This window comes from Rhinolophus hipposideros (genome assembly GCF_964194185.1).
Source record: "Rhinolophus hipposideros genome assembly, chromosome: 24".
Taxonomy (NCBI): domain Eukaryota; kingdom Metazoa; phylum Chordata; class Mammalia; order Chiroptera; family Rhinolophidae; genus Rhinolophus; species Rhinolophus hipposideros.
The window spans coordinates 23,945,371-24,012,744 of record NC_138070.1 but is presented as its reverse complement, the minus strand read 5'-3'; the positions used below and the strand labels follow the sequence as shown (position 1 = coordinate 24,012,744).

At 46.9% G+C, this 67,374-nt stretch overlaps 3 protein-coding genes and 1 pseudogene across 4 annotated transcripts; 2 read left to right on the top strand and 2 right to left on the bottom strand.

Moving 5' to 3' along the window:
- Positions 1-16,929: 16,929 nt before the first annotated feature.
- LOC308492560 (olfactory receptor 8B3) lies at positions 16,930-17,871 on the top strand (the record flags this gene model as incomplete). Its single annotated transcript, XM_081037717.1, has 1 exon — positions 16,930-17,871. The coding sequence occupies one exon, from the start codon at positions 16,930-16,932 to the stop codon at positions 17,869-17,871; it is 942 nt and encodes a 313-aa protein (XP_080893843.1).
- A 353-nt stretch (positions 17,872-18,224) lies between these two features.
- On the bottom strand, positions 18,225-18,878 carry LOC308492353 (nascent polypeptide-associated complex subunit alpha-like; annotated as a pseudogene). Its single transcript has one exon. The product of its transcript is annotated as a nascent polypeptide-associated complex subunit alpha-like (transcript).
- Positions 18,879-38,957: 20,079 nt separating this feature from the next.
- Positions 38,958-44,535, top strand: LOC308492404 (protein DGCR6). The gene is made up of 5 exons (XM_081037346.1): positions 38,958-39,151; positions 39,226-39,386; positions 42,414-42,514; positions 43,377-43,517; positions 43,987-44,535. Exons 1-5 carry the CDS (start codon positions 39,042-39,044, stop codon positions 44,068-44,070), a joined length of 597 nt encoding a protein of 198 aa, XP_080893472.1. The 5' UTR covers positions 38,958-39,041; the 3' UTR covers positions 44,071-44,535.
- Positions 44,536-45,001: 466 nt separating this feature from the next.
- On the bottom strand, positions 45,002-66,057 carry PRODH (proline dehydrogenase 1). The gene is made up of 14 exons (XM_081037345.1): positions 65,721-66,057; positions 61,258-61,466; positions 56,218-56,252; positions 55,689-55,838; positions 54,502-54,566; positions 54,196-54,312; positions 53,692-53,771; positions 52,850-52,931; positions 51,455-51,547; positions 51,218-51,364; positions 50,176-50,351; positions 49,164-49,262; positions 45,790-45,878; positions 45,002-45,716 (listed from the first exon to the last, which is right to left on the bottom strand). The coding sequence occupies exons 1-14, from the start codon at positions 65,991-65,993 to the stop codon at positions 45,529-45,531; spliced, it is 1,803 nt and encodes a 600-aa protein (XP_080893471.1). The 5' UTR covers positions 65,994-66,057; the 3' UTR covers positions 45,002-45,528.
- Between the last annotated feature and the right edge of the window lie 1,317 nt (positions 66,058-67,374).

Genomic DNA, 67,374 nt, shown 5'->3' with positions numbered 1-67,374 from the left:
CAACATAGATGGATCTAGAGAACATTATGTTAAGTGAAATAAGTCAGAAAGAGAGACAAGTACCATATGATCTCACTTATATGCGGAATCTAAAGAAAAGAATATGTGTATGAACTAATCAGAAACAGTTTTGGGGACACAAAAAACCGAGAGTTGTTAGATGGGCAGGGGGGAGGGGGTTGGGGATGGGGGAAGGGTGAAGGGATTGGGGGGCGGCTGGTGACCACAGGATGGCCTCACGGTTTTTTGAGAATTACTTTGGGGAACTTATTCAATAGTGTTTGGGGATTTTGTTGGGTGTCCGATGGACATGTGTCCTGTTTGGGAGACCACCTCAGGGATGCTGTGGATGCCTGGTCATGGCATTGTACACCAGAGACTGGACATTAATGAATGCCAACTATAATTTTATGTGTATAATGTGATGGCTCGGTGTGAGGTCAGGGTGGTGGTGGATGGGGGGAGGGGGGTTCACGGTGTGAGGGATGTAAAAATAAAATAAAATAAAATAAAACTATAAAAAAAATAAAAATAAAATAAAATGCATCTATTGTTGAGAATTAATTAGAAGAGGAGGGAGTAGGGAGAGTTACTGTGACAAACACATGAATAAAAAAGCAGAAAAGATGGATATGGAGGGTCGTGGCTAGCCAAAAAGAGGGAGAGAGAAAGTAATACTATGAAAACAAGGGAGGTTCATCTCTGGTTATAAGCTCTTGCTGTGTGGCCCAACACACAGCTCACAGCAAGAATCTGTTTTCTCTGATCTCTTGCTTCCAACTCAATTTTTGTGATTACATAAAATTCTACCACATGGATATTATATCTAATTAACAATTTTCTACTACTATATATCTGGGGTACCAAAAAAATGTATACACATGAGTTGTAATCTTTTGTTATCAGTATATATTGAGTATTATGATTTTAATACAGTTTTTTTCCTTTTTAAAAATGTCTATACATTTTTTGGCACCCTCTGTATTATTTTAATTTTTTAAAATTATAAATAATACTTGATCAACACATTTATTCAATAAATCTTCCCATTTTCTCCTAATTAGAATATATTCCTAGAATATATCCAGAGAATTACTGAATTACACAAGAATCTTGAATTTTATTACAAGTTTCTTCTTGAAAGTGTATCTCAATTTGCACTCTCACTAGAGCATAAACATATCCAGACTGTCTACTCTTGGCTCGGTTCTGTAGCCGTAAGTCCAGTACTCGTGAAAACTTACTACCTTTAATTCTGATGGTGGTGGTGTTTAGACTACAGTCTCCTCCTTTTTTATATGAATATTTTTTTCTCTCTACTTCGTAAAGTACTTGCGGTATCTTGATGGGTGAAAAAGAAAAAAGTGGGAGCAAAATTGAGAACGTTTCTTTCTTCCCTTTCCTTCCTGATATACTTCCTTTATCTCTTAAATGGCTTATCTTGACCTGATCATATTTCTGGTAATCTTTTTGCGCCTGGGAAGGGAAGCTACTCTGGATCCTTTACCTTTGTGATAATGTATTGTGAGATGTCTTCCTGGAATATCTTTCTCCTACCTCTGTTGGTTTTAGTGCCCCTGCTCTATGTTCTCAAAGCACATTGCACTTAACCTATTAAGAACTGGTCACAATGGAGGGCCGGTGCTCATTTACTTTTCTGTATCGACCCACACCACAAATTAGACTGTACGAGGTCTGACAATTAAGTTCACGAATTCATCCTAGAAAAAAAATGCTACATACCTCATTGCTGAATATCACAACGGTCACCTCTGAAGTACTCCTCTTGGGAAACAATGCCAGAGCCTCGTCCACCCTTCAAAGCAGTTTTGGAACTCTTTCTGGAATAGCCACCAGAGCTCTCGCTCGTCATATTACCCTTGATGATCTGAATGTCATCAAAATGTCTTCTTTTCAATATTTCCTTTATCTTTGAGTAAAGAAAGAAGTCACTGGGGGCCAGATCAGGTGAGTAGGGAGGGTGTTCCAATACAGTTATTTGTTTACTGGCTAAAAACTCCCTCATAGACAGTGTAGTGTGAGTTGGTGCATTGCTGTGATGAAATATCCATGAACAATTGGTGAAAAGTTCAAGTCGTCTAACTTTTTCATGCAGCCTTTTCAGCACTTCCAAATAGTAACTTGGTTAACTGTTTGTCCAGTTGGTACAAATTTATAATGAATAATCCCTCTGATATCAAAAAAGGTTAGTAACATCATTGCAATAAGTTCGCTAACTTAAATGTCAGACCTTTGTAAGTTTTCTACGAGGAGAGTCCTGGGGGTCCATTTTGACATATGCCCCACACCTAGCACAGTGCCAGGCACATGTAGAATGGGGGGACATGGGTTACCAAATATGTGTTGGATGCAAAAATGGAGAACCTAGCAGTTTAAGAGCTGACTTGCTAAAGGGGCTTTCCTGTTCTTATTCTTCTAGCAACACATTCTTTTCTTCCAGCACATAAATATACAAGACCCATGTTGAGTCCATAATATCCCGTCACCCTGATGACTTGATTATAGTCTTCCTATGTTTCCTCACGACCCCAATTTTAGGCACATGCCACCTGGTGGCTGTAGTGGAAACCAGACCCTATCTTAGATTTGTAATCCCCAACTTTCCATTCCTTTACATGGTAAAATGTATAGTGTTCTATACAATGGTTAACTTAAGCAAACTCTAAATTGCTATTCAACTGAACAAAGGGCTTTGAAGGAAGTTTTATAAAATACCAGCATTGGGCATTCATTTTGTACTTCCCATTTTAACTAACAACCCAGAGACAGCACGCAGACGAAAAATTTCTACTATGAAAAAATGAATCATTCATGTTTGCAGCTCCCATTTTCCCCAAAGTAACAGAGACTGTGAGCCCGAATGATTGCGTTCAAAAGATAAATACACTTGGGAAAAAGTCACCAAGGCCGTAGCCTGGTTGGACTTTGCTGACTTTTCAGGGCATCGTATAGTACTGCTTTCTCAGAGCAAACCATGCTTTTTCTTTACTCTCACAAACGAATATATTCTATATCCTCTCAGAATTGCTTCTGAGGACATTTGACAAGACAGAGTTTGTGGAACTTTGAAGTTGCTGAGTAATTTATAGGGTAAGATTACTACTTTTCCCTTTCTAATTAAAAGTAAATTGTGGGGAGATATTTTGAGACTATGTTCCTTTCCAATCTTTCACACACTGGTTTTAGCACCCATTGATGATTCCTGCCTGAATCAATTATTACTCTGTTGTTTGAAAAATGAAGATTTTCTAATTTGATCAATCCATTGTTATTTGTTAGTTGGCATTCTGTCAGGAAGAACATTTTCTTCTTCTCTATTTATTTATTTATTTGTTTATTTGTTTATTTATTTATCTATCTATTTTTCTACTTGTCTATTTAAATCATTGTGAACTCATGCATTCTAATTTTATCTAATGGGCTATGACTCATTATTGTCATTATTTACTTTGATGCTCAGTTTGTCCCTGATTTGTCCACTGGGAGCCTCTTCACACTGGTTTCTATGTCCTCTTAATATATCACCATTAGATTTTGAACACTGTGTTACTTTCTGGCAAAACAGTATGTTTCAGCCCCATTCTGTACTCTCCCTGCCTTACCACTCGTTCTACATAGAGACAAATGGTGCTTAAAACTAAGATATGAATGCTAAGTAGAATGAACTGTACTTAATGCAATTTCAAAAACAGGTATTTAATGGGAGAATATTCATAGTGGTAAAGTGCTCATTTATATGTTTCACCTTTGGGGACACCTGTCTGTATGAGTGATAAACTTGCTCTCTGTGAGTGGGCCAATACTCTGTGGCCCAAAGCCGATGATTCCTAAGTGTCACTTGCGGTCCTCTTCTCACACTTTTTCCCTGCTCACAGGATAGTTTCCTCAGGTTCCCTTCAGAGACTGGTGAGACCACATGAAAGAAAGAAAGAGGTCTATCTAGTGTTGGAGGGAAGAAAGCTCCCAGACTCTTGTCCACACAATTTGGTTGTAGATATCCCTCTGTCTGGACTCCTTAAAGATATGACTACTTGTCCCATTTGCCTCTTTCATTCATGTTGTAACTTGCAATGACCATGGAGGAAAAGAGTTTCTCATGCTTTTCAAACCCTAGCAATAACATTTTATACAAGTTATGACTCAGTCTTCTCTACAACTGTATGAACTATATCTCTTTGATACATAGATGGGTAAACTGAGGCTTACAGTAGTTAAGGAACTTGTCTAAGATTGTACAGATAGTAAGTGGTGGAGTATAGAATTGAATTTAGACTATGTGACTCTGCAGTCTACACTCTTAACACTAACTGCCTCCCAGAGGCTGAGCCTGAATGTGTGAGACATGGTCCATGTAATGCATATAGATTCATCCTGTGCAGTGTCCAAGTTCTTGCTGCATTTAACCTGAACAAGTCCATGCATTCACTCTCATTTGGAAGCAATTTCAGAAAAAAAAAAAAAAAAAACATGTCAAGGGAAAGACACGAAAGATTTTTCCCATTATTTAATAGGAGAATTACTTCTCCACTATTAGCACTGGGCTAATAGTGTCACTTATGCAAACATATGGGAGACCTGCTGAACTACTGTAAAATGGATATGGATTGTGAAGTAATATACTTAGAAAACGTTTATTTGAGGTTATATTCCCAACCTCAGCCAGATGATCTAACACATGCAGAGAATTTAATGCCTGGCAGATATAGAAGGTGCTAATTAAATGTTGAACAAATCCTTAGTGAGACCTTAAAATACTAAATTATGCAGTGTTTTGTTTTTAATTTAATTTTTAAAAATAATTTTTCTTAACTTTGCAAAAGCAATGCTCGAGTGTTATAAGAATATGTAAAAGTAAAGATAAGCAAAAGATTTTTTTTCAAAATCCATGATCCTTCCACCTAGAGATAACTACTTTTAAGATTTTTGTGTACATTATTTCAGAACATTTTTCTGTGTGTGTAGTTGTGATGGCTTAGACTGGTTAGCAAAAACTATATGCATAAAATATATAAAGGACATATATACCCACAGAGAGAGACAGATGTGGTCATATTAAGTACAATTTTGTAACTTTATTTTTCATCCTATAACACTGTAAACAGCTTTCCATGTGATTAAATAGATATAAAAGTCATGATTTTTAATAACTACACTCATTGTGTTTAAAGTTGTAAGGTCAGTGGAATGATGTGAAATGTTTCTGTTTGCTGCACAGAAAGATGACATTGTTTCCTTCTTTTCAAAGAGTTTTTTAGGATCTGATGATTCTAAATTCCTTTCCTAAGAGTAACTTTCTCTTGGATTTATTCTTAGGTGTCAAATTCTCCATATCCCTCCCACCACCTTAATTCAGGTTTCTTTGTTTCCAATACCATCCTTTTCCTTCATCCTTTACTGAAAGTCAAAAGACAAGTCTGAAAATGTCAAATGTCTCCCATTTTGCTCATCATTTACTACAGAAAATTCTAAACTCTGGCCCAAAGTGTGATTCCAGCTTCACTTATGTTTTGCGCTTCATGTTCCCTAGCAGAAGAGAAGCCTTTACATGTCTTAGGCAGGCAAATAAAGAAGCAATTCTTTCCCTTCCTCCTTATTCTCCAAAAGCCACTCCAAAGGACTGATGAGAAATTGGGAAAACGAACGTATAATGTGGCTCAGGGTGGTCCAGCCTCCTTCCTACAGCCCATCTCCCAGTTTTCACTTAGGATAGGCATGTTCTCAACATCCCCACTTCTCTCTTCCATTTGCAACTGTTGTCCAGCTCAGTTTCGACCTAGATTCACGAATTTAGTCCGTTGTGCTCTGTAGGGAATTACAAGTAGATGTACTTTCAAGCTAGGTCTTCCAAACAATGTGATCAGCAATAAAGCTGGCATTTTTTAATATCTGACTTCTGTGTCAAATTTCTCAGTTGATTCTGGACTCAGGAAGGGAAAAGGGATATGATTTATTATTACCATTAATCCACCCCAACTATATCCTATCCCTCTCTGCCATGTGTACAATGATTCAAGTCTCAGAACCACTTGCCATTCTCCAATTTTACGGTGCTTTTTTTTCCTCTTATGAACTTTTATATTTCCTTTGTGTTTCCCTTTGCTTAGAATGTTCTCCTGATTTTCTCTGCTGGTAAACCTCTACTTATCATTCAAGATTAATAGCAATGCATTTCTAAAACCATATCCTAAAACAGATTGTGCATTTCCATAGTAACAATTTAATAATTAGAGACTGTTTCAGAATAAAGAGCTAGCATGAAATAACCTGTTATAAAATAAAAGATATACGTTTTATAATACTCTATAAATTATTTTTTTAAGTAAACTTAGATTCCAAGTTTTACAAAGTATGCAAAGAGCTATTCCATATATTAAATCACAGTGGTGTTGTTGAAATGAAAAAAAGAAAGCTATTCCATGTATTGAATCTCAAAGATAATAAAGTGATTACAGAGCCCATGAAAAATAGAACCCTATCATAACATTAACCAATTTAAGCATACACTAGATATTTAATTATTAAGCAAAATAATTATAGTGCCATTAGTTCAAACATTATTATAATATTATTATTAAAATTATTATTATTATTGATATGGCCCACATTGCACTAAAAAAGCCAGATAATTCGTTGAATGTATTTCTGTTTAGCCACCAAAGGAACTTATCATTCATTCTACTAAACAGTGTAATTAAGGTAGTTTTTTTAATTAAAGTTTATTGGGGTGACAATTGTTAGTAAAGTTACATAGATTTCAGGTGTACAATTCTGTATTACATCATCTATATCTCACATTTTGTGTTCACCACCCAGATTCAGTTCTTCTTCCATCACCATATATTTGACCCCCTTTACCCTCATCTACCAACCCCCCCCCTTACCCTCTGGTAACCACTATAAACTATTGTCTGTGTCTATGAGTTTTTGTTTCTCATTTGTTTGTCTTGTCCTTTTGTTGTTTTTGGTTTATATACCACATATCAGTGAAATCATAGGGTTCTCTGCTTTTTCTGTCTGACTTATTTCGCTTAGCATTATACTCTCAAGATCCATCCATTTCACTTGTCAAATTTCTTTCCTGGTACTGAGTAACTCATGCTATATTAAGTAAAATGTAACATTTTCACTGTCTTGATCATTTGTATTTATAGCTCCTTTTATTTTGTAACCATTTACAAATTCTGGACAAATATTCTGGGCTCCATAGATGTAAGAGCAAAAAACACAGCATATTGTCCTTAGCTAAGGACAAAGGCCTATGGGCAACATGAAGTATATTGTTGTGCAAATATAGTTCCCTAGTGCGAGTAAAGACATTTTATTCCCCTTTGAAAAAGGAAAGAAATGCAGCAGAGAAACTGTGAGAAGTGATTTAAATGCCTTCCCATATAACTAGACTTGTCTTTAGCTTTTTAGAAGGTAGAAATAATGTGTATTTTCCTGGCTATCATCTCTTACAGAGGAGTAAACTGAGTTTCAGAGTTAAATAATTTGCTGAAAGTAACCAGAATGTGGCGGATCCTATTTTTAAACCCCACTTTATCTGGCTCCAACTCCCGTGTTTTTGTCCTTGTTTGTTTGTTTGTTTTTTGCACAAATACACATTGCATTCTACAAAGGAATAGAAAGAAATAGGAATATGAAATAGAGAAAAATAAGATGAGAGAAAAACATGAAAATTTGGAGAAATTGTTGCTAATCAACATAGAAGACATTGTAGACAACTGCATTGGTGTCCTAAATCCCTATGAGTGAGACCTAACCTGCATTGGTTTAGATTCCAAAGTGTCACCGGTCTATCGTCCAAAAGACACTAATGAGTCTCAATAGCCAAACTATGTCAGGAGCTATGCTTGCTTACAGAACGGAAAAGGATTGCCGAGAGCAAAGACGGAGGTGGCAACAGGGCACCATGTGCGAAAAGGACCGAGTGCAACAGAAGGATCACTACCCAGCCTGAAAGAATTCCATCACGCCACACCACAGCCTATAAATACAGACGGCTCCTCCCACTCCGGAAGACGGTGCCTCTCACCTTTCTCCATTCCCTGATCAAAGAATACGGTCACTGCTCTGCTGTACCGAACTCATTCCCTTTCAGCTGGTGCGAACGAACGACACTTGAACAGAAGGAACTTGGTTTAGGTCCCTGATCCAGAAGGGTCCTTAACAAAAGTGAACATTTGCACATACTGTATTCTTTAAAAGTTTAACTCTAGGGCTGGATGAAGAAAGTCAGCTACAAAGGAACATTTAACCTTGGTTTGTTTTCAACAAGATTGGGGGAATGGACCAACCTCACTCTGGGAATGTGTCGGAATCTTCAGGGATATCACGTATAGTTAAAAAACATTTAGTGTCATATAATTTTGTATATTGAAAGTAAAATAAGTACAAATAATTTCATAATGCAATTTAATGATATAAAATATTCTGGCCAAAATACACAAAATATAGAATTTATCTTCTAAAGGATGGCAAATAAAGCTATTCTTTGGGGTACACATCAGAATCTTGGGGATTCGTAAAATTTAAATTCTCATCAAATTCATCAAATAGCTTTAAGACTGTTAAAAACATTGTTTTTAGGAATAAATTTAGACCATAGCCTATATTGGTAAGCATTTAAAACTAGAGATCATTAAAAATTTAATTATGTTCATAACACTTTCTATAAACATCTATTACATAATAATTAATTTATCAAATCTTTCATTCACTTGATAACTATTTGTGTACTTGTACCATATGCCAGGTGTTGGGGATAGAGCAGTAAACAAAAGAATGAAAATACTTGAGCTAACATTCTAGTGATTTATTATATTGATGTCATTTGTTTATATTTGTGTATATTATTTATATTGTGATTGACATGTTTTACCCATGCTTCCTTCACTACACAGCACAATAAGTGCCCCCATATTGTTGAATATATTCAACCTATTTAATTTGAGTTTTTTTCTGAAACACACCTTTTTAAAAAGCTTATGTTTTAATAATGAGTTGAAATTTTTATGTAAGAAGTTATATAAAATCCATGGCTATAGATTTTAGGGGCTTAAGAAAGATGTGCAATGCAGTCTTAAGCAAAATTTATTTTATTTTATTTTTTGGTTTAAATTATGTTACTGAGTCACCAGCACAACCTGGTGGCTGCTTAGGTGAACTGCTTGGTTCAGTACTTCCTCAAATTTCTGTTGCGAGTGTGTGTCCATTCTTGCACTGGCCTGGCATTTTTTTTAAATCACATTAAGAAGTTTAATCATATTAATAATTATTGCAATTAAAATTTACACAACTTCTTGTAAAACAAAAATGGGTATTTATAATACTGGTCATGTAATAACAATGTGTGAATAGAAGATTCATCTCCCCCCAAAGATAATTTCTACAGGGCACAAAGAGGATTATGCACTTTTTAATCATAGCCCAGCTCCTCCAGAGGAGCTTAACATTTTGTAAAATGAAAGCAGTTATTGTTTTATATCTCTGCAACATTTTAAAGGGTTTGTGGGTTTCCCAGGTGATTGATGCCCACTTAGTAGAGTGAGAAAAAAGTATTTTTGTCAGACCCATGGTATCTGAGGAGGTGGAGATGGCCCTTCCTCCCAGTGACCATGGCTGGAAATATCTGAGCAAAGCTGAATGATTATCTGCCAGACATGTCTTAAAAGGTATTTCCCCATGGATGGGGGTGGTTGCCCTGGCAGCCCTCTGATTCTAAGATTTTCCAACCACTAATGATTCATTAAAATAGATATTAGGTTGGTGCAAAAGTAATTTTGAGTAAAAAGATTAAAAATAATTGCAAAAACAGCTTGTGCTTTCACAAACTGATGGAGGAATTCAGATCCTGTAAAATTCCCTTAAGAATTTCTGGGAGTCTCCAGAAGGATCTGGTCCTGCTCAGGAACCAGTCATCTCACTGGCAGCACACTAGAGGCCTCCACTGAACCTCTCCTGCAACCTCCTCCTCCCCCAAAGTCGGAGGATACACTGCCCTGCAGAGAAGACTGGCTGCTTGTGCCCCTGAATTTCTGTCAGATTTGCCTGCTTCCCTCTCTCACCAGAACTCAGAGAGCAGTCCATGGGAGTATAGACACATTCTCTGAGGCTCTGTTACCAGCTCCTGACACAGAATTTCACTTCTTCAGTCCTTCATTTGCCACCTCCCTCACTCATATGCTGCTTTCTAGATTCTGGCCACTTCCATTGCTTCTTTCATTGCATTTCTTTTTCATATATCCATGTAAGAAGCATTGAAAGGATCACCTACGATGTACCAGGCCCGGCATTTGACACTGGGAATCCAGAAATGAACTATGCAGATATTGTCCCAGTTCTCATGGAGTATTCATCCAACAAACACATGTGGACACGAAACAGATCATCTCACCAGGAATTAATGAAGCCCACCATTTCACCAGAATTTATGAATCTCCTTTGCACTTATCTGGACTCCTGTTAATAAGTTGTTGACTAACTTTGGTAATAATACATCTTTACTGAGTTTCACATGAAAGCGTAGGCTTGAATCTAAACAGCCAACAAGAATAAAAGTCCAAGTGAATCACAGATTAAAAACATATTCTTCACACTATGGTAAAAAACATGCGTACATATACGAGGTCTGACAATTAAGTTCACAAAATTGTTGCAACAATGTTGCTAATCCTTTTTGATATCAGAGAGATTATTCATTATCTATTTGTACCAACCCGACGAACAGTTAACCAAGTTACTATTTGGAAGAGCTGAAAAAACTCAGTGAAAAAGTTAGACCTGAACTGTTCTCCAACAATTCAGGGCTCTTGCATCACGACAATACACCAGCTCACACGGCACTGTCTGTGAGGGAGTTTTTAGCCAGTAAACAAATAACTGTATTGGAACACCCTCCCTACTCACCTGATCTGGCCCGCAATGACTTCTTTCTTTATGTGTAAAAAAAGGAAATACGTATTGAAATATGACATTCAGGACATCAAGGGTAATATGACAACGGGTCTGATGGCCATTCCAGACAGAGTTCCAAAATTGCTTTAAACGGTGGGCTAGGCGCTAGCATGGTGCATAGCTTTTCAAGGGGAGTACTTCAAAGGTAACCATAGTGATATTCCACAATGAGGTATGTAGCACATTTTCTAGGATGAGTTCATGACCCTAATTGTCTGACCTTGTATATGTGTGTATATGTATGTATGCATGTATTATTGTTTCCAAGTTCTGTATATATGCTGTTCTTTCCAGAATATTCCCTCCCTACCATGTTTCCACACTTCCAACTTGACAATACACATTTCTCATTTTGTTCAGTTAACCCATTTCCTTCTTCTGTTTCCCATTTAAATATTACTTTCTCTAGTAAGTCCCCCAGCCTCTTAAACCAATCTCATGTGCCTGGGTACCAGTATATCTATTATATCACTGTGAGTAGAAAATTGTTTATCAGATTCTACCATCGACTTTTAAATTTTTCATGACAAGGCTAAGTGAAATAATTCAGACTGAGAAAGACAAATACCACATAATCTCACTTATATGTAGAATCTAAAGAACAGAATAAATGAACAAACAAAACAGAAATAAACTCGTAGATACAGAAAACAAACTGATGGTTGTTAGATGGGAGGAGTTTGGGGGGTGGGTGAGAAAGGTGAAGGGATTAGGAAGTACAAATTGGTAGTCACAAAATAGTCACGGGGATGTGAAATGCAGTACAGGGAATACAATTAAGTTCACGAACTCATCCTAGAAAAAGTGCTACATATCTCATTGCTGAATATCACTACAGTCACCTTTGAAATACCCTCCTTGGGAAGCTACGCACCGATGCCATTGCCTAGTCCACCCTTCAAAGCAATTATGGAACTCTTTTTCTGGAATGGCCATCAGAGCTGTTGTCCTATTACCCCTGTCATCAAAATGTCTTCCTGTCAATATTTCCTTTATCAACAAGTAAAGAAAGAAGTCATTCGGGGCCAGATCAGGTGAGTAGGGAGGATGTTCCAATACAGTTATTTGTTTACTGGCTAAAAACTCTCTCACAGACAGTGCTGTGTGAGCTGGTGCATTGTTGTGATGCAAGAGCCATGAATTGTTGGCGAAAAGTTCAGGTTGTCTAACTTTTTCACGCAGCCTTTTCAGCACTTCCAAACTTGGTTAACTGTTTGTCCAGTTAATACAAATTCATAATGAATAATCCCTCTGATATCAAAAAAAGTTAGCAACATCATTGCAACAAGTTCACAAACTTAATTGTCAGAACTCGTGTAATCAATAATGTTGTAAAAACTATGTATGGGTGTCAAATGGGTACTAGACTCATCAACAGGATCACTTCATAAACTATACAAATGCCAACTACTGTGCTGCACTCCTGTAACTAATATAAAATAATATTGAATGTCAACTATGACTAAAACATATATTTAATCATGGGCTGTATAGTACAGCATAAGGCGTATACTCAATGATATTGTAATAGCTATATGGTCGGTACCAGATGGGTAGTAAACTTCTTAGGGTTACACTTTGTGAGCTGTGTAAATGTCTAACCATTATCTTGTTTTGTACACCTGAAACTAAGAAATAAATTTAAAAAGTAACAAAACAAAAAAATAAAACAAATACACACACACACACACACAGAGAGGGTGCCAAAAAAATGTATACACTTTTTAAGAAAGAAAAAAACTATATTAGAATTGTAATAATATATGACAATAACAAAAGATGAATACAAGTCACATTTGACTTCTGCAATTACAAGAGGTGCTCAAAGTGGTTACCATCAGTGTAACTTTAATACAGTTTTTTCCTTTCTTAAAATGTATATACATTTTTTGGATATATATATATATATATATATGTATACATATAATATACATAAGGGAGGGAGTAGAACAGTAGAAATTTTATATGTGATCAAAGCTAACACCTTAAATAGGATGTTGTATCTATGAGATATTTTATCTAAGTCTAATGGCAACCACAAAGTAAAAGCCTATAGTAGATACAAAGAGATAAAGAGACGGGAATCAAAGCATACCACATACAAAATCATCATTTCACAAAGGAAGTCAGCAAAAGAGGAAGAAAGAACTAGGCACTACAAAACAGGAGAAAGGAGTTAAAATGGCATTATGAAGTCTTACCTGTCAGTAATTACTTTAAACGTAAACGCTTTAAATTCTCAAATGAAAAGGTATACAGTGGCTGAACGCATAAAAAAAGAAGAAGGCCAACGATATGTTGCCTACCCCAGACTTGCTTCAACCTTAAGGGTGCACATAGACTGAAAGGGAAGGGAAGGGAAAAGATACTCCACATAAGTGGAAACCAAAACCCAGCAGAGATAACTATAATTACATGAGATAAACTAGACTTTAACTCAACAGTTGTCACAAGAGCTGAAGAAAGTAATGACATAATGATGATGATGTAATGATGAAGAGGAGACGTTACACCTGATATCACAGAAAAAATAAAGATCATAAGAAACTATATGAACAATTATACCCCAACAAACTGGAAATCCTAGAAAAAAATGGATGAATTCCTAGAAACATCGAACCTACTAAGACTGAGTTGTGAAGAAAACGAAAATCTGAACAAACCAATAATGAGTAAGGAGATTGAATCAATTATGAAAAACCTCCCACCAAAGCAAACCCCAAATCCAGATGGTTTCACTGGTGAATTCTACCAAACATTTTAAAAAGAATTAATACCAAACCTTCTTAAACTCTTCCAAAACCTGAAGACAGGAAACACTCTCAAATACATTTTACGAGACCAGAATTACCCTCACTCTCTTTTCAGGTAGGACCACTACAAGAAAGAAAACCACAGGCCATTATCTCTGATGACTAGAAATGCAAAAACTCTCCACAAAATTCTAGCAAACTGAATTCTACAGCACACTAAAGGATCATATACTGTGATCAACTGGGATTTATCAGTGGGAGCAAAGATTGTTTAACATACACCAACCAATAAATATGATACAGCAGATTAATAGAACGCAAGAAAAAATCATGTTATATCAAGAGATACAGAAAAAGCATCTGACAAATTTCAACATCCTTTCATGATTAAAAACAGGACAGAGTATGGGTTGCAAAGGATCGTAAGGGAACTTTTGGGGTGATGGAAATGCTGTATAACTTGATTATGGTGGTGGTTATACAACTGCATTATTTTTTGACAATCATTGAACAGTCATCTTAAAAGGCTGCATTTTAAGGTGGGCAAATCATACTACAGTGAAATTGATTAGTAAAAGAAAATTGCAAGAAGAACCAGTTTTAACTATGATCTTCTACGCTCTGCCTCTGACACATTTTCTATTAACTAAATTTAGGTTTGTGTCACTACAAGAACCCAGTAATTTTTAATTCCTACAAAGGTTGAATAAATTGGTGTTATGAAAAAGGAATACTACTCGGCAATTAAAGGAACACATATTGACAGGTGTAAAAATTTGGATGGACTTATGGACAACATACTTTGTGGTAAAAGATCTCAGAAGTTATATATTGCATGATTTCATATATTGTCCTCTAAATAATTCAATTATAGAGATGCAGAAAAGGCTAGTAGTGGTTGCCAGAAGACAGAGATGAAGGTGGAAGGGGATGGCGGTGCCTACAAAGGGGTAAAACTGGGGAATTCACTTACGGTGGTGGAGCAGATCTGTATCTTCACTGTGATAGCGGTTACATGAATCCACACAGGGGATCAAATTGCATAGATCTACACACACACACACACACACACGACACAAACACACGGTGCATGTAAACTGATGAAAGCTGAATAACATCTGTATTCCTCTAGCCTAGTTATCATTATGATACCAATGTCAATATCTAGGCTTTGCTATTGTACTACAGTTGTGAAAGATGTCACCATGGTAGGAAGCTGATGAATTTCAAGAGAATCTATGCATTATTTTAGCAATTTCCTGAAAACCTATAATAATTTAAAATGTTAAAAAAATAGATGCCTTCTCTGATGCATGATCATAAGTTAATACATACATGGGAATATTACAGTTGTGTTTTCTTGAAGTGGAAGCCTACGAACAGTAATTTTTATTATAGATTTGATTTTAACCTATTAAAAGCAAAGACATGCTGAGTTAGAAGAACCCAAGGTAATTAAATTTCTATTAAATAATGCATCGTTCTTATATTAAGTAACATACTGTTAAATAATAATCTCTGAAATGAATTAAAAAGATCCTTTCTTGGTCTCTATAAAATTTTCATAAACATTGATTATTTAAAGGGTCTCACCTATTTAAAAAGGGCATAATAAATAAACTTTGAGGTTCATAAATCCTCATGAACCGAAATCCTTTAAACCAGTATGTTACCTACAATTATAATTAGTGAAATTTTCAATAACAATTATTTGCATCATTTTAGAGGACAACAGAGAATTCCGTCTCCTACGCCCTGGAACTGTATAATCTCTGATGGGAAATTATCATTTACTATCACAATTAAAGTATAAGCACAGGCACCAGTTTCTTCCCTGAAGAGCTGGTCGTGATGGGGATGTCCTAGGGGAGACCTATGCCTGGATTTTTCGTCGGGTCCGACAGAATTATAAGCCTTAAGCAAATGTCATATGTTCTATGACATGGTGGCTCGGATGTCGGTTGTGGTTTCCTTTCACACTCTCTTTGTAAATGTACAACTGGAAGTTAGATCTACACCTCAGAATGACCCTTGGAACATTCAGACGTTGAAATCTATGCTGTGACTCTTTTGCTAGTAGAAGAAGATTCTATGACTACAACGGCTCAGCTTTGTTATTGGAAAAGCCAGCTTTTCTTCAGGGACCGTGGAGGTGAAACACGTATAAAGGGTCAGCACTGAGTTCTGCTAATGAAAGGAGAATGAGTTAATCAGGTGTCTATTTTTTTTCTCACTGTCTCTGTTGCTGCAACATGAGGGAACATATTTATGTTGAATAACAAGAAACCCAAACTAGGGAACCCTGGAGCACTGCCAGCATTGTTCTCAGCAAACCTTCTCTGTGTGGATTCTCCTCAGTCTGGGAGCACACGTTATAGCAGTCCCAAGCGGTACATTCAAATTACAGCACCATCAAGGAAGAAGAGACTTTTCTCTTTCTTAAGAAAAAAAATTGAATTCAAATACACTATATGTATAGAAGAGTTACATGTTATGTGTATACATATTGATACATTTTCCCATGTTTACAGCTAACTTAATCAGTGTAATTATGTTTCTCTTTCATGCTCTCCTACAAAACCAAAGGAAGCATATTCACCTTCCCTTCTTCCATCTCCATCTAGCTAGGATGGAATAGAGGAGGAAAAGGTGTAGAAACATGGGATTGAACACTTAATTATCAAACTATAAGTTACCAGGACTCTCCTCAATACCTGTTATCAATTACAAACTTCAAGGATTCTAGTAGTAAAGTACCTGGGAACCCTATAGACCATGAGATACTTCTTTCTAGGACACAGAACATCCGTATGGTCACAGCCCTGGAGGAATTCTTCTTTCTTGATGGTCATAACAGGGGACCGGAGGGTACGGCAAACGTAGGTAGGAGTAAGAAGTGAAGTTTCAGATGAATGAGACGGGGGAGAAGTGGGGGATACATCCTCACTACAAAAGGTCATCAGCTACTCCATCTTTTTGTCTTCTAGAAAAGACAGTATAGCTGTTTGTTCCCATGCACACAAAGACAGAGTGATGTACACATTGAGGGATGTGTGTGGCAGCACATTCAGACACTTAGGAGGGTCGTAGTTGATTTCAGCCCGTCTGAGTCTCCTTCTCATGAAAGGGTTTGTAAGAGAGAGCTGGTGTCACTATTAATGGAATTTTCATTTGTTTCCACAGGTTTCCGAATTTGAGAATGCTGACGAGAAATGACTCCTTAGTTACGGAATTTATCCTTGCCGGATTGACAGACCACCCAGAGCTCCAGCAACCACTCTTTTACCTGTTTTTAATGATCTACATTGTCACCACGGTGGGCAACCTTGGCTTGATCATGCTTATTGGTCTACATTCTCACCTGCACACCCCCATGTACTATTTCCTCTTCAACCTATCCTTCATTGACCTCTGTTATGCTTCTGTTTTCACCCCCAAGATGCTGATAAACTTCGTATCGAGGAAGAATGTCATCTCCTATGTCGGGTGCATGACTCAGCTGTTTTTCTTTCTCTTTTTTGTCATCTCAGAATGCTACATGTTGACTTCAATGGCCTATGATCGCTATGTGGCCATCTGTAATCCATTACTTTATAAAGTCACCATGTCCCATCAGGCCTGCTCCATGCTAACTTTTGCTGCCTATGTGATGGGATTTGCTGGAGCCACCGCTCACACGGGGTGCATGCTTCGACTAACCTTCTGCAATGTTAACGTCATCAACCATTACTTGTGTGACATCCTCCCTCTGCTCCAGCTCTCTTGCTCCAGCACTTATGTCAATGAAGTCGTAGTTCTCATTGTCGTGGGTGTTAACATCACAGTACCCTGTTTTACTATCCTAATTTCTTACATCTTCATCCTCACTAGCATTCTTCATATCAAATCCACTCAAGGAAGATCAAAAGCTTTCAGTACCTGTAGCTCCCACGTCATTGCTATTTCTCTCTTTTTTGGCTCAGCAGCATTCATGTATCTTAACTATTCTTCTGGATCTGTGGACCTGGGAAAAATTTCTTCTGTTGTCTATACTAACGTGATACCCATGCTCAATCCCTTGATCTACAGTTTGCGGAACAAGGATATCAAAGTTACACTGAGGAAAGCCCTGTTTAAAATCCAGGAAAGAAACTTGTTTTAATTAGAAGTGACAGTCATGTAACATTTTAAAATTTAATTTGTATTGTTGTTTTTCAAAAACAGATTTTGTTTATAACCCTGTTGCTTCGACTTATTATACCATGTGTTTTAATAGAGTTATCATTTCCTTACAGCTAATCTTGTCTCATTTTTGCCTCCATATCTCATGAATCTTGTACCATTCACATAACAAATAAGAAAATATTTATAAACGGAACAATACGCTGACCTTTCTTTTTCATATTCATCCTTTGAGAAGCTATAACTTTGTTAATAATAGAAACAGTACAAATTTCAAACCAAGCTGCAATTACTCTTTGGAAACACCAAAAAAAAGTCCTCGTTTTTAGATGGTTACATCGTTAATTCCATAATAGCGTTTACAATATATGACTGTTGTTCTTCACGGCTCGGACGGCCTTTGCTCTCGACACATTTGCTTGTGACTTGACCAATTCTATGTCCTTACCTTCCACACCGGTTTCATCAACCTCTTCCTCTTCCCTCTCCTCTTGTACAGCTGGAGTCTGTGTGTTTTCTTCAAGGTCTGAGACAGCTTCACCTTGAACTTTGAATTTCTCAGCAGCTGCCAGGCGTTCTTGCTGACATAAATCCTCGATCTTGGCTTCTCCAAAAACTATGCAGATAGCTGAAGCTAGGCTTTTGTAGACATCCAGTTTTGTATGACAAAGAGGATGTTCTTAGATTTCCAGATAGTGACCCTATAACAACCCCTGCCATCTGTCCAAGATCCAGTTTGAAGATAACCTTCCATATCTTTGTTTCCCTCTGGCTCTGTTTTGCTTACTGACTAGTTCTTCATGGATTTTAGCTGCTGCTGCTGCTGCTGCCAGCGGGGCTTGTTGTGTGGTTGCCTGTGTGGAATCTTGTTCCTCGAGCTCTGGTGCTGTTTCATCACCGTCAGAATATGTTCCAGATCCTGTCTCAGCCTGGGGTATGGCAACTCTTGCTTTGTAGCAGGGACAGTTGTGTGGCTTCATCTGGCATTTTGTGCCAGGAAAGTGGAACCAAGATGGGGGCAGAAAGCAACGCTGACCCTTTTTCCCCCATTATTCTTTCATACTTTTTCTGTCTCCTGGGCTAACCCTAATCTAGACAAATATGGTAAATTTCATAAGGCAGAGAAAGTTAAATTTGCAGCTTGCTCATGTAAATACAAAAATGCCGATACCAGAATAGAATGTTGATTCTTATCAATATTATTGCCGGTATAGGCAATAGGATCCAGTGCAATGTCCTCATTACAAACTGTCTTTACAGCTTAAAGTGTAATGAAATCCCCCTGATCTTTTCACTTTGTTGTATTTTTCTTACCAACTTTCTTTTTACATTCTGTCCTTTCTTGTTCCCTTTGAGAATGGCGAAATCTGTACCACCTGTTTTGAGCGCCTGTATTAACCTAGTTCATTAATATTGAAGAGAATATATATACATACACAGAGTTTCCCTGAAAATAAGACCTAACCGGAAAATAAGCCCTAGCATGATTTTTCAGGATGACATCCCCTGAACATAAGCCCTAATGCATCTTTTGGAGCAAAAATTAATATAAGACCTGGTCTTATTTTCAGGGAAATATGACTTATATATATGATTTTTTTTTCAGGGAAACATGAAAAGTATATGTATATATCTTTCATTACCAAAGATAGCATCACTAGAGTCTGAGTAAAAGAATACTACATATGTATCTTAGGATTCTAATAAGGGGCTGGTGACTGGTTTATTAAAAAACTGGATCAATTGCCATCTAAATGATCACAAATATTTTTTTGAAATGAGCATTTAGTTCTTAATGTAGAGTTCATTTATCATTTAAAGGGAAATACTGCATGTTAAGTACAGAGGAATATATTAGACATTGTTTTATTTATCTAATTGTTTTATTTATCTAATAAGATTTATCATGAAAAAAGTATATATTAATAATAATAAAGTATACTCCTGGCAACATTTTGTGAGCTTATTTAAACCTGTGTCTTAGTCCATTCAGGCTGCTGTAACAATATACAAAAATAGACTCTCAGTGACTATTAAACAACAGATATTTACTTCTCACAGTTTGGAGGCTGGCCTTCCAAAATCAGGGTGCCAGCATGAATTGGTGAGGACTGTCTTCTGGGTTGTACACTTCTCATTATATCCTCACGTGGTGGAAGGGGCTAGTAATCTCTCAGGAATGTTTTTCATAAGGCACTAATCCCATGCATAAGGATTCTATCCTCAGGACTTAAGCACCTACTGAGGCCCCACTTCCTAATATCAGCATCTTTAAGAGTTAGGGTTTCAGCATCTAACCACAGCACCTTATCTCACTAATAAGATAATAGACATATTTAAAGTAGATGCTGTTTCCTATAATTTCCCTATTTCTTTAATGCTTTTCCTGTTTTCGTATTTAGAATGTCAGAAATTTTTGGAGTACAAGAAACACTTGTTGAATTGTGTTATATTCATTGAGTGACAACAGGAAATGTTATTGTTAATAATACTTAATAATACTTAATAATTAATTATTACTTAATAATACTTAATAAACTACAATAATAAATAAATACATTAGAAAAAACTTTGGAGTATAATTTCTTTTTGGAGTGTGGACTGCATGTGGCAGCCACAGAGAGGCGTTGCTCACTTCCCTCCAAGAGAAGTAGCTGTGGGGAGCACCACTGAAGAAAAGTCTAGAGCTGATACTCTAACAAATTAATCAAACCCAAGGAAGAGGTGGTGGGAACCTCTGTTTTAAAGCCAGTTGATTAGATATGTGGATAGGAACTTAGACTTGCAACTGGCAGTCTGAGTTGGAGAAGGTTTTTGGAACCGCCAATCTGTAGCCACTTGGTCCACAGAACAAAGATCCTGGGCTTGTGCCTGGTGTCTGAAGTGTGTGTGTGTGTGTGTGTGTGTGTGTGTGTGTGTGTGTGTGTGTGTAAGGGGGCACTGCACCTGTGTAAGACTGAACCCTTCAAGTCTTGAATCTGATGCTGTCTTCAGGTAGATAGTGTCAGCATTGTGTTGAATTCTTGGAAAGCCTGTTGTTGTCTAAGAATTGTTTGTTGTTGTGGGGACCCCCACCCAGTTAGAACTGGGACCAGGAACTCAGTATGTCCCCATTCCCCATCCAATGCTAACAACCATTTCACTCTGTGTTTTCCATGTGGCTTTTTAAAAATACCACAATAAGTGATAATGTACAGTACTTATCTTTCTCTGTCTGACTTAGATCACTTAGCGTGATGTACTGAAGTTCCATCCATGTTGTTCTAAATGTAGGTGCTGATAAGAATATGGTGCAGTATCTATTTCTTCACTATTTACCATAATAACAACATACACACACACAGACACACACACACACACACACACACACAGAGGGTGTCAAAAAAATGTATACACATTTGAAGAAAAGAAAAAAACTACTAAAATTGTAATACTTAATATATGCCAATAACAAAAGATGAACACAAGTCATATGTGTAAATTTTTTTGGCACCCCGGTATATGGAGAAAGAGAGAGAGAGAGAGAGCCCAGAAGACATACAGGCAACTAACAAGAGATAAACTGACCAGTATAAGTTTAAAAAACATTTGTCGAGAAAAGCACATAGTTGCTCTCAGGCTTTCTCCTTGTGCCGATTCATATTTCAGATCCGTTGAGTTTCTGTTTGCATACTTTGTTTGTTCAGTTGGTTGATTTTTCCTATTTTTCCATGTAGTCCTGTGCCTCAGAACTAATTAATCCTCAACACAATAAACTACTGATGTTGGTTTAAAAAAAAAAACTAAAAAAAAAAAAAAAAAAACACATTTGTCTCTGCATATTCCACAACAAAGCCCAAAGACGACAAATGGGTGTGGGAACATTGGAACAATGTTGGTTGTGATTTCAGCACGACTTACCATAACAACAACACAATGTGGAGGGAAAGAGGGAGGGGAGATCGTTCATAGCCATTTAGTAAAGAACTCAAATTCCAGTGTATTGGTACGCTGCAGCACTGTGAATGAGTGAGTGAGTGAATATGTATGTTTGAAGTGAGGTAAACGTGAATGGCGAACTATTCCAGGAAGTTTAAAAATCAATCTATCAGTCAATCAAGGATCACCAAGTTGTAGAACTTCCTTTGGCAGTTAAAAAACGTGTGTGTGTGTGTGTGTGTGTGTGTGTGTGTGTGTGTGGCGGGGGGGGGGGTAGGGGGGACCCGCAATTCTCTTTTAAAGAGCTGATGGAGACCCTGTGATGTTGGCAGAGGCACAGACACATCGATCTATGGAACAAAGCACAGACCTAAGCAAACACGCTTAGGTCTGAAGCACAGGCCATTTCCAAGGTACTGGTTGATGTTACTGTCTGACCACTTTGGGTTGTAATCTGCTCACCTGAGCAGTGTGATTCTTCAAGGCTAAGAATCAGTGCACTTCTTACTTCTACCTACGTTGGCCGTACCCTACTAGTTACCTCCGGTCCCTGTTATGACCATCAAGAAAGAAGAATTCTTCTAGGGCTGTGACCATACGGCTGTTCTGTGTCCTAGAAGGAAGTCTCTCATGGTCTATAGGCTCCCAGATACTTTGTTACTAGAATCCATGAAGTTCGTAATTGATAACAAGTATTGAGGAGAGCCTTGGTAACTTATGGTTTGATAATTAAGTGTACAATCCCATGTTTCTACACATTTTCCTCCTCTGTTCCATCCTAGCTGGATGGAGAAGGAAAAAGATAAGGTGAATATGCTTCCTTTGGTTTTGTAGGAGAGCATGAAAGAGAAACATAATCATGCTGATTAAATTAGCTGTAAACATGGAAAATGTATCAATATGTATATACATAACATGTAGCTCTTCTATACATATAGTGTATTTGAATTCAATTTTTTTCTTAAGAAAGAGAAAAGTCTCTTCTTCCTCTGATGGTGCTGTAATTTGAATGTACAGCTTGGGACTGCTATAACGTGTGCTCCCAGACTGAGGAGAATTTACACAGAGAAGGTTTGCTGAGAACAATGCTGGCAGTGCCCAGGGTTCCCTAGTTTGGGTTTCCTATTATTCAACATAAATATGTTCCCTCATTTTGCAGCAACAGAGACAGTGAGAAAAAAAATAGACACCTGATTAACTCATTCTCCTTCCATTAGCAGAACTCAGTGCTGACCCTTTATACATGTTTCACCTCCACGGTCCCTGAAGAAAAGCTGGCTTTTCCAATAACAAAGCTGAGCCGTTGTAGTCATAGAATCTTCTTCTACTAGCAAAATAGTCACAGCATAGATTTCAACGTCTGATTGTTCCAAGGGTCATTTTGAGGTGTAGATCAAACTTCCAGTTGTACATTTACAAAGAGAGTGTGAAAGGAAACCACAACCGACATCCAAGCCACCATATCATAGAACATGATGGCATTTGCTTCAGGCTTATAATTCTGTCGGACCCGACGAAAAATCCAGGCATAGGTCTCCCCTAGGACATCCCCATCACAACAAGCTCTTCAGGGAAGAAACTGGTACCTGTGTTTATACTTTAATTGTGATAGTAAATGATAATTTCCCATCAGAGATTATACAGTTCCAGGGCGTAGGAGACAGAATTCTCTGTTGTCCTCTAAAATGATGCAAATAATTGTTATTGAAAATTTCACTAATTATAATTCTAGGTAACGTACTAGTTTAAAGGATTTCGGTTCATGAGGATTTATGAACCTCAAAGTTTATTTATTATGCCCTTTTTAAATAGGTGAGACCCTTTAAATAATCAGTGTTTATGAAAATGTTATAGAGACCAAGAAAAGGATCTTTTTAATTCATTTCAGAGATTATTGTTTAACAATATGTTATTTAATATAAGAACGATGCATTATTTAATAGAAATTTAATTACCTTGGGTTCTTCTAACTCAGCATGTCTTTGCTTTTAATAGGTTAAAATCAAATCTGTAATAAAAATTACTGTTCGTAGGTTTCCACTTCAAGAAAATACAACTGTAGTATTCCCATGTATGTATTAACTTATGATCATGCTTCAGAGAAGGCATCTATTTTTTTAAACATTTTAAATTATTATAGGTTCACAGGAAATTGCTAAAATAATGCATAGATTCTCTTGAAATTCATCAGCTTCCTACCATGGTGACATCTTTCACAACTGTAGTACAATAGCAAAGCCTAGATATTGACATTGGTATAATAATGATAACTAGGCTAGAGGAATACAGATGTTATTCAGCTTTCATCAGTTTACATGCACCGTGTGTTTGTGTCGTGTGTGTGTGTGTGTCGATCTATGCAATTTGATCCCCTGTGTGGATTCATGTAACCGCTATCACAGTGAAGACACAGATCTGCTCCACCACCGTAAGTGAATTCCCCAGTTTTACCCCTTTGTAGGCACCGCCATCCCCTTCCACCTTCATCTCTGTCTTCTGGCAACCACTACTAGTCTTTTCTGCATCTCTATAATTGAATTATTTAGAGGACAATAAATGAAATCATACAATATATAACTTCTGAGATCTTTTTCCACAAAGCATGTTGTCCTTAAGTCCATCCAAATTTTTACACCTGTCAATGGTGTGTTCCTTTAATTGCTGAGTAGTATTCCTTTTTCATAACACCAATTTATTTAACCTCGGTAGGAATTAAAAATTACTGGGTTCTTGTATTGACACAAACCTAAATTTATTTTAATTAATGGAAAATGAGTCAGAGGCAGAGCCTAGATCACAGTTTAAACTGGTTCTTCTTGCAATTTTCTTTTACTAATCAATTTCACTGTAGTATGATTTGCCCACCTTAAAATGCAGCCTTTTAAGATGACTGTTCAATGATTGTCAAAAAATAATGCAGTTGTATAACCGCCACCATAATCAAGTTATACAAGCATTTCCATCACCCCAAAAGTTCCCTTACGATCCTTTGCAACCCATACTCTGTCCTGTTTTTAATCATGAAAGGATGTTGAAATTTGTCAGATGCTTTTTCTGTATCTCTTGATATGATAATGTGATTTTTTCTTGCGTTCTATTAATCTGCTGTATCATATTTATTGGTTGGTGTATGTTAAACAATCTTTGCTCCCACTGATAAATCCCAGTTGATCACAGTACATGATCCTTTAATGTGCTGTCGAATTCAGTTTGCTAGAATTTTGTGGAGAGTTTTTGCATTTCTAGTCGTCAGAGATATTGGCCTGTGGTTTTCTTTCTTGTAGTGGTCCTACCTGAAAAGAGAGTGAGGGTAATTCTGGTCTCGTAAAATGTATTTGAGAGTGTTTCCTGTCTTCAGGTTTTGGAAGAGTTTAAGAAGGTTTGGTATTAATTCTTTCTTACATGTTTGGTAGAATTCACCAGTGAAACCATCTGGATTTGGGGTTTGCTTTGGTGGGAGGTTTTTCATAATTGATTCAATCTCCTTACTCAATATTGGGTTGTTCAGATTTTCGTTTTCTTCACAACTCAGTCTTAGTAGGTTCTATGTTTCTAGGAATTTATCCATGTCTTCTAGGATTTCCAGTTTGTTGGGGTATAATTGTTCATATAGTTTCTTATGATCTTTTGTTTTTCTGTGATGTCAGGTGTAACGTCTCCTCTTCATCATTACATCATCATCATTATGTCATTGCTTTCTTCAGCTCTTGTGACAACTGTTGAGTTAAAGTCTAGTTTATCTGACGTAAGAATAGTTGTCTCTGCTGGGTTTTGGTTTCCACTTATGTGGAGTATCTTTTCCTTTCCCTTCCCTTTCAGTCTATGTGCACCCTTAAGGTTGAAGCAAGTCTGGGGTAGGCAACATATCGTTGGCCTTCTTTTTTTATCCGTTCAGCCACTGTATACCTTTTCATTTGAGAATTTAAAGCGTTTGCATTTAAAGTAATTATTGATTTAAAAAAAGTAATTATTGACAGGTAAGACTTAATAATGCCATTTTAACTCCTTTCTCCTGTTTCGTAGTGCCTTGTTCTTTCTTCCTCTTTGCTGAGCTCCTTGCTGAAATGATGATTTTGTATGTGGTATGCTTCAATTCCCATCTCTTTATCTCTTTGTATCTACTGTAAGATTTTGCTTTGTGCTTGCCATGAAACTTACATAATATATTTTACAGATACAATATTCTATTTAAGATGTTAACTTTGATCACATACAAAAAATCTACACTCCTACACCTTCCTCACTACATATATACAAAGACACACACACACAGGGGATGCCAAAAAATGTATACACATTTTAAGAAAGGGAAAATGGTATTAAAATTACACTGATGGTAACCACTTTGAGCACCTCTTGTAACTGCAGAAGTCAAACATGACTTGTATTCATCTTTTGTTATCAGTATATATTGAGTATTACAATTTTAATACAGTTTTTACCTTTCTTAAAATGTGAAATGCATTTTTTGTCTCTCTCTCTCTTTCTGTCTCTCTGTCTCTGCCTCTCTCTCTCTGTCTCTCTCTCTATATATGTATATATATATACATATATTTCTATATATATATAATTATATTTTTATTGTTTTGTTTCTTTTTAAATTTATTTCTTAGTTTCAGGTGTACAAAACAAGATACTGGTTAGACATTTACACAGCTCACAAAGTGACAACCCTAAGAAGTTTACTACCCATCTGGTACCATCCATATAGCTGTTACAATATCATTGACTATATGCCTAATGCTGTACTATACATCCCATGATTAAATGTATGTTTTAGTCATAGTTGACATTCAATATTATTTTATATTAGTTACAGGAGTGCAGCACAGTAGTTGGCATTTGTATAGTTTATGAAGTGATCCTCTTGATGAGTCTAGTACTCATTTGACAACACACATAGTTTTTACAACATTATTGATTATACAAGTTCGGACAATTAAGTTTGTGAACTTGTTGCATCAATGTTGCTAAACTTTTTTGATATCAGAGGGATTATACATTATGAATTTGTACCAAATGGACAAACAGTTAACCAAGTTAACTATTTGGAAGTGCTGAAAAGGCTGCGTGAAAAAGTTAGACGAAAACAAACTGAACTTTTTGCCAACAATTCATGGCTCTTGCATCACGATTATGCACCAGCTCACCCGGCACTGTCTGTGAGGGAGTTTTTAGCCAGCAAACAAATAACTGTATTGGAACATCCTCCCTACTCACCTGATCTGGCCCCCAGTGACTTCTTTCTTTTCCCGAAGATAAAGGAAATATTGACAGGAAGACATTTTGATGGCACTCAGGATAATAATGGTGACAGCTCTGATGGCCATTCCAGAAACAGAGTTCCAAAATTTCTTTGAAGGGTGGACTAGGTGGACACATCAGTGCGTAGCTTCCCAAGGGGAGTGCTTCAAAAGGTGACCATAGTGATATTCAGCAAAGAGGTATATAGAACTTTTTCTAGGATGAGCTCGCAAACTTAGTTGTCCGACCTCGTAATATTGAGGTTAAAGTTTAGGCTCCAGCCCATTTTGAAATTCCAAATCAGACAGCTTCCCCAGGAATCACAGAAAACGTAAACAGGGTGAAATGTTCGTGAAGCAGTGGCCTGGCCAGAAACATCTGGAACAAGAGACACCGTTTAGACATACACAAATGCTCTCTAGCCTGGTTGTTGCTGACTTTTCACTCCCACACAGTGCCCCAGAGCCCAACCATTACTGTCCTGACACCACAGGGCAAAAGCCACTGATCAGCTAGTAAGGGGGATGAGGGAGGCCGCTGTGAGGAAGGTGAGTATCCAGGGCCACAGGAAGGACATTTCAGCCCACATTCAGGGGGTGGGGGAGGGGGGCTGACAAAGCAAGGATGTAGGGGTAGGGAGGGGCCAGGCATTAGGGCTAGAGCAATAAGAAGGCACTGAAAGATTTTGAATCATGTGTGACTCAGCAGATTTGTTTTGAAAAGCTCATTGTGGAATAAAAACATGCCCTTGCCTCTTAGTCTTTGAGACTGTGCCTCAGGAATAAGACCTTATCTTCTAAAGGTCTGACTACTATTGGTTTTCTGTTGTGGTGCTTAAACCAATCAATATGTAATCTGATAGTAACATACCATGAAACCACATGTAATATATTAAAGTATTATAACAGCAGAAGCATCTTAGGAACATTTCCCCAAACTCTTCTTTAGCTTTTTGAAAGAGATCTGTTGCTTTAGTTAAAGATACATTGATTTTTCAGGGGCTTCAGTGTCACAGAGGAAACCGGTCTTCAAGGGAATTTCTAAATTTTACCTCCTTTGTGGCATTTTTCTGGATCCACCTGGTCAGCGGTGACAATCCTCTCAGAGGCAGATCTATGGTCAAACGACTGAAGCTTAGATGTCCATCGATCCCTTCTGATGTCCATATAGTCATGGTTCTGTAAAACTTTCAAGAAAACTCAGCCAGCAGCGTGACAGTAAGGTACGAGGCCAGAGTCCACTGCAGCATGTGGTGGCCTAGGTGCTGTGACAGGCAGTTCCCGCAGGGCTCCCAAGGTTCCTTACACCTGGTGTTCCTGCCCTGTGTAATCTCCTCCCCGGTCAGGTGGGGCCTAAGGGCTCCCTCCTCCCGGTAAGTGATGACATGTCACTTCTGTGATCAGGTTACAAGACATGTGGGAAGCATCTTCTTGCTAGCATGTTCTCTCTTGGCCTCTTGCTTACTCCCTCTGATGAAGCCCATTGCCATGTCGTGAGATGCTTGCTCAAGAGACCTATGAGGAAAGGAACATTTTTTATAGTAATTATGTGAAATAGAATTTGTAGGATTCCTGTGTGTGTAGCCATAAATCTATAAAAACAAAACAAACAAACAAAAAAAACCCCAAAAAACAGCAAATACATATTCTATGTCTGACATGTTAAAAAACACTTGATGGAGGTTTTCTAAAATTTTCCTACACAATTTTAGGGGAAAATGTATTATTGAGGCATTTCAGGCAATTAATAAAAAACAAAACAAAAAAAAACCACTATGATTTCTGAATTTTGTGATGCTTGAGGTATATGTCAACTTTTTAAAGTTTGTACTTTGTTATTTATTTTTTTCATTTTAAATATTAATTTTCTCACTTAATTTTGCACTTAAAATTTTGTATTATTTTCCTTAAAGAAGCCCCCTCCCATTTTATGATTTTTAAGCCTCAAATGACCAGGATCTACCCCCACCCCCTTTTTTTTATACTAGTCCTGCCTTTACTTAAAATTTTTATATTTTGTTCTTCACAGATTTCTCACATTAATTTTGATTTTTCTGAGATTTCCTAAAATATTTATCTTGGGTGCTTAGTTTTCTGATGTCGCCTCACTCTCTTCACCCAGGTCTTGGTTCTCTTGTCAGAGGTGGTTAAAAAGTAACCTGAGATACTGTTCCGTCCTCAGCAGCCAGCTCTTCCTGATTCCTTAGGTTAAGATTGAACTTAATGCCGTTTGGAACACTTTTTAATGTTTTTTTCATACGCCTGTATGTGCACAGATTACCATTGGAAAGTTATTCCAGAAACCAATAACAGAGTTTGTTTCAGGGTTAGAAAATGCAGATAGAATAGGAGCTAAAGGTATAAATATTCATAACCTTACCATCCATCAATAGTCCTGTTAGTTAATATCTTAGTTATCTCTTTCGATCTGCCCCATTTTCACTCCTGCAAACCCATAATTGCCTGCTTCCTTGGCATACTTCTTACCATTTGCTGCTGGGGGTGGTTCTGACTTGTTTCCAAACCTTCTCTCCAATGATCATCTCTCTGCTTGGAGAACAGGGAGTGTGTCTCAGTGGTTTTTGTAATCTTCCCAGAGCGAGGTATAGGAGGTTTGATCTGAATGAAAGACTGAGAAGTTATGTGACCTCCCTGACCTACAGTTTCCTCATCTGTAAAATGGGATAATGCTGATGCCTACTTAAAAAAGAAAACCCATGCAAATTGTTTTGCACAGTACCTAGAAATTAGCTATTGTTACCTATTAGCATAGTGCTTCCATTCATTAAGTCGACACACATTTACTGCATCCCTACGTTGTGCCAGAGACTCTCAGGACACTGGGGACACTGGGGACACAGCAGTCAATAAAACAAACATAAATCCCTGCCTTCAGGGAGCTCACATTCTGATGTCTGGGAGTGGGACACAAACAAAATACACATAAATACATAAAACATACGGCATACCTGACAATGATACATGCTATAGAAAATATAAAGCTTCCCACCTAGTACGTACTCATTATATATGTGTGGATTGAGTCATTTTCTTTCCCCTAGCATTCCCTCTCTTTCCCAAAGTTCCCTCTCCAATGTGATTAAATAACGTCTACAAGGCCTACATTCTTGACATCAGCAGTGTCGACATCATGCTGTGGATACTGGAAGAGGCTGGAAAGGGCTGCAGCACTGAAGAACAAAGCCCAGACGTCATGCAGCATTTATACCTATGACATCAGACGACACCAACAGGTGTTTTGATGCACATACTTCCGGATGGTTACTGTTGTATTCCCAAGCTTGCACTCAGTTGTGATCAATAGTCACTGCACGGTGACATCAGGATAGGAAACAGTCAGCTCTTGAGCACTGTGTGGGCCGAGGAGTCAGCAAGGCGCTGGCTAGAGAGCATCATGAGCCCTGTGTGCCGGGTTTCCCAGCGCTGTCTCCTGAAATCCATGTTTCTGGCTGCCGCTGCGGCACGGACCTTCCACCGTGTTTACCTTTTCTTTGCTCCTTGTAGACATTATTTGACACCAAATTTCTGAGCCTCAATTTTGACCTCGTTCATTGTAAGGCAACATTTGTTTGCAAGTCAGCAGATACCCAAAGGCCCTCGGTTAAGATGTATGAGCCCAAGTCTAAGAGTGTGGGCATGTGAAATATTTTTTAAAGGGAAAAAAATATTGGTTTAGAGCCACTTTTCCATAAGCATATGTTTTTCGTAGCATATTCAACAGTAACAAATGTAACTTAATTTATTCCAGCAATATTGCCATATCCAAATATTAATATATTACTTTACACAAAATTAAGCCCTCATATTACATGTTAATTAATTTTTTTAATTATTCCATTACTGTGATGATTAAAATTCTTCAACACAGATCATTTGCTACAAATCAGCATAGGGTCTTCATTCTTACTGTGGATGAAAAAAGGAGTTCTATGCAAAGTAACCTCACAGGGGGATCTGACCATAAGTTTTTAACAGGGCAGGTCATGGTGGGTAGCCACACCCCAAGCATATAACTTTTTCTTTTTGCTTCTACTTTCACTAGAACACTGGGCCTTGACTGTCTCACCACTCCCCAGGCACACTGAGCCTGTTGCTGCCTCTCCTCTCATCTTTCCCTCAGCTTCCACCATAGCTTGTGGACAAACTAAGCTATGGGAGTTTTCTCTGCTTTTTCCTTTTCTGGTGTGTTGTCATTGATGAGTATACATTGGAAGGGGCAGAAAGCGCAGGAAGGATTTTTCCCCCCTGTAATTTATCTGCCACATTTTACAGCTGAGGAACATGAAACTAAAAAAGCTTCAGTAATCTATCCCAGGCTGTTCAGTAAATGGTCAAGCCAGGACTCAAACCCAGTCTATCTGCCTACAAAACCCGTGTTCTTTCTAAGGCTGCTAGAATAATGATTATAGACATCCTTTATTGAGCCCTTGAAATGGATAGGCAACGTACTGAGCACTTTTACAGACGTTATCTGTTTAATCTTCAACAAGCCAGTTGGTATTAGCCTTTAAGAGGTGAAGTGACTTGCCCAAGGCCACACAACTAGCAAAAGGCAGAGCTGGGATTGTATATGAGGACTCTGGCTCTCTACTGCCTTGCATTTCCCCATGATGCTCTGTGACATGGTTCCTGAGCCTACCTGCTGTACTCCTCTAAGCAGGAGTGGAGGCTGCTGGTTTCCAAGCATATAACTTTTTAATAAAAGGTTTATCTTTGCCCCTTAAGCAAGCCCTGTCCATTATTTCTGTGCATCTAGGTTAACACATCTTTGAAATAAGCCATCAGCACTCTCAAGAGAGCACATAATCTTGTTAACTATCCTGTAATCCAGTCCTCACCTTGCTTTCTCCCACCATGCAATTTTCCTTAGTTCCCTCCTAAGGAAATGCACAAAAGAAGCTACAAAGCTGTTATTCTCCAGAGCATTTGAGATCTTGCTCCCTGGCACATGTTGTCAGTTTAGCTCAGATAAACTAATAAAAAGTCTCTACAGATTTAGACGTTTTCTGATGTCGACACTACCTTTCCCGCTGCTCTTCCACAGCATATTTGCCAGAATCCGTATATCCACCCAGAGCCCTATTCTTTTATTGCTTGCTTATTTTTGTTTTAAACTATTTACTATTGTATTAATTTTATTTTATTAATTTACTATTTTTAAATTCGTTTTTTTCAGTTACAGTTGACATTCAACAGTAATACTTTATGTTAGTTTCAGGTGTGCAGCATAGTGGTTAGACATTTATATAATTTACGCAGTGATCCCCCCAATTAGTCTAGTACCCACCTGGCACGATCCATAGTTGATGCAAGATTATTGATTATATTCTGTATGCTGCACTTTACATTTCCATGACTATTTTATAACTATCAATTTGTACTTCTTAATCCCTTCACCATTTTTACCCAGCTCCCCAACACCCCTCTCCTCTGGCAACCACCAGTTCTTTGTATCTATGAGTCTGTTTCTGTTTTGTGTGTTCGTTTATTTTGTTCTTCAGATTCCACATATAAGTGAGATCATATGGTATTTGTCTTTCTCAGTCTGACTTATTTCACTTAGCATAATACCCTCTAGGTCCATTCATGTTGTCACAAAAGATAAGATTTCATTCTTCTTTACAGCCAAGTAATATTGCATTGTACATGTGTATGTACCACCTTTCCTTTATTGGTGGGCACTAGGATGCTTCTGTATCTTGCCTGTAGAGCTTCATGCGGTATGCGATTTGGGTGAGGAAAAGTCTCAGGGAGTCACCAGGGTTGGAAAAGTGGTGTTCAGCAGGTTCATGTAGATTCCGGTCTGGTGACCTCGTCCATTTTGGTGACTGAAAAATAATATGGACTAGGTGTCTCATCACCAATAAGGTTTTATTCAAGAAAAAGAAAGGGTTGCAACCCAGTGCATGCAGATATGGCAAGCCATGTTCACACTCTCACTTGCGTGCCAAGATGGAGGAGTACTTATAGAAGGGAAAATGGAAGTTAACTGAAGGGTAGTTAGAACCATAAAGCCTTACCTTAAACATAGAGTTCTTCCTGTAGTGTTCTGGTGATTACGTACAGTGGGAGAACTTCCATAAGCCCTAGCTCTTCCCATCGACCCTCCCAACTGATTATGTTTGCTTAAAGTTCCAGTTAGTCTTTATCAATTTCTGTGGCATTCATGATGATCTCAATGCTTACAATACACCCCAGATTTCATCTCCATCCGGAACTAGATCTCCAACATCCTAATTGGTTTTCTATTCTGATTTTGGATGCGTCGTAGACATGACATATTAAAAAGAGTCCAACCCTAAAATCTTGGTCTTCTTCCTCACTTTGGCTGTGCCCCACATTTCCCATCTGAATGGATTGTGCAACTCTTTGCATAGTGACCCAGTTCTAAACTCTGGAAGCACTTCCTCATCCTGTGTCTCCCCACATCTTAGACAATCCATTGCCTGGTCCTGTTCATTATTCTTCCTCTGGTATGTACCTCCAAACACTTCTCTCCTTTTCCAAGACAACACCCTCTTCCACCCCCACCCCCTGACCCCCCTTAAAACACTTGTAGTTTTGCCCCCAGTTTGGTGCTGTGAAGAACAGAGCAGCTAAGATCTTTCACATCCAGGATTTTGTGTGAACATCCAGGATTTTGTATGAACATATGTGTTGTAGGGCCCCGAGGTGGGGTCCTCCAGCATTTTATGCCTCACTCCCTAGGACTCACAAGACTCCACAAAGCTGACTTCCTGGAGGTCAAACTGATACCACTGAATGGCCCAAGGTCCCTACCCCCACCATAAATCTCATTGTTGGCCTAAATTGCCCAAGACCCCAGGTAATCTAAGACACTCTTATCAGACAGGATATTCTAAGGGCTTAGAGGTTTCCTGCCAGAAGCCAGGCAGGTCATACCTCTCTTTGAAAGGTACAAGTTCTGAACATCTTCAACCTGCTGAGTCAACTTTGAAGGCATAAGTTTTTATTTCTCTGGGATAAATGCCCTGGGGCTGAGTTGTAATAATTGCACATTTTTGTTGTTATTGTTTGCTTTGTTTTTGTTTTTTTTTGAAACTGCCATACTGTTTTTCCAGAGCAGCTATACCATATTACATCACCACCATTGATCGAGGCATGAGTGACTGGTTTCTCCACATCCTCACCAGCGTTTGGGAATGTTCATATCTATTATCTATCCATATCTATATTTATATCTACTCATATATCTATACCTGTATCTATATCTATATATTTAGCACTTACAAATCAAACTTTTATTCTGAGGCGCTGGTTGTACCCGGGACTGTTCCAATATTTAATTTAAGGTGTTCTGATAGATATGTCATGATATTTCACTATAATTTTAATTTTTTCATCTGCTTATTTGCCATCTGTATATCCTGTTCAATTAAATGACTGTTTTGTCTTTTGCTTATTTTGTAATCCGATTGTTTGTTTCACTGTTGCATTTTGAGGATTTCTGTACATTCAGATACTACCTCTTTGTTGGATATGTGGTGTGCAAATATTTCCTTCCAATGTACACTTTGTCATTTCATCTTTGACAGAGCCTAGGTGTAATTTTAATAAATTCTAATTTATCCATTTCTTTTTATGGATCACACTTTTAGTGTCAAGTCTAAAATCCCTTTGCCCAGCCATAGTCCCCAGCTTTTCTCATAGAATATTTTTAACGTTTTACATTTTACTTATAAGCGTGTGATCCTTGTGGAGTTAATGTTAGTATGAGGTGTAGGTGTTTAGGTCAGGGTTTTTTCTGTTTTGTTTGCCTGTGGATGTCTGATTGCCCTACTTCCATTTGATGGAGAAGCTGTCTTTCCTGCCATGAATTGTTTTTGCATATTTGCCAGAAATTGGTTCGGCATCTTTGTTTGGGTCTCTATTCTATTCCATTGATCAACCTGTCTTTCCCTCTGCCAACATCACACAGAATTCTTAGCTATATAACAACTGTTGAAATAGGGGAGATTTTATTCTGGGGAGATTTATTCTTTTGCCTTTCCATATAAGTGTTTTTTAAAGAAAAGTACATATATTCATTTTTTTTCAAGAGAAGTTCTACAACTTGCTTTTTTCATTTAATAGTCCATCATCAACATCTTTTCATGTCTGTACCTATAGACCTATATCCTTTTAAAAGTAAAAATAAAAATTAACCAAAACACAAAGTCATAGTTGTTGCCTTGTACTGATGTACTGGAATTTATTTAACCTGGTCCCTCCTAATGGTTACTATTTTCCCCAATTTTCCTGTATTATATTAAGTAATGCTGAAAGCAATATTCATATTACACACGTATGTGCACAAATGTTTCCCACACCCGTTTGTTGCCACTTGACTTTACTTATGGTATATGCAAAGATCAATTTTGTTTCAAGTTTGGTCAAGTTTATCAATTATTTCCTTTATGGCTCTGGGCTTTGATGCTTTAGAAAGACCTTCTCCATTCAGAAATTATAAATGAAAATGGTTCATCCATGTTTCTAGAGTACTTTCAAAGTTTCGGTTTTACAGTCCCGCCCAGCCGAGCCCCAAATAACTGATGAAGTCCACTCGGGAGCCAGTAACAGCTCTGGGAAGCCCACCTCCCCCCTGGTCCTAGGGGCATCCTCTCCGGACCCCAGAAATGGGCCGCTCCGGCCTGGAAGTCGCGTGCGGGGGAGCCTGTCCCATTCACAACAGCTGCCTGAAAACATTTTCACGTCCCCCTTGTGCTGCCGGGGTCACGCCGTGCCGAGTGGGAGCTCCGGGGCGGACGCCTGGGGGCCTCGCCGGACGCCCGGAGGCGCGATCCGAGAAGGGCCGGGACGAGGTTCGGCGCACACGCCTGTTATCGAGCGCCGTCTGGCGGCCGCTTCTATGTAGCATCTTCCCTCCCGAGCTCGCGCGAAACCTGCAAGAAGCGCTCGAATGTGGCCGCAGTGCAGGAAGCAGAGTTCCAGGAGGCCGGCGGCATTAGCAGGATCGTTCCGGTGGTGCCGGGGCGTCGGCGTGTCATCTATTCGCCGAGATTGGAGGTGCGGGGACGGGGGATGTCCGTCGCCGCTCTCCTGGGCTGGTGTACGGGGCCGCCGCGGTGGGTGGTCCAGCCCCCCCCTCCCCCGTCACCGTTCCCCAGCGGGACCTATCGGGGTCACCGAGGGGTGACGGGAAAGGGTGTCCCGCGCCCGAATGCCGTCCAGTGCGTGGTCCAGTCGTCGGGACTTCCATGTCACCCAATGTTTTTCAGGCCCGCCCTGGAGGCGGGGACCGGGCGGTACGTGGAGAATCTGAGCGCGTATCATCGTCTCGGCCGCTGGCCTGCATGGATCCCAGTTGTCAGACGCCTCCCGGAATTATTTTCACGTCCCGGTCGTAGTCGCGGACAGGCATGAGCCGTCTGTGGGGACAGGGACAGGGCCCTGCGAAGTCCGGTCGTCGGAGGCGCCTCCGAGCTGTTCCCACGTTCCACTGCAGAGACACGGGCCGGCTCCTGCCCGCGGGGTGGCCCGGGAGGGCGTGTCTGCGCGGCACGCGGGCCTGCGAGCGTCCTGGTGGTCGGACTGTTCTCCCACCGACTGGCCCGAGCCCCGCTCTGGAGGTGGGAACCAGCTCAGGCCGGACGGGTAAATCCGTGTAGGGGTCCATGCAGAGTGCGGGGCTGTGTGGTCCCGGGTGGTCAGAACTTCCCCGAGTGTTCCCAAGGCCCCTCCCCAGGGCTGTGGCCTGGCGGACGGCCGGTGACGAGGAGGCCGGAAGAGGGCTTCGCCCAGCCTCCTCGTCTTCCTTGCTGTCCTTGTTCTGAGGGACCGCGACGAAGCCAGGCCCACGCCCCGCCTGCGAGAGCGCCCCGCCGCGCCACCTGGCGTCCCCGTTATGTAGCTTTCTCCGCTAACTCGGTGGATGTGGGCTTGGGATCCTTTCTGGCCCGGTGTCCGCGGCAGAGTCCGGAGGCTATCAGCCAAGGCGGGATGGTTCAGGTGGCGGGCCTGCCCCGCGAGAGCGACTCCCCCAGTGGTTCGCTGGCGTGGCGCCCGAGAATCGACCAGCACACAAAGGTGTCTCCGCCGCAGGCGGTCCTGCAGGGGCCCAGTCCTTGGAGGTGCTTCTCAGAAATGTTTCCAAATCCCCATTCACAATCGGGGATCCGGAGGGGTGTAGAGAGCATATAAAATAAGTTGTATATGTGGATTGAGGTTTGCAAAACAAGTTGTTTACTAGTAGGGACAGGACTATGGCCGCACAAGTGAGACCAAAAGAGTGAAGACAACACATGTTTTTGTGTGAAACTGAGCATAACAAAATTGAGTGATAAACACCTTCACCAAAACAACTTCTGGTTATCACCTAAGAGGTAAACAAGTCCAAGGAAAAGAGGATAAAAGCAGAACTCCGGAGCCCTGCCATGAGTAGTCTGACTGAGAGCTCCCACTAAAACCCTCTGCGAGGCTCTGAGAGAGACAGTCCAGAATGATTCTCCGGGACATTCCTCTGGGCAATCCGACAGAGTCTTCTGCGAGTAGTAAGCCATGATACTCCGGGACTCTCCAAAGTTCTTCCTTACAAGACCAACTTGCCTCAGACCCACCTTGGGCCCAGTCATCTCTCCTGTACCACGGACCTTCTCCACCTCAATTGACTCTGGGACTTGATTCATTAGTAAATTCTATTCTATTCTGTATAACCTTTTGTGCTTACCAGAGCTTGGCCTTTGGAGGGACATTGGTTCCCAAATAAAGCTGTGTTACTCTAGCTGAACCTGTGTTTCAGGACTTTGTTCCCCACTTGCGTCACGAGTACCATGCAGGGACGTAGGTCCCTACCGAGGGGTTAATGTCCCCTTGAGTTTCAGGAAGAGACTGAAACTCAAGACTATTAGGTGTTTTTTAAATAGAAACAGAACCAAAAGTTTTAACAAGGCATCACAATGGCAACTGTCTTTACCATCATCTCCTGGCTGGAAGTTCAGGGAATTGAGTGGGAGGGGACCCCACAGAGCTCTCAGGGGTCTGGACGTTCCATCCGTGGCCACTTGGCTTCATCCCCTCAAGTTGGTCACAAGCCTTCTTTCTGGGGTTTTTTTGTTTTGTCTTGTTTTTTCATGATTCTACCTACTTCTGCATTTTGCTGTGCGGCAGCCTCTTCCCAATTTTTGGCAGCACTGCACTCCCACTGAAATGAGGGCGGCATGATGTTAGTTCTCTGAGGTTGGGAATCCCGCACGTCCTGCTCCCATGAATCCCGCAGAATATTCATCAGTCAGAATTTTTTTTTGGGGGGGGGGAGGGTGTAGATGTTTGTAGTTTATAAAAACTGTAATTGGGGACTCCCGATAATTTATTCTCAAGGTTGGGATGAGGCACTGGACCAGGTGTTCCTCTCCATGCTGACGATGCTGGGTGGCGGTGCATGAGGTGCAGGGATGCTGGGGGGGGGGCACTGCTTCCAGTGCGCGGGAGCTCCCAGACCCCGGCTGGGGCGGGGAACCTCGCTTGACAGGCGGCCCGGACAAGAGCCCCACGAGTGCAAGACAAGCAAACTGGTCCCGAGGTGACAAAGTCACGCCGTTTGAATTGGTGGAGCTCGGAGCTCAGGGACTCGCGCGCTTTCGGGGGCAGTGACCCGGTTAGGACAGCAGCGTCCTCCAGCCGCCCCGCAGAGGGGTGCGCAGGCGCCGGGCGGCGAGTGGGGACACTGGGCAGCGGGCTCCGGCCGCGCGGACTCCGGGCGGGCAGGGCCGCCGTCCTCGCAAGCTCGCGTTTCCGAGGCTGCGGAGTTGGGACTCTGACGTTGCGTGGGCGGGACGACACGGGACCCTCCCGCGGCGGGAGCGTCCGCGGAGGGCGGGCCGAGCCGGCTGCCCCCGGAAGCGGACGGCGCGGGCGCAGAACTGACGTAAAAGGGCGGGCGCTGTGCGCGCCGAGATGACGTAGCGCGGGGGGCGCGTCGCTGCGGCCGGCGACCGCGGGCGCGGCTGTCATGGAGCGTTACGCTGGCGCCTTGGAGGAGGCGGTGGACGGCACCCGGCAGCAGGAGCGGCACTACCAGCTGCTGTCTGCACTGCAGAGCCTGGTCAAGGAGCTGCCCAGGTGCGCGGCCGCGGGGCGGGACACTGAGGCAGCCCCGGGTCCCGCCTGCGCTCACCGCGCCCCTCTGTCCGCAGCTCGTTCCAGCAGCGCCTTTCGTACACCACGCTCAGTGACCTGGCCCTGGCGCTCCTCGATGGCACCGTGTTCGAGATCGTGCAGGGGCTGCTGGAGATCCAGCACCTCACCGAGAAGAGCCTGTACAACCAGCGCCTGCGGCTGCAGAACGAGCACCGAGGTGCGCGGGGGCGGCGGGACGACGCACGCTCCTCCTCCGGGAGGTCGGCCCGCTGCGGGAGCACCCGGTCTCTGCGAGCCGAGCCTGCTTGGATGCCACTCTTAAGAAGTTCCTAACACTGACCAGATCCAAGGGCGCGGAGACTTTGCTGTCGCTGCTTTGGTGGCAGATGGGTCAAGACAGTTTGGGGGTTTTTGTCAGTTGCACGGCCTCCTTTCCGCAGAACATCCCGAAACTCCCTGCTTGGGTTCCCCGGTGTCCCCACCCGCCTCCAGGCAGGATGGCCCAGGGCCTCTGCTTGGTCAGCCCACGGGCAGACCCTAGTGGTGGCGGTCCGCGTAGCAGTTGACCGCCCCCGGGTGATGCCCCACGGTGTTCCCCGCTCTGCAGCGCCGTTTCTGATCAGTTCCCTCCAGCGGCGCCGAGTCCCAGCTGTGCTTGAATTCCCATGCACTGTGCCCTGTAGCACCCTCTGCGACCCGAAAACTTACACAGTTGAGCCACACGCTCGGCCGTGAGCCTTGGCCTCTCCCAGGCGTCCCTATTGAGTGTGTACGCGTGGCGGTGCGGGGGGTGGGGGGCTCCTGAGCCCTTTCCTGCAAGGTATGCTGGACAGCTCTCCCTGGCAGTCACATTTCCCACTTTTGTTATTTTATTGTGCCTCTTCTTATTTATAGAAAAACAATTAAAGCACTTAGAAAAGTTGAAAATAGAATGCTCTCTAGGCAGATTCAATAATTAACATTCTGCCAAAGTTCTTTATATCCCTAAATCTATGCAATACCCTAGGGCTTTACTATGCGTCTTCAGCGTTCCTGTAGACCATGGTTTTCAACCAAAACACTGTTGGCATTTGTGGCTGGACAAGTCTTGATGGTGAGACAATGTCCTGTGCATAGCAGGATGTTTAGCAGAATCCCTGGTTTCTACCCACTAGATGACAGTGGCACCCTCTCCAAATTTTGACAACCAAAAATTTCTTTGGACATTCTTGGGGGTCAACTTGTGTCCAGGATTTAGAGCCAATGCTCTAGAACAAGAACACTCTCCTGCTGGGCCTACAGTGGATAGCCTCCTGAGAAATTAATCATTCCACTGTGTCTTCTGACCATCAATCCATGGTCACATAACCTAACTTGTCTCAAGTTGTCACTTTATAAGGATTTAGTGTAGGTTCATGCATTGCAATTGGTTACTTTGGTCTCTCTGCTTCTGGAATAGTTCCCAACATTTACTGTGGCACTGACTTTTTGAAGACTAAGTCTTCATGAATGCCCTGAGGCATTCTACTTATAGCATATTCCCACTCTAGATCTGTCAGATTGCTTTTTCATGCTGTCATTTAACCTGTTTTTCTACCCTTTGTGTTTCCTGTAAAGTGGACAGTGGATAGAGCCTGATGATATGCAGGTTAAATGTTTTCAGCAAAAATTCCTCTTGTGATACAAAGTCCCTTCCCTATGGGAAAAGGAGATATATGTCTGCCCTACGATTAGTGTTTCTGTCAGGAACGGTTGCTGGATTTTGTCTTTTTCTGCATCTGTTGACGTGATCAGTAACTTTTCAGTTACTGTGGTGAATTATATTGACTTTTTTAATTACTTGGATAAACTGCCTTCCTGGAATAAATGCTACTTGGTAATGATGTATTATTCTTTTGGTCTATGTTGCATTTGATTTGCTAAAGTCTCAAGTATATTTGCCTCTGTGTTCATGATGGACATTGGTCTGTAGTTTCCTTGTGATGTCTTTGTCTGGTTTGGGTATTAGGGTAATGCTGGCTTCATAGGATGAGTTGGGAAGTGTTCTCTTCAGTTTTCCAGAAGAGTTTGTATAGGATCAGTATTACTTCTTCCCTAAATGTTTTGGTGGTTGTCTTTGTAAACATTTTTATTGAGGTATAAGATGCATACAGTCACGAATCCAAAGTATGTAGCTCGTTATTCTTTTTAATGCTCAAATCATGCCAAATTTGGCTAGCGGGAAAACTTCTGGAGGGCTCCTATGTCTTTTTGACGTGTCCTCATCATTTTTTGAGCACTTCCTTGCTTTCTGGTAGAGGAAGGTGTTCTGGCTCATTTTTTCTTGTTCTTTCCCTGCTCAACCTCTCTGCTAGTGAGCTCACCTCCAGCTTCCTCACAGCAATAACCTCCCATCAGAACACTGGTCTAGGATTTGGGCTGTGTACTGTTGAATGTTCTGTTTTGTGATTGGTTTCTTTCCATCCCATGATACCTTTCTCTGTCCAGTCCTATGAGACTGGACAACTTTGCACATGCTTATATTAATGGTATAGTTTAGCGAGGCCCATGGGAGCTTTGCTTGGTGGCCATCATGAGCCCCTCTCAGAGCAGTACAGACTCCCCAGCACAGAGCCTCTGCGAGCTCATCCCAGCCTTGAATTTCACAGGGTCTGTGCCCACCCTACTCCCTCTGGGAGTTGTGGATGAGGTGGGATGGCTCTGCCCACCCTGAAGGGCAGCAGTGAGGGGGAGCAACACTGCCACACCCGTGGGCAGAAGCCATTCCTTGCTCTGGCATGGTGACCCTCTTCTCATCCTCCGTTCCCAGGCCTTTGCTTGGGTGGTCTTGTAGACATCTCAGTGGATGTCCTGTGGATGTTGAGCAGGTCACACCCAAGAATGATGGCCTGTGGCAATCTGAGCCCAGAAGCCTCCAGACTGAAGTCTCCTATCCTCTTGGTCTTCTGCCCTGCCTCACCCTCCTCTAGGGTCCTGTACCTTCCTGAGTCCCCTGGAGCCTTGCTGCTGGAGATGGGCCCTGTCCTGGATAAGGGTGGGACTAAATGGTCTGGGTGGTTCAGTGTCCCCTGGAGCTCCGCCCAGCTTCCTATGCAGGGCTGTGGGTGGGCGAGGTCATTGGGTGGGGCCTCACGTCTACACCTTTGGCCTGGCTGCACTATGGTGAGACAGCTGGAGCAGGTGCTAAGATGGGAGGTGTTCCTTGGGCCCCTCCTTCTCGCCCCTGCCACCTCCTGATGGACACTTTGGTCTTGTCCCTTCCCAGTGCTCAGGCAAGCGCTGCGACAGAAGCACCAGGAAGCCCAGCAGGCCTGCCGACCCCACAATTTGCTCGTGCTCCAGGCAGCTCAGCAGCGTGAGCAAGAGGTATGGGTGTGAGCAGGGTGGGCACCACCTGGGTTCTGCTGACGGCTTGGTGGAGGGGCTCAGGGTGGCTTGGGAGCTGCTGGCTGCTCTGGGCCTAAGCCTGGGGTGGGCTGGATGTCTGGTGAGTTCTTCCAGTGGCTTTTCACCGTGGGGTGATTGCGTATGCCAGGACCAGGGAGAGTGTGTGATGTCCCTGCTCCCTTCCACATGCCTCCTGAGATACAGCTTCTATGGGCTGGGCCTGTGCAGGACAGGTGCTGAGAGGGGGCCATTGTGCTTGTGGCCTTGGGGGTACAAGGGCAATGTACAGTGACAGGGACACTCAGCAGGGGCCCGTCCTGCTCCCGGCTTGCACAGGGACCCCTCATGTAACCAAGAAGCCAGGGGTGTTGAGGGTGCATGCAGAAACGTGTGTGGGGTCCCGAGGCAGCCCCAAGCTTGGACAAACGTGTGTAGGGAGGAGGTGCCGAGCTGGGGTCTCAGGCAGCCCCAGTTGGGAGGTAATGTACACAAAGGCCCAGAGACTGTAGCAAACTTGATGGTAAGCAGAGGTGGAGCTGGCATCTGGCCAGCTCGTGGTGGTGCTGAGCTGTTAGCGCTGGGCAAGGCCTGGCATAGCAAAGGGAAGACACCTCATGGGAGGTCCTTGAGGGGAGAGCATTTAGGGGAGGGCAGCCAAGCCCCTCTGTAGAGCTGGTGTGGCTGAGAAGGGAGTGACCTGGGTGCCATAACGGTACCATCAGTGGTCTTGGAGCCTAAGCTGTGGGGGTGGCTGGCTCCTAGGGAGGTGGCAGGCCGGGAACCTGTGTTTGAGGCATTGATGGGTCCGGGCTAAGCCCCTGAGTTGCCCTCATTGTGGCAGGCAGTGGAGCACCGCATCCGCGAGGAGCAGCGAGCCATGGACCAAAAGATCGTCCTGGAGCTGGACCGGAAGGTGGCAGACCAGCAGAGCACGCTGGAGAAGGCAGGGGTTGCTGGCTTCTACGTGACCACCAATCCGCAGGTCAGTGTCCTGGGCCTGCCCTGTCACAGCCCAGGGGAGGCTAATCCCCAAAGGCCAAATTCCATCTGGGGTTTTGGGGCTGGTTGCCAGAGGGCCAGGCCCAGGGTGTGTGGGGGGAGGAGAGGGGGAGGTAATGAGGCTCCAGGAAGGGTTTTTGTGCAGTGCTCAGCACAGAGGCTGCTTCCACCGCCTGCAGGGGCATTGGTCACCTTCCCCAGGCCTGCTCCTCCCCCGCATACGTCTCTGTGCGCCGAGCCAGGGCAGCTGCAGGCCCTGCTGTGCGGTGGAGTCCCAGCTTCGGGAAGGCTGTGGCCAGGCTGCACTGGCAGTCAGGCCTGTGGGCTCATTGCCTGGCATTCTCCAGGCCCTGCTCTGGATCCTTGGGAAAAGGCTTCTGCCTGGGGCCTTTGCTGGGGCAAAATGAGACCAGTTGTCATTCTTGTCTCACAGTGACCCCTCTGCATTCCAGGAGCTGACGCTACAGATGAACCTCTTGGAACTCATCCGGAAGCTGCAGCAAAGGGGCTGCCAGGCAGGGAAGGCAGCCCTGTGACCAGGTTGGGTCCCCGCCAGTCACCCACTGCCCATCCTGGCTGGAAAGACAGCCCTGCCCCACTGTCACTACAGGTAGCAGAAAGCCGAGGAACTCGGATTCCTGACATCTGGCCACCACCTTCCCAGGGGCCTGCAGGAAGCGTCACCCTCTGAGAGGCAAGGGGGACCCTAGCTGTGTCTGCCACCCACTTTTGTCTGGATTTTTATGTCTAAAGCTAGGGTGGTATAAAGCGGGGAGTGGGCCCAGCCTGCTGGCTGTCTGCCCCAGAGCTGGGCGGAGGGTGGGGATAGAGGTCTGAGGACCTTGCCCTCTACCACGCACATCCCTACCTCTGCCAAGCACCAGGCTTCGTGCTCATTCTGGTCTCAGCCCCTCCCTGGGCAGGTGCAGCCCCCAAGTGGGAAAGGCTCCAAGGCCTAAGGCCTGTGTGACCCAGAGAAATAAAGATGCCTCAGTATGGCCTGCACGTGGCTTGTGTGATAGCTCTGTGGTACTTGTCATGACCAGGGCCCATCTGGGGCCCTCGCCCGGTAGCTACAGAGGAACCAGAATGCCCTACCTCCACGTCATGGAGGCTTCTCCCTGGAGTTCTTCTCATGCAGCCGCATGCCCAGCCTTACCACCTTTCTCCTGGGGCACTAGGACCACATCCAGTCTGCCCTGTGGGGCTGGCACCTTAAGAGTATGGGGGGCAGCCATGGGCCTGCTCCTATCAGAGCAGCAAGAACGGTCTGTGGGAGAGAGCCACGGTGGGGAGCACCCAGCGCCCCCCCACGGGGAGCCTGGTCTGAGCCTGGGGACCCTGCTGTCTTCAGTTGTGGGGTTGGGGGTGAGGGTCCAGCACCGTACATGGCAGGTTCTGCAGCATAGCCTAAAGGGAGGTGTGGGCCCCAGGGGCACCTGATTCCGGGGAGGCAGAGCCTAAGGTGAGATTTCCCAGGCCGTTGGAGCCATTCCCTCTGTATTGCTGACTCCACCTAAGGGCCCCACAGGAAGGGGTGTTTGGGGCATAGCGCTGAGAGCTCTTAGCTACAGAAACAGTGGTTTATTAGTCAGGCCGCCTTACTAGTCTGGCTACTGTCCACCTGTGGGGTTTGGGGGCTGTGGGTTGGACCCTGGTGGAACGCAGGCCTTTGATTCCAAGGTTGTGGGTGTGGGCAGGGCTGGAGGCAGTGCCCACTTGTTGAAGGGCAGTTCCTGACCGTCCCAGCAGCTCCGGCAGGTACCTGACTCAGTGTCCACCTGAGTGCTCCCATCCTGGGCAGGGGCAGAGGTCCCCAAGTCCCCACTTCCAGCAGGTCTCAAAGTCTTGGGTGTAAGGTGAATCCATGTAAGGCTGCGGTTGGCCATAGCTGCAGCATCGGCCTGGGGGCTGCCCGGACCCCCCAGGTCCCTGTCCCAACCTGAGGATCCTGGGAGGCCGCGTCTGGTGGTGGTGGTGGTGGCCCCGGGGTGCTAGGCCGGGTGGTAGAAAAGGCTGCCTGTGCAGAGCCTCCGCTTGAGCTCCTGCCATAGCATTTGCCGCTCCTGCTGGGCGCCCTTCATGATACTGCTGTTCTCCAGGGCTCGGCGGGACAGGTAGGGCAGTACCTCCATCACAGGGCCATAGGGCACATACTTGTACACGGGGAAGCCTGCCTGGCCTGCATGCACAGGCAGAGGTGGTGAGTCCCGACCCTGAGCCCCCACCCCATCCCCCAGGGCGACCCCGCTTACCCAGCGGAAAGCTGATCTGGTCACACATGCCCAGCAGCTGTCCAAAGTACACCTGGTGATCTGCAGGGTACAGGCCCAGCTCCTCCATCCTGTGATGGGGCAAAGCAGCGGGTGAGCTCCCTATGCTTGCTCTGAGTCCCTCTGCCACCCCAGGTCCTCATCCGCATGCTCTAGCCTCCAGGGTGAAGTATAGGTGTAAGCTCTGTCCTGCACAGACGAGGCCTCTGCCCTGCTGCTCCCACCTCGGCCCATGGCCACCAAGTTCCCTCCTTCCCTAGCCAGCCTCCCTGCCCTGATGGCCTTTCCCTCCTGCCTTCCCCGACCCATACCTGGTACCCTGACCCAGCAAAGCAGACCCACCCAGCTGCCTGCCCCACAGTATGGCCTGGGGACGCTCCTGGCCCTCCCATCGCCCCTTTCTCCATCGTTTCTGCTTCGGTGCCACGTTCCTAGTCCCCCCAACCTGGCCTTTTGTCCTCCCCTCGCTGGCTGCCACCAGCCACCGGTGGCCGTTGAGTCTTTGGAAGGCCACTGGTGCTACAAGTGTAAAACACCATGAGATTGTGAAGACTTAGAATGAAAAAAGAATGCAGAATATCTCACTATTTTTCTTAAATACCGAATACATGTTTAAATGGTAATATATTGAATATGTTGGGTTAATTGAAATGGATTATTGAAATTAACTTCATCTTTTTCTTTTAATGTGGCTGCTGGAAGATTTAGAATTAACAGATGCAGCTTGCACTTCTGCTAGCGCCGCTCAACTGTTGTGGGGAGCAACTTTGCAGCACCCTCACCTGCCCTAGTACCTCCCCTCACAGGGTCTTACATTCCCCGGGTTTGAAATACCTGCCTGTCGCTGATCCCTTTTTATCCCCTTCTTCCCACATCCGTGTATCCAGACTTGGCCCATCCGCACCAGCACTGTGGGGCCGCCCCCATCTTCCACCTCCCCCAGGGGCAGTTTCAGCTGGGTCCTCTTCACACCAACGCAGGCTACAGGCCAGGCCTGTCTTCCCTGTCACTGCTCCCGGCCCCGTCACTGTGTCAGGGTCCCACCACCTGCCCCAGGTTCCCAGAGCACCACAAGCAAGAGGGTCCCTGGGCCTCCACATGACACTCAGGGTTGGGCTTCTGTGTCGGAGCACCCAGTCTAAAGTGGCCCAATCCCCACCATGTCAACCTGGTCTCCAGGTCATGTGTCTCTGTCCCCCATTAGAACATGACCCTGTGAGAGCACGGCTGCCACCATGTTGCCAACTGACTGACGTAGTGGGGACACTCCAGTGGCCTCCTGCAAAGATGGCTGCTGACTCCTCCCCTGCCAGTGTCCACGCCCTCTGCCATATGACCAGCTTCTCCCAATGCACAAATGGAGGCCTCGCCACCTGGTATCTGGGACTTGGCCTTGTGACTGCCTTTGGCCAACAGGACAATAGCAAATGTGACGTGGGCAGAGGCTTGCCCTCTTCTGGGCTTCTGAAAGCCTGAGACTACCAAAGCCTAAGCTGGCTTGTTAGACACTGGACATAGGATGCAGTCCCTTTTGTTACCCCAGCCACAAATGAGGCCATTTTGGGCCAACCACACCCCAGCTGAGCCCAATCTACACTACTGGTCCACAGAACACTGCTGCTCAGTGAGTTTTATATTGATTTGTTACTTGGCCAAAGCTGACACAGGCTGCCTGTCTGAGGTCCCTGAGGTACGGCATCAGAGACCCACACTGCTTCCCAGGGAAGGCAAGCCCGAGCTGCTGGGGGCTCCCTGACCCCTAGAGCGGGAGCACAGAACTGCAGCCTGCAGGGGCTGGGCCTTCTCCACGATAGTGGTGTTTGTGGAGCCTGGCATGGGCCCTCAAGGCTACAAGGAAGGGGAGAGTGTTCAGCTGGCACTCAGCGCAGTTGGCTGCTGTGACCAAAATGGTGAGGACAGACGTGTTCTCAGTGGGAAGATTCAGAAATCAGGAGAAAGGGAGCCCTTCCGAGGGCAGGTTATACCTTTAGAAGTTTCATAGGTTTATCTAGTCAGTGTCTGAGTGGACTAGCCCGTGATCCCAACAAAAACGTGTGGCTAACAAAGTCAGCTGAGCTTGTAATTGAAACCTATGAAGGTGGCACCTTCCGCACGGATACAGCCTCCAATGGGTGCACCGCTGTGCAGGGGTGCAGGTTCCCGAGTGCTGGGCCAGGGGTACCAGAGGCTCTGCACGTCCATCATCTAGCAGAGGACCCTGGTGCCAGAGGGATCGAGCCTTGATCAGGTTCCATCACAGAATAATATTTTTAAGCCGAAGGGAAAGCCACGTTTTAAAATTTACAGCTCAATCGTGTTCATTTTGCAAGTCAAAGAAGCCATAACTAATCTTTGCTGAACATGAAAGGTGGCCCTCTGAATTCCAGTGACAAGGATGGAACATCCAAGGTGGGAAAATGAGGGCCTGCGAAGTCCCTATGGATGCAGGAAAGAAGGTTTGGAAGAGCCTTGCCCAGCTGGGGCTCTGCTCTATTCCCGCATGGAAACAGCCAGACACCTGCCCCTCCATCCTGGCAGGGACGCTTGGGAGGGAGCCTTGGCGCTCAAGTTCCCAACCATGATGGCTGCAACTTCTGTGCATTAGAAATTGCGGTTTTCAGTTGCAGTTTCAGACTGAAAAAGCAGCACCGTCATGAACAAAGGATAAATGGTGATGTAACTGAATGTTTAGAATGACCAGAGTCAGCTCCCCAGGCAGCACCCTCACCCTGCCTGCACCTTCACTGCTCCATCGGGAAGCCCCACTCAGCAGCAAGCCTTGTGCTTGGGGTGCCCCTGCTGTGAGACAGGGGCCCCTGCTTTACTGGAATGTTATACTGGAATGTTTAAGCATTACTTCACCTTATTCCTATATCTGACTTGTAAGGATTCTGCCAAAGTTTTGCTCCAGAGAATGGGTATTGAAAGAGAAAACATACTAAATTAACTGCATTTTGAATGCAGTTAAAAATGTTAAGAAAAATTGTTTATAAATGAGGCCATGCATGCGACCTCAAGAGGCATTCCAACTTTTCACACTGTACTTGTGCATTTCCATAAGCTATTTAAGTCACTTTCTGACATTTATTTTTTGGAGACTTTAATTAAAGTCAGGTTTAATTTTAAAATTAAATTAACTGCAAATCGCCTTTTTGCTACAGCCGTGGCGATGCCCAGCTGGACATGGTGGGGTGGGGCCTGTGGGGCAGCAAAGCCACCACTCGAGCTTGTTCCACAGCTGTTTCCCCGAAAACGCCCACCGTACCTGGCAGGTCATTCTGCACACGCTTCCAGGGAGCTCACCTTTCCTAACCGGGGAGCACCTGGACCGCTGTGGGGGAGGGGCGTGCACCTACCTACGCAGCGTGAAGCGCACTGTGTCTTCATTGTGGGAAGCCACCATCACTTTGGCTTTGGCGTTGTGCTTCAGCTCCTCCAGGACATAGTCGAGGCATCTGGGGAGAGTACCATGTGAGCGCAGGCCTAGAGAAGTCCCCCATGGGCAAGGCGCTTTATCTCTGACCCAACAACTCCATTTCCAGGAATGTGCAATAGCGGTGTGCTCACCCACAGATACAACAGATGGGACAGGGTGTGCCCTGTGTCACCCCTATAACAACAGGACGTCAAACCACCTTAACGCTCGCAGGGACGCACTTAAGTACAGGACCCCACGTTGGCCGTTAGGGTAACCAATGGTCTGCATGCTGAGCAGGGAAGATCCAAATACAGAAAAGCAAGGACAGAGAACTGAGTGCATAATACCAGCCAACCACGACACAGTCCTAGCCAGCAGTCGGACAGAATGCATGGCAGCTCCTGGAAGGAAGCAGGGCATTGCTGGGGAGGGAACAGGAGCCTGTGAGGGGAGACACTCGGGGTCTCTGAATTTGCAACACATCCGCACAACCTCAGAAAAAACATGAGGTCAGCCTTTTATGCAGTTTGGATCTTTTATCCATACTGCATAGAAGATCACCAAGATAAACAGCAAAAGATGCAGAAAAACTTGTGGTCCCTGGAAGCAAACAAGCTGAGCGCAGTGTGGGGAGGGCTGCTCCGGCACCAACAGGAGTTGCTGGGGTACTTGGGCCAGTTTAGTTTTGTTCAGTAAACATTTCTATATTAAAAAAAAAAAAACCTTAATGTTTTTGAGAAAGTAAAACAAAAGCAGAGAAAATAGTTCTGGCCTCAGGACAGAAGTCTTGCTTCTACCAGAAGCTTCTGACTCCCAGTGCTGCTCCCCCTTAGGAGAGGCGTCCATCAGGTCAACTCCCAAACCGAGGCAGTATGTTTCCCTTGCCCTGTTTTCTCACTCCTCTCCCCAGGTAGTCCTGAGGCTCTGGGACCCAGGGAGAGCTGGCGCACCTGTGGTACATGGTGTTGGTAGCCTCATACGTGGGGTTGATGGGGTCCTCATAGCCAATCTCTGCAGCACGGGCCCGTTCCTGGGCCATGTATGCGCCCCGCACCAGCTTGGCCCCAAAACACCAGCCCTCACGGCGAGCCAGCTCCACGTCCATGGTGATATTGTCATAGGCATCCTGCGTGACCAGGGTCAAAAGTCAACGACCAGGACAGCCCCCCGCTCCAGCCCATGCCTCCCAGGGCCTTCCCTGGCCCAGGGCCTCCCAGGGTGTAGTCACCATGGAGTACTGGGGAGGGGGGGAGCAGCTGGCTGAGGGAGGTGCCCTGTGCCCACTTGTGGGTTCTCAGGGGATCTAGGAGACAGGTGTGAGTGGGGAGGCCCTTTGACCTGTCCCCAAGGAATGGTGATAATGGGGAGACCTACAGCCTTTTATGTGTGGCCTGGTGAGTCCTCTGAGGGGAAAGCCAGGTACCAGCAGCCATGGGACCCCATGGTACATGCCAGTTTCCTTGGGCTGACTTGGGGAATGGGCACCTGCCTTGACACCCCACAACCTTGATGCCAACCCCACTCCATAGCCTCCAAACGCCTTGCTGGTCCCCAAGCAGCTCAGTCTAGGCTTGTGTTCAGGGATCCCACCCTGAAGCATGCTGGGCTTCCCGAGGAACATACAAAATTCTAGCCAAGTCTTTTTCTGGGAAGGATCCCAGAGCTTTCATTCGCTCCTTAGAGGAATCTGAACTAAAAGAGGTGGGAGAAAATGGTCATTCCTGAAGGCTTTGAAATCTGGGGGTTAAAGTACATTAGGTGGACCCTAAACAGGCTCCATCTTCCTCCTGTCCCTTCACCACCCTTGTCTGGGATCTGGGGCCCAGTGACAGGGCCAGCAAGCAGCAAGCGATGGGTCCTGGGGGCTTTTCCTCCCACTCAGGGAGTCACGCTTGGCCAGCCGCAGCCGCTGAGCAGAGGCCTCCCTCCTCAACACGGGGGCGCAGATGGGGGTGTGCCATCACCTGAAGGTGGGGAGGTGACGGGCCATACCCTGAGGTAGCACTGGTAGGTGTTGAAGATGAGTGGCTTCTCCATGTTGAACTTGCGCTGCATTTTTAGCGTCAGACGGTTGATGGCTGGCTGGAAGTAGGTCTGCTCAGCGTCCACCATCAGCCGCACCCCCACCTCAGTGGCTTTCTTAGAGATCAGGCGTGGGAGAGAGGGTTTGTCTGGGGCTCAGGTGAGAAAGGTGCCCCCCAACCCCCAGGCGCATCCTAGGCCCCCAACCTTAGCCAGGACATCGATCCTCTGCAGCACCCTTGTCATCTGCTGCTGCTGCTCCTCAGTGAATCCTGCCAGCAGAGGCTCCAGCTGACCTGTCTGAGGGGCAGCATGCAGTCAGGCCACAGCAGGGCCCCGCACCGTCTCTCTCTGCCTAGAGCCTACTGATACCTGCTAGCTGCACCCCAGGACCAGTGAGCCTACCTCATCAGGCCCTCTTCCACCCTGTGTATGATTGGAGACCAGCGCCCTGCCCTGAGGCTGGCTGGTGACACAGCAACAAGGCCAAATGAGGTGAGGCCAGGTGTAACCTCACCACCAGCCAGCTGGCGCGCTCCTACTCACAGCTGCCTCCGATCAGGCCTGCACCCAAAGTATCTGCTCCCACAGCCTCCCCAGTACCATCAGAGGGTCCCCCTTCTGCTCGCACGAAATGCTAAGGAAGCTACCTTTGACCCACCCAGTGACTGGGAAAGGCTCAGCCCCTAGCAGAAAAGGGCTGGAAGAACAGTGGCTGCAGGCCGACTGCACTGCTGTGCGGCACAGACTGCCACGCAGCAGGGACAGACGCAGCATCCCCAGATGGTGGCCTTCAGGGGGCAGAGCGAGGTGGAGGTGGTGGTCACCCACCCTGCAGGCCTGGGAGGCTCTGGGACCCTCTGCCTGCCCCCCTTGCCCACTAACCCTGCCCAGAGTGCTCCCAGTGGGCCTGCAGTTGGCCAAGGCTGGAGGTTTGTGGAAAGCAGTGTTTGCGGGATGTTTTCTCAAGGTGTTTCTGCTGCTGCTTCATATCCCAGCTTAAAGGGTGGTTTCAAACGTGGCCAATAATTCCCAGACACCCGCGTAAGGGCAGGAATCTCATCCCTCTCCCCCTGAACACAGGCCAGCCTAGTGACTCGCTTTCAACAAATGGAATCAGGCAGAAGTGATGCTGTGGGACTTGTAAGGCCAGGCTAGAAAAGGTGAGAGTTTGGCCTGATTTGTGAGGACACTCACGCTGGGAACCCAGCAGCCACATGGTGAAGCAGCCCTGGCCGACAGCCGGCCATGTGAGCGGGGACCCCCCACAATGACCCCAGCTCCCACACCCTCTGAGTACAACTGCAAGGGAAACCCTGAGAGAGAACAGCCTAGAACCACAAGGGGGAATAAGGAATGTTGCTCTTTCGGGCCAGTGAGGTTTGGGGTGACCCCCAATGACATGGGGAAGGCCGCCCAGATACCCAGCTCCTCGTGGGTCTCTGTCCCCCCCGTAGGACACGAGTGGGCCTATCTTCTTCCCCCTGGACCGTAGGGATCTCATGAGGCCAAGGAAGACAGTGGCCCTGGCCCAGGGCCGGCAACAGGGAACGTTTCCCTTCCTGGCCCAGCGTCCTCTGAGACGGGGCTCAGTGGCTTCACCTGCATGTTAGGGACCAGCAGGTGCTTGGAGAGCTCAGTCCTGGTGTCGATGAGGCTGCTCCAGTCCAGCAGGTCCAGGGGGCTGCGGGAGGAGGTGGGTCAGCAGAGTGGCGGCGGCAGCTCCTCCATCCAGCCGGGCGGCTTTATCTATGGGTGCTAGCATCTGCTGGGGAGCCTAGACCCCAAACCAACCCATTCCCTAAAAGAGAACTCCCCAAACCCAATCCCCACAGAACCCACCTCAGTGTTTAGTTTCAAAAGACAGATAAAATGTAAACATCCTCCGCTGTTTAAAAAATGGAAACCGAAACATGCTCATGTTTTGCATTGGGGCAGCAGCAGCTCTGAAAAGGGGGCATGTACCAAGAACACCTCGGGCTGTGTCAGGCTGGGGGAAGAACCAAATGGGGGAGACCAGGCTGGAACAAACACAGCATGTGAGAGCATGTGAGTGGACAGCACCTAGCTGCCAGTGCAGGGGCCCTGGTGACCTCAGGGCCAGCCCCCAGCACCCTAAGGAAGAGGCCTGGAGCTTTCTGGGGTCTCAGCTGCCCAGACCCTTTGCCTGTCTGCTGTGTGGGGCCCAGGGAGAGCTGGCACTCTTGCTGAGCTGCAGTCTGGGCTGACCCTGTGCCCAAGCTGCCAGACCCCATTCATGGGCTCCCAGCTCCCTGTCAACTTCCATTCTGTCCATTTCAGGGAAGCAGTTTCTTTGGCACCATCATTCCGAGGCGCATGCACTTGAGGAGTGACCAGCATTGGGGAAGCTGCTGGGCCTCGGCTGAAACCATGGCAGAACCAGGGCAGATGCTCTCGTCTTCTCATCTGGGCTCTGCTCTTACCCAGACACGCCCAGGGTCTCTGCAGTGAACCACTTCTCAATCTCCTTCCTGGATGCGATGCCCATCTTTGCCAGACTTTCCTTGAGAAGTGAGAAGGTGTCAGTCTCTTGGTAGCTCCCAGCCCCATCCACTAACACTTAGTGTCCCCCTCCTGTTGGTTTGTGATCTATTTTGATTTGATTACCCTGTTAGTGAAAACAAGATGCGGTTCAGGCTTGTGCTTCTGCTCCATAGATGGCTCTTTCCCTCGTGCCCCATCCCATCCCTGCAGCTCTGCAGTGCTCTACCTCTGGGGCCAGCCCTTCCACCCTCCCACTGAGGGGTCCTTAGCCTCTGCTTAGATTCCTTCCAAGCTGAACCCTAGTAGCTTCAGGGTGGGCTGTAGGCCCTGGAGCAGCTCTGGGAACCCAACTCACACACGGCCCGGCCAGCTCTTCCTGGACAGGGCACCTACTCAGCCTCACAGTGCCTGCCCATTCATACCACCAGGGAAGGGCTGCCCACCTGCAGTGCCGCCACCTCCAGCTTTGTGTCCATGGCAGCTAGCCCGGCCTTCCCTTGCTCTGCAGCCATTTGGTGAAAGAACCGTCTCCACTTGGTCAGCACATCTGAGAACTGCAGCTGCAAATGCAGGCCTGAGCACCAGCTCCCTGCCCCCAAGAACCCCGCATGGCCCCTGGACCCCCTCTCTGCCCCACCTGTGCACCTGGCTCCCAGCTGCAAGATATGGGCACATGAGCTTTCATTTAATGCTCACAGCAACCCCCAGTTCTTGCAAATGCTCTGCACATGGACGGTTCCAGCACTTACCAGAAACTGGGGTCTCCCCAGCGCAGTGAGCTTAATGGCCGAGAAGCCGTCATCACTGGCTCCGCCTGTGGGAAGCCACAGGAAGGGCCCTCAGTGCTCCAGAGGGTGAGGAGAACCAGGAGCCTGTGCTCACCCATAACTGCAGTGCACACAGCTGCTCAGACGCCCCACCCTGCAGGTGGGAAGGTGACTCAGCAGTTTGCCACGTGGGTCAGGAAGGCGGTGGGAAGGCTTCCTGCCTATTCCTACACTGCTCTGATGATTACCCCACTGCCTGCCTCAGTTTCCTCTCTCGTGCCATCAGCACCTCAGGCTGCACGTGGGGAGGTGGGGTTCACAGAACACAGAAATCCAGAGCAGAAACACAGGCTGGAGTGCGGAAGGCACTCAACCACACTTGTATCTCCCTTCCAACTTCTGGAGTTTGTCACAGCTTCTGTGGGGCCTTCCTCCCTATTTGCCTCCCAGGCAGAGGGCAGGGAGGCACGGAGACACTGGACACTAGATGGCCAAGTACTGGCCTGATGGGCCAGGGTCTCCCCAACACTGTTCTGAGACGACTGTTTCTGACCATCGCTCACTCCCATTCCTTAAAGTGTTCAGGAGGTGCGGGATCCACTTTCCCATCATGGGAGAGCTGCTGAGGACTCACAGTGGGGCAGTGTTGTGACCTGGTGGGTTTCTAAAGGACACAGAGACCTCAGTGACCTCCCAACTTAACTGGCCTCTCTCAGCAGGGGCTACTGCCCCAAGGTTATGTGGGGAGGACTTCTCTACAGAGAACGTAGCACCAGTTCCCTGAACAGTACAGCCCTTGGCAAACCCACGTGCCATGGGTGACCATAGTTTTGCCCCTGCCAGGATTGGGAGCTGCTAGCCCACTAAAAGTCTTCCCAAAGGTCCAAGTCTGGGCACCTGGTACCCAAGAAAGGGGCAAGAGGCACCTTCCTGGAGGCAGCCAGGTTCTTCACAGCTAGACACAGGCATGACCCCATGTGACTTGAGCCTAGCTGCTGGCTCCCCCGTGTCACCCCAGGTCATCCTCACGAGTCAGGACTGCCCAGAGAAGAAGCCCCGAGCGAGTGCTCCAGCCCCTGCCTCCCACTGTCCCACCAGGTCTCCACATGCCAGCGGTCAGCCAGGACTGGGCCTGGCAGGTAGATGGCCAACAAAGAGAGGGGCCCCACCTGAAGCCTCAATACAACGCAGGAACGTCTCCATGTGGCTGTCGCACTTGGCTTCGCTGGCGTAGAAGTAGGTGCGGGCACTGATGACACCATCCCTGCGGTCTCCCAAGGCCTGGTGAACCTGGTACTGCTTCTCCCTCTTACTGGTACCTGCAAATAGCCTTAGTACTTACCCGGCTCTGCACTGTGATTTGGTTCCAACCTCAGTCCCAGCACACAGGGAGCTGCTCCAGGAAGCCCCACAGCACAATGTTCAAAGCCCTCTGCCCCTGCACGCCCTGCTCCTTCTCCCTGGCTGAGCCCTGGGCAGATCTGAGCCATGAGGCAGAGCCCAGACTGACCGAGGGCCGTGAGGATATATCAGCACACTCGGAGCAATGGCCTGGGTGCCCATGGACACAGGGCAGAATTCGGCACCGCCCCTTGTCTCCTGGGCTTGCCTACACCCCTAGCTCAGGTCCCAGGCCACAGTGTGGGGTGAGGGGGTGGGGGGAGAGCACTGATTAGTGAATGGCCTCCTCTTACTCACCACTGCCCTTCCTCTCTGCCTCTGAGGTACAGGACCTGCAGGAAGAAGAGGGTGAGGGTGAGGGTCATGCCACCTCAGGCATAAATGACAAGTACATTCCTATCAGGGAGGCAGAGGTGAGAGGAGCTAGAGGCGAAGGAAGGCTGTGTGAGGAGGGCTGTGTTAGCCCTGGCAGATAAGCGTGTGGCCTCCAGGATTGCCTCCTCTGAGCTGGGAGGGTCAGCGGCCTCCATACAAACCTGGCGTACAAGCCCTGCCCCCTGGAGAAGCCTCGAGTTCCCCATGGGTAGAAACCCTCCCTGGTGTGGGTGAGGAGTGAGTAAAACTACCCAACAGGCAGAGCGCTCTCTGAACAGCCCAGAGCACCGAGTAACTCACTGAAGCTGGCTACACTCTAAGGAAAAGACTGGATTGTGGGGCCAGTCAGGGCTGATGAGGAACAGAGACAGTGTCGCACCAGCTTACAAAATCCCCCAAATCGAGGAGTGAGGCCCCCCTGCTTTACCGTCTGCCCCCCAGATCCAGGCACCTCCAGCCACCAGGGGCCCAAAGCCTGCCTCCTGCCACTACCCTGAATAACACACCCAGGCCTCCTGAGGACAGGACAGTGAAGCCAGCCCTCGTTCCTGGCTGCCCCAGCCCCACCCAGCACTGAGGCTCAGCCTGGCCCCACTGGCCTCTCTGCAGTCCCTCAGCCGTGCCCTCACTGGTCTTGCCAGGCTTGCCCCCACCCCCGCTGGCACCCATGCCAGCACCACAGCAGACACCATCTTCCTCCTCACAGTGGCCATGGAGTCTGGGACAGCAAGAGGCATGGCTGAGTCTTCAGATGAGGACAGTGTTCACCATCACGGCCCACCGGGCCCAGGGGTGGCACCCCAGCAGTTCTATCTATCATCACCTGACTTTGTATTTCGTTTCTTAAATCCGTTACCACAGAGAGGCCTCACCTGCAGCCCAGTAGGTAGTCATCACATGACCTCCAAAATGCTAGGAGGGTGGGGGGCCTTCCAGCTCTGCCCACACCCCACAGGGAAAGAGCTCTGACTTTTTTCCCCCAGGGGCACTCGGGGCCAAGGTAAAGCCAGAGAAGCCTCTGAGAGGTACCTGCACCTGCAGTGGCCTGATTCCGTTTGATACACTAAAGCTGACTTTCCTGGCTAGTGGAGATGCCTGTGAATAGCACACCCTGGGCTTGTTGAACAAGAGTAACAGCATCAAGTGGACATCATGACACCAAAAGGTGAAACCTCCTCAGCCAGTGTCCTTCACGGTAGGATCTCCAAGGAAGCCATGGTCATGTGCGTCCGAGGCTGTGGCAGCTTTTCCCTCACTGCTCCCAGAGCAACTCCTAGGCCACCCAGCCACCCTCCAGGGAGCCCTTCCTCCTGGCCTGGCTTCTGTGCAACCCCAGGGCCTGAATCTGAGTCTTGGAGCCAGAATGACTAGCTCAGGACCTGGGAAGCCTGGCAGTCAGGCCAATTCGCAGGGAGCTCCCCACATAGTGGTACAGCCCACGAGGCCATAGCCTGGGGACAGGAATGGGAGCTAGACAGACAGCCACTGCTCTGGCCACCTCATGCCAACCAGGTGCGAGTTCTTGATGTCACAGAAGAGAAGAGGATGAGGGACGTGACAATGTTGGCCCCACACACAACATCCCTGCTGGGGACAAGGAGCTCCCCACCCTGAGGCCCCCGGGCAAGGGCACCTACGAGACTAGGCCCACGCCCTCCAAACTGTGGTCCAGGTCCAACCAGGCAAAGCCATCCACTAAGGGGGAGGCGCTAAGGCAGGGGCCTGGTCAACAAGGACGGTGACCGGCGGGACTCGGGCCTGCTCTGTAACCACAGTGCTTGGCTCAGATAAGGTGAGCATTAACCACCCAGTTATTTGCCTTCTAGGCAGAAGGCCTTCCATCAGACAGAAACCTATCTATCTGAAAGGTTCCCAGGGGCCTGAGGCCATGGCTGGCACAGCCAGGCGGCATTCCCTTTCTTGCTCCCAGCATCTCAGGGGCAAGAAAGCAGCCAGAGGCCATAACTATTCCCATCCATGAACCCCCTGAGCACAGACCTGAGGGGAAGCAAGTTACAAATGGGCTGAGCAGAAGAACCAGGTAGGCCTCACAGCCGAGAGGTCAGGTGGGTGCGTCACAAGGAAATGAAGAGGGCGGTCCCCAGGCGCCACGGAGTTCACATCACCACAGGGGAAAGAAGGAGAGCACCTGTTGTACACACGTGTACACACACACATGCACACACGTGCAGGGCCCAGGACACGGAGGAGAAAACGGAGTGCACCTGGGGGCAAGGGGCAGAGAAGAAGACTACTAGTTCCCTGGGGGTTTGCAGAGGTTTCAGGAAGACCCCAACCACCCCTTTGGCCGCTTCTAAGCTCAGCTCTTGGCAGATGTATCTCCTGATTTGTTGGCTAGATGCCTTTTGGAGAAGAACAGACAGTGAGGGGAGACCATGCCAGCCACCCCCACTCCAGCTCTCCACTGGTGAAACACAGGCCAGGCGGCAAGGGGAGGGAGAGGAAGTGCAGCCAAGTCTGCACTGGGGACAGGAATGGGAGCTAGGCAGAGAGCCACTGCTCTGGCCACCTCATGCCAACCAGGAGCAAGTGCTTCGTGTAACAGAAGAGAAGAGGGTGAGGGATGTGACAATGTCGGCCGTCCCTGCCTACAAGCCTGCCTCCCCAGCTGCTCCAGGCCCTGGCTCCAGGCAGCACCTGAGACTCTGTGCACATTAGTCCCAGGGGAGCTGCCACCATTCCGGGGACCAAGGCCCAGGCAGCGTGCAGCCAGCCCTGGGTCTGCACAAACAGGACAACACACCTACTGTCTACCGTCCCCAGGCGTCCTTATCACAGCCTATCATCGGGATGGTGCCCTAGCCCCTTCCCCATCCCCACTGCACCCAGCCTAAGGGAACGCTGTGGGGCTCCTCTCCTGGAGTCGAGGCCCTGGCCTCCGCCTCCTAACAAGTGTGACAGAAACACCATCCCACCCGCTCCCTAGGGCCCCTCCTGCGCGGAGGAAAGGAGAAGAGAACCTTAGTGTGCTCCCGGCCTCCCACCCCCTGCTTCTTCCCTGAAAACCCTCCCCTCATCATGCCTTCGGGTGGCCTGCTGGGTGGGCCCCCTGGGCATTCAGATGCCTCCTCCTTTCTGTGTCTCGTACAGTTATGCCCAAGGCAAGCCTGGCACCCCCCGCCTGCAGCCTTAATTTGGGGCAGTAGCCTCCCCATCACTCCCCAGAGCAGGGTCCATGAGCCGTGGCAGGATTAGAAAAGACATCTCTCTGGGCCCCACCAGGACCCAGAAGCAGTTCCCTACATGGAGCTGTGTGGTTAGAGCCACTACTGGCCAGGAATGCCCTGTGAGCCAGGCAGGCAACTTGATAGTGTCCACTATCCACCAGAGCCTGCGAGCCCGGTTGTGCACCTCAGCCCAGGCCCCTCCGAAGGCACAGGGCCACCAGCAGCAGAGCTGGGCATGAGTCCTTGACACCTGTCACTGTTATCAGATGGCGGTCACCCTATTAGGAGGGGAGGGACTGCCGCTCACGTCCCAGAGCCCACCAAGCAGTGCTCCTGCAGGACGACAGGTACCAACAACAGGGCAGCCAGAGCAGTCCAGGGGAGGGAGCAGGTTGCATGGCCCTATGGCCGGGCAAGGCAAGCCCACGTCCCCTTGTTCCCAGGAGGAAGCCAGGCAGATTACCCTGGGAAAGAAGTCTCTTCATACCAGAGAGAGCAAATCCCATTGTGAAAACACCCAGCCCTCACCCTGACACAGCGGGACACAGCCCATTAGTTAGTCAACAGGCAGCCACCGATCCATTGGGAAGGAGGGAGTGCTCAGCTGGACAACCCCGCCTTCAAGGCAGCCAATCACTAGGCAGGGGCTGGGCTCCCCCGGCCAATTGGCCGCCGAGGCTCGGACATTCTGTTCCCAGTGCAGGAGCCTCATGTGATGCCTTTCTCTCCTCTTCCCTCCCCTTTCCTCCCCTCCCCTCTCCTCACCAGAGCAAACACCACATTTCATGGGAAGGTTATTCAGCAAGGCTGTCCAAGCCTCACGTGGATTGGGCACAACTGCTGTTAGGACGTGGGGCCCCAGATGCAAGCAAGGGACCAGCCTGGAGGGGCATAGGCAACAGCACAGGAACTGGGTATTTTGCAAAGAAAGGGCTGGTCTTGTCTGGACTTCCCATAAGGCCACTACTCCAGGAAGCAGAGGGTGACCTCGCCTGTAGTTCTGACCCAGCAGGGTGAGTCAGGGAAGGACCCATCTGTCCCCACACTCACTGCCCAGAGAACAAGCCCTGCAGCAAATCAATGACCTCAGGCCAGCCTGCCACACTGCTCCTGGCTACACATTGCCTTCTCCAAGGACCCCTAGGCAGGCTCCACACACACCAGGCAGAGCCCACCTGCCAATCAGAAAACCATCTCAGGCCAGGCAAGGGTGGGCCGGTGGAACCCTCCCAACAGGTCAGAAATCCTGCCAGAAAAGATGTTTCAGCGGAGCAGGAAACCTCCTATACCCGAGCAGGCACACCTTTTGTAACCGGCTGGGTAGAAGCCCGATTTTCAGTTTTGCGGGCCATTTGGTGTTTGCCACAGCTACTCAATTCTGCCCCTGTAGGGCAAAAGTGATTTGAATTTCATATAATTTTCCCACGTCAAAAAATATTAATTCTTGCTTTGATTTGTTTTAACCATTTAAAAATGATTCCTGACTTGCAGATCGTACAAAACCAGACGGTGGGTGGGATCGGCTGTGGGCCAAGGCGTGCTGACCCCTATCCTTGCTGCTCCTCTGGCCTCACGCACACCAGGCCTGAAAGCCCAGAGCTATCATCCTCAGGGGGCAAAAATGCAAGAACCCCAAGCTGAACCCAGAAGGCTGCAGGTAATCAGGCTGACCAATCTCGCCTCGCCTGGGCCTCCTCTCCGCCCAGGCCACAACCCAGCCCCTGGCCGCCCTGGGGCGCTTTGAGGATACCACCAGATGCCCCGCAAGCCTTACTCCATCTCCTGGCGCTCTGCCTCCTCGGGGCTCAGGTCCTCCTCCACCCCATAGTCCAGGATGGAGCCCACACCAAAGGCCCTGTTGTGCCGAATCAGGGGCCGGATGGACTCCTGGTCCTCGCCAGCCACAAACTGCCCGTAGAAGGTCATCTTCATTAGCTTGTCAAACAGCCTTTGTCCCAGAAGTCTCCTGGAGAGATGGAGCAGCTGAAAGGCAAAGGGAAGGAGCTGTCCTGGACCTCCAGCCTCCCATGTCCCCAGCACTCCAACCACAAAGCCTTGACAGCTTTCCCCAGGGCCACACTCAGCTCACACCCTCGATTTCACAGTGGAGACCACCCGAAGCAGCTTGCTAGTCTGCTTGCAGAAACTGTCAATCACTCAGTCCTCATGCAGGGCAGGTGCGAGTGCTGCCCCTGTGGCCACCCTTCCTCCCTGCCCTCATGCTGACAGTTGACCCCAGTGGCACTCAGCTGGCTGTCTGACCACCACTTGGTGGATAAAGAAGTGAATGGCAGGTCTCTCTGGGAAGGGCAGTGGGCATGTTCATAATATTCTCTGTAACCACATCTCAGAAGGTTACACTGGGAAAGAGGAGGATTTGGTGCAATTTTCTAGAAGACAAGTGCCCAGATTTTTCAAAGTTTTGTTCACTGTTTATTCCAAGTTCCTAATACAGTGCTTGGCAAGGGGCCGGCCCTCCAATGGTTGCTGAACAAATGAACATGGGCAAAATTCAGAATGAGTCTGAGTTCAGCTGGAGTGAAGTGTAGGTTGGCAATAAGCCAGGTGACCATCTACAAAGTTCTGTGAGATGAGAGCCCACCCTGGGACCAGTGGGGACTCAGCACAGTCATCCAGGGTCGCAGCTGACCAGTAGCTCAGATGGACATGCCCCTGAGGAAGACAGCTACCCATAAACCACTCAGCTTTCTCCTCCAATCACATCCCAAATTTCTGCCATTGTTCATTCAAATGTCCTGAGCAGCTGCTTCATTCCCAGCATTAGAATTAGGCTGAACAAAACAGAGTTCACATCCTACTGGAGGAGAGACCCCGAAGGAGGGAGGAGCAAGGTAATTCCAGGACGTAGTTCAGAATGGGGGGGGGCAGAGATGTTTGCTAACTTAGAGCCAGAGCAGGGGACTTGCCAAGGTGACGGGGTGACACGGAGCTGCCACAATGGGGGCAGCCAGGACAGAAGGGATGAGGACAACTGGAGGTCTCTGGCCCACTTATCTGGGAATTCCTGTGTCTCCTCCTCCGCCCCCAGCTCCAAGACAGGGAAAGCCTGAGATTTCTCAAGCCCAATGGAAGCCCAATGGAAAATAGAACCTCATTTTTTGTGGAAGGCATCCCTGGGATCAGGGTTTTAAGAAACAATCTCTAGTCTAAGCAAAAGCATGAGCAAGTCAAACGCCTTCATCCCCAAACCAGTCTCAAGCAGCCCACATTGGCCCAAAGGCAGACAAGCCCGAATTGCAGGATCGCGTTCAGTGGAGACGCGAGGCCACACCTGTGGGTACCATCAGGTGGCCCAAGGACGAGGGTTTATAAGCCATCATCTCTATCTCACTGCAGCCTCTGTGTCTGATTTTATTGCAGCTCATTGTTTTCATAAAGAGGATTAGAAATGGAACATGAAAGTGCCAATATGGGAGGACAGGGCTGACCTCCCCTGCACCCTTCCTGGTCAGCCTCACACAGAGCCAGGGCCAAAGCAGCCTCGCAGGAGGGAAAGCCAGGTCCTGAACATATCAAAGATCGCCCCAGTGGCTGGTGGAGCAGAATCATCATCATTTGGCTCTGGAAAAGAACCCTCGACCACGAACACATCCGCTCTGAGGACTGGCAGAAACATGCCATGGGAGGAAGTGTCTCCTCTCAGGTTGGCAACTTTCCGGTCCAGGGCCACAGGGTACATAAGTTGGGCTGTGTGGTGCACACAGCCTGTCGTAACTGTTCAGCTCTGCTGGCGTAGTGCAAAGGCAGCCACAGCTACCACTAATGGAAGGAGCAGGAGCAAGACTGGTGTTTTATTGTCACAGACAGGAAGGCCGGGATTGGGAGCCCTGGACTGGTGGTGACCTCCCACACCGCCTGCACTGCACTTTGAGCTCTGCAGGAGGGCCTCAGAGGGCAGGAGGGGCTCAGAGGGCACCGCCACCCAGGTCTCCTGAGCTAGTCACATGCCCTCTCACCATGGTGAAGGGGAGGCCAGCCTGTCACAGGGCTGTGGAAGCACATGGGGCAGGGCTGGCAGTTTTAAAGCCAACTCCAGAACAAAGTGGCCACTTTGAAACCATCTGGACAACACTACCTGAGATGAGGGCAGCCCCACCTCTGCTCCAGGTGGGGGCATCCTTCGTGGATTTAGATACTTGCACTAGAAACACATACACTCGTTTTCACTATAAAACATAGATGTGTACAGCGCAAGGACAGGTAAAGCCAGCTCTCTATCCTCCCTGCCTCATACAGGGCCACTGTCACCATCTGTAGTGGCCCCTTCCATCATCCTCTTCTGCACTGGCTCACACCCAAGCACAGAAGCCTTTGTCGTGCAACACCTGGATTTTTTAAACTCTTCTCAGTTCAGCCCCCACTAGGTCCCAAGCCGAGGCAGTAGCTCAAACCTGGCTGCTGCAGGCTGACACTCTCCCTCGAAGCCGGTTTGATGACCCCTAACGCCCCAGCAGGAACTGCATAGACCAGTGCTCAGCAGGAGACATTTTGACCGCATGCCATTGGACAGGGAAGGACAGGCCCACAAGTTTGCAGTCTGTCCAGCCTCTGCCCCATTTCCTCCAGCACCAGGCACTGAGGCCACCATCACCAGGGACACCACCAGTTCTGACAAAGGTAGAACAGGTTCCATGGGAAGCATGCAGAGCACCACCCACTGCTAGTGGGTACCTTGAATGCATCTCCAGGACACAGGTGGGATGCAAGGGGATCTGGGAAGAATCGCCTGCCTCCTCTAGGCACACACAGCTCGGTCCCTGTACTCCGGCACTTGCCCCTAGCACGCATCCCAGGGACAGGAGAGCTGACACATCCCTCCCAAGGCACCCCAGAGCCTTTGGGAGAAGCTCTGCTGGCTTCTCCACTGGTTTTGAACCCAGTGAAGAAAGCTCAATATTATGCCAGAAAAAACTGGCCTACCTGGCTCCAAGCCCTCCCTCTCCCTCCCTGTCATCCACATGGGGGACATGGCTTCTGCACCACTCATCCTGGTTCAACCTGGCAGTTCCCGCGATGCCCAGGCTGTGGGAGCCAGGTCCCAGTCCTTGCCCTCCACACAGACCCCATGGACAGCCACTTCCGGACTCCCTAAGCCATTCCCGCCCCCCAGCTGCCTCCTCCCTCCTGACCATTGCACCACCAGTGCTTGCCACTCCTTTTTGGCTGCTCCTCAGATGTTGGTGCTCCCCAAAGCGTCCTCATCACCTCCTACCCCCCACCAGATTCCTTTTTGACCTCACGTGTCCCTTCTCACCCTCCTCCCCAGTTCTGGCCTGGGCTCTTTACAGTCGCAGCTTTACTTCAGGACATCCCCAGCTGCCACAAACATGGGATGGCTTCCCAAAGGCCTTTACTTCTCCAGTTTGGCCCCTACTTCCTCCAAATCACTCCTCCTCCCATTAACTTCCAGAGGGATCCAGGCCAACACCTCTGCTGGCCTCCCAGTCCCTTCAGAGTCACTCATCTCTCACCTGCTGTGGCTTGACATTCACCCAAGCCTGAAGTGGGGCTCAATGCTCCTCCTGGGCCAGCCTCCCCCAGGAGTTAAGGGAGGCAGCACAATGCACTAAGTCCAGTCCCATCTGAGAAATCAATGCCACCTGCATTGATGGAGAGCCTTCCAGACCCTCGGCACCAACAACTACAGCCTTGCAAACTGTCCCCAGGATCACCTTGAAACAACCGCATCTTTTGTGATACCCCAGAGTGACAGTGGCAAAGACGGCGTTCTGCTTCTTCCGTCCCCAAAGCCCTCACACTTTTCAAAGTTATCATGCTAAAGTTTTACAAGTTGAATGTTTGAGCAGCTTCCCATTTTTCTCCCAATGCTGTTCATAGTGGCCGTGTCTGGGAAGCCCCTGGGTCGTTAAGAACGCCGGGGTCCTAGGCTATGGACCCTTAAAATTAGCAGACTTTGCTTTGGGCAGCATGGTAGTCATTCAATTTTCAATTTCAGGTGAAAATTTTGTGTCACTGTAAGCGGTATATAGCTTAAAAATTAAATTGTTTTTTGTTTTCAGTTTGTAGTGCTGAGATGTTACAAAATTCAAAGGCCCCACAAGGAATGCAGGAAACACTCCCTTCCTGACTTCCCCAGTACAGGCCATGCTCAAGAGGCCACATCTTTACACTCTGAAACTTCGTAACGGATCCCGGGACAGGCAGCGGACCCCGCGGGCCCTGCGCACCCGTTCCCCCACCAGTCCACCCTCGCACCTGCTCGTGGCGCGCTAGCAGCGCAGGCGAGGCGCAGAGGCGCAGCACCAGCAAGCTGCGCGCCAGTTCCCAGCTGCGCCGGCTGCGGAACGCCTCCTGCGCGTTGCCGAAGTCCACGGCCGGCACCGGCGGCCGCGCGGCCTCGGCCGCCCGGCATCCCAGCACGGCCCCCGGGCCCGCGGCGGACTGCTCGCGGGTCGCCGGCGCCGTTGACAGCGGGGCGAGGCGGGGAGTGCAGGAGCGAACCACCGACAAGATGCGACTCAGAGCCATGGCGGGACGTCCCGCGCGCCAGGGCTGCTTAAGTACGAGCCACCGTCCCGCCCCACGGGCCCCGCCCCACGGGCCCCGCCCCGTGCCCAGCCGCGCCCGCTTCTCCGGAGGCCCCGCCCCGCCCAGGACCTGCTCCCTCTGCTAGGGCGGCCCCGCCCCGCGCCCTGAGCCACGCCCCCCCGTCGGGGAGCTCGGCTCCGCTCCGCTCCACCCCACCGGCCAGCAGCCGCGCCTGTTCCCTGAAGGCCCCGCCTCCAGCGCATTCCTGAACTGTGTGAGTCCTAAGGAAGGCCCCGCCCACCGAGCGGCCCCACTTATGCCTGAAACCCCCCTCCTAGCCGGTGGCCTCACCCCCAAACGGGACCCAGCCTCCTTGGCTGCCGACACCCACCTCAGCCTTGCCCACTTGACACCCAGAGCCTCCCCAGACTGGGCCCGCAACTAAATGTTTGATTCCCTCCCCCCCCCCCCCCCCCCCCCGGGTTTTTCAGGTTGCCCAGCTGGCCAGGTGGGTCCGGAGCCCGTCCGTCAGCTCCATTTCACACTTGCACACCTGGACTCCTCCCTGGTCTTTGAGCCACATGGATTCACAGCTGAGGCCGGGCCTGCGGAGAATCCGGGAAGGTCGGAAGGTGGTCCCGCTTCTCCTGTGGTGTAAAGGGGCGTTTGGGAAGCCATCCATCCTCTCCCCCAGGCCTAAGGGATGATCGTGGGAAGGAGGCCCCTTAGGAATTTGCCCAGCTTCATTCCTCTGCTGTCTTCCCATTCCCACCACCCACCCAACAGCTCACCTTGGAATCCATGCAGCCCTCCTGGTTTCAGCCCCCTCCCCATCCTCCCATAGTGCCCTTAGTGCCACCCTTGGGGCTGACAGCAAAGCCACCTGTTTGCCACCTCCCTCAGGCCTCCCTTCACTCCTATCTTCTGCCTTCCCATCTTCTGCCCCCCAGCCTTGGATGACCTTCCTTACAACATTGCAAGCGGTGTTACAGGAGATATCACCTTCTGGGAGGGACCGGCCCTGACTGCCCACTATAGCACCCTCCTCCCCATGGGCCCCTGCTGCATATCCTGAGGACATTCCTGCACCCCCACAGGTGCTAGGTCTGACTGTGGGTGGCAGCCTCCCTCCCGCCTCGCTCACCTTGCCCACCTGGTTTGCTATGGGATCCACACGTCTTGGTGCATTGGATGCTCTGGCCTCTTAGGCACTGTTTAGGGCCAAATAATTTTCTGTGGGGGGCACTTCTTGCACGGCACATGTTTACCAGCATACCTGGCCTCTACCCACCAGATGCCAGTAGCAACCCTCCTCTACACCTTGCTAATGTTCCCTGGGGGACACCATCACCATCCCACTATATGGAAGGAACTTTCCTGA

Bases quoted from the DNA above. Each gene is read 5' to 3' on its own strand.
- PRODH (XM_081037345.1), bottom strand. From the start codon at position 65,993: ATGGCTCTGAGTCGCATCTTGTCGGTGGTTCGCTCCTGCACTCCCCGC. The intron at 54,313-54,501 runs GTAAGTGCTGGA...CTGCATTTGCAG, and splicing joins TGGGGAGACCCCAGTTTCTG to CTGCAGTTCTCAGATGTGCT. The intron at 52,932-53,691 runs GTAAGAGCAGAG...CTCCTCCCGCAG, and splicing joins GAGACCCTGGGCGTGTCTGG to CCCCCTGGACCTGCTGGACT.
- LOC308492404 (XM_081037346.1), top strand. From the start codon at position 39,042: ATGGAGCGTTACGCTGGCGCCTTGGAGGAGGCGGTGGACGGCACCCGG. The intron at 39,152-39,225 runs GTGCGCGGCCGC...CTCTGTCCGCAG, and splicing joins CTGGTCAAGGAGCTGCCCAG to CTCGTTCCAGCAGCGCCTTT. The intron at 42,515-43,376 runs GTATGGGTGTGA...TCATTGTGGCAG, and splicing joins CTCAGCAGCGTGAGCAAGAG to GCAGTGGAGCACCGCATCCG.